This window comes from Pseudorca crassidens, chromosome 16 (assembly GCF_039906515.1).
Source record: "Pseudorca crassidens isolate mPseCra1 chromosome 16, mPseCra1.hap1, whole genome shotgun sequence".
Classification (NCBI taxonomy): domain Eukaryota; kingdom Metazoa; phylum Chordata; class Mammalia; order Artiodactyla; family Delphinidae; genus Pseudorca; species Pseudorca crassidens.
Genome location: NC_090311.1, coordinates 19436827 through 19508915, shown reverse-complemented (window position 1 = coordinate 19508915; position 72089 = coordinate 19436827). Strand labels below are relative to the sequence as shown.

The 72089-nt window shown below is 40.0% G+C and overlaps 2 protein-coding genes and 1 pseudogene across 2 annotated transcripts in view; all 3 read left to right on the top strand.

Annotated features, from left to right (window-relative positions):
* Positions 1–528, top strand: part of DUSP5 (dual specificity phosphatase 5) — a 13255-nt gene extending 12727 nt beyond the window's left edge. The window contains exon 4 of the mRNA XM_067709439.1: positions 1–528. This exon is cut by the window's left edge and continues 986 nt beyond it. The gene's annotated coding sequence lies outside the window, so the exon portion shown is untranslated.
* Positions 529–14181: 13653 nt separating this feature from the next.
* On the top strand, positions 14182–34887 carry LOC137209497 (large ribosomal subunit protein eL28-like; annotated as a pseudogene).
* Positions 34888–39522: 4635 nt separating this feature from the next.
* Positions 39523–71854, top strand: SMC3 (structural maintenance of chromosomes 3). The gene is made up of 29 exons (XM_067709438.1): positions 39523–39686; positions 40672–40747; positions 46001–46039; positions 47541–47608; positions 49483–49554; positions 49931–50010; positions 50286–50364; positions 51771–51888; positions 52853–53028; positions 53602–53682; positions 53911–54075; positions 54401–54522; positions 56004–56217; positions 58534–58637; positions 58813–58912; positions 59539–59699; positions 60026–60167; positions 62144–62294; positions 63762–63914; positions 65267–65418; positions 66181–66339; positions 66990–67097; positions 67595–67703; positions 68356–68603; positions 68690–68902; positions 69225–69416; positions 69542–69719; positions 70788–70894; positions 71448–71854. The coding sequence occupies exons 1-29, from the start codon at positions 39672–39674 to the stop codon at positions 71517–71519; spliced, it is 3654 nt and encodes a 1217-aa protein (XP_067565539.1). The 5' UTR covers positions 39523–39671; the 3' UTR covers positions 71520–71854.
* Positions 71855–72089: the final 235 nt, after the last annotated feature.

Below are 72089 nucleotides of genomic sequence, written 5' to 3'. Positions count from 1 at the left end.
TGGGTGAAGTAGTGAGACAGTAACACTTCTGGTTTCCTCTTCACTGTGGGTTTTACCCTGACTTTGGACTTTGGCATGATTCTTACTCATACTTGAACCTTTCTCGTTGCACCTCTCCTCAAAGCAACTCTGGCGTCATTTGAAAAGAGTTCTTTAGACCATAGACCAACAATCACCCCTTTGAGGTGGTGGCACTGGGTGCCAGGAGAGAAAGGGTACCCACTGTCTGAGTCAGTGGCATTGAAACGGTTGTCACCCCAGCTTGCTGTCCTTACATGTGCTTGTCTGGTCTCTGGTGACACTTGTTTTCTTCCCTGCCCCTTGGGGTTGTCTTCAAGCTGTTGACTTCTGGGATTTGCAGATTTCTCCATGTGGTACTACTTCTTTTTTGTCTGTAGGTTATTTCTCCAGGGGAAAAGGCAATAATTTCCTAAAATCCATATGAATGTGAAGAAAAGCAGTATGTTACTGGTTGTTGATGTTGTTGCTTTTTATAGTGCAAAATAAAAATAGTGAGAAGAACAAAAACGCTTCTTCATGTTGGTGAGTTGGGGTAAGGCAGGGATACACTGAGGCGGGGCCCAGCCTGCCTCACTGGGTTTTATTTCCGAATGAACGCTAAGGTGATGGTGGTGGGTGTGCAGTTGGAGGCATGAGGCTGTGCGTCTGCTCACGAGCTGGTGATCTTAGCAATACAGAATAATGCTTTCCTGTTGGGAGGTTTCCCTTGGCTCACTTGCAAGAGAACTCCTTAGGCTCAGGCCACATGGAGATGTGGTCAGAGCATCCGCCCACGCTGGGCTCTTTGTGAGCCCCAGGCAGAGTTCAACTTGAACCTCCACTTCTTCATCCATGAAATGAGTGAACTAAGCTAGTTGATCCCAAAAGCCCCTTAGAGCTCAAGACCCTTGATTCCAGCAAACCTGAGTGGCAAGTTTGTGGTCAGCCCCCTCCCTCCAGTGCCTGGCATGTGGCAGACTCTCAGAAAAGTTTGGAAAAACGACCAAGGGACAGATAAGTGAACTAGGTAAAGGTTTACCTTAAATGCCTGTTCTCCCTCTTTTACCCTTGGAATTAATTCTTCCAGATAATTCCCTCAGGAGTTCCTAGGTAAATCCCTCAATGAGTTGATTTAAATCCAAGGCTGAATCAACTTGCCTTCTGAGTAATTTCCTCTGTGTGGTGGAGGAAGGAAGGGGAAATATTTGCGTATTCCCGTGGCTTATGCCTCTGCTCCAGCCTAACTCTTGGGGCCTGTTTCCTAACCAAGGGGAACGGGAAATTGGCTGGGAATGATACCATACTTGCCTGACACAGGGATTCCAATCCATACCACCTGATTATGGCGGGGGGGGGGGCGTCCACAGAGGCCTCCATCTCCCCCACAGCAAGCACCATGTCAACAAATAGCAAGATGGCGGCCGAGCCCAGGGTAGCCCAGCTCTTTCTACACGTCTCACCTCAAAGACTTTGCTTGAGACTTTGCTCCCCACACACCTTTCCTTCCCCACTGGTCCTTGGAGAGTCCTCAGATAAGAATGTCACCCAGACTGGGGTAGCTGCATTTGCTTCAGCCTGCACCCCTCATCTGCATAATCTAAGCACGGTTTCCAGGGGAAGAAAGTGGAGTGAAGGGCACTGTATAGGAGGAAGAAATCCTGGGTTCTAGCCCTCACCCTGCCCCTGACTCTAGTGCTTTAGAGCTAATCTCTAATCTTGCTGGACCAAACTTCAGGGCTTGGTCTGCCTGAGGTCCCTCCCTGGTTTCATATCTCTGAGTCTCCGCTCTGCCTTGGAATGTGTCCCATTGTGTGGGCCTGTCCAGGTGCTGAGTGGCTGGAGGGGCCGCAAGCAGGGAGAGCCAGGGAGGGGGAAGCTGGATGCAGGCTGGGGTGATGTGCTAAGCCGCAGCCCACTTGCTGACATTTGCTTTATTGCATTAAATTCTTTCTCTGAAGGGTGAGTAAGTCCTCTAAATCAGGCATATGAGGATTGCTCATAAGCCAGTGAGTCACTGGAGGGTAAGCCAAGTGAAGCCCCACAGCTGGGGATGGCTCCGTAACTCTCACTCCCTTAATAGTCTTCTTATTAATTACACCTCCATTTTTGCCAAGACCAACTTTACATTGGCTTCCAGTGCCAGGTGGAGAATTAAAGCTGGTGTTATCCAGTTCCTTCATCCCCAGGTTTTGAAGGAACACCTCTCTTGGTCTCCAGCAATGCTTCAGGCAGAGATGTGTCTGGGAGAATAGAAATGTTAATTCTCTATTCTGTTCCCCAGCAGAGTCTGTGGGTGAGCTCCTCAGGTCTACCCTAGCTCCTGAGCTAGGCCTGACCTAGGGGCAGGAAATGTGAAAGCAGCTCACACCAATGTGCTCGCAGGAGCCCTGTGTACCCATGGCTCTCCTTTGTGTGAGGACCCAGGGAGAAAGCACCCCAGATCTCAATACCCTGAAAGGCTGCATCTCACTGAGTCGCTGGTGGTTTCTCTTCTGAACACCATAAAGTTGGTGACCACCCCTGTTTCCCTCTTTGCTCAGGCAAGGAGACAGCTCAGAACCAAATTTTTAGCCTACCTCTGGCAATTTTATAGGACCTTATGGCATATATTTTGGGTATCAACTCTACCTGGTTTCCATTAAAATTTCCCAACTTTATTTTTCTTTACTTCCATTTCCACAGTGACTTTTTAAAAAGAACAACACTTGGGTAATAAATATTAAACGTACCACAGTGCATTTATAGAATGAGGTGATGTGAACGTAGAGAGAAGCCAGTACATCCTCGGTGTTGCTACTCTCCATCTCACTCTGAAGGATTTATCCATGGGACTGTATAAATCTTCACCTTCTCAGTAAATCTACCAAGTTTTGTATTCTTTCTGGAATAAACCCTGTCCAGAACCCAAACCCCATGACTAGGGCCTGGCTCCATGTCTTAGAATCTCTGGCACTGAGACCCTATATTCCGGGGCGGGTGACTTTCTATGGGGGGAGCCCTGGACCAGATGGCTCAAAGCCACAGCACAGATGATCCCAACCCTCACACACTGCATGTGATGGATGTGACTCTGTGCCTAGATAACCATCATCCGTCCATCCATTTAACACTGAGCACCTGCTAGAACCTGGGATTCAGTGGGGAAAGAGAGCTTCATAAGTACTGATGACTGTCCACTGGACTTTCTGTCCCAGAGTGGAGCTGGCCTCCCAAGGTGGACCCATGTCCCCAGCCCCACACAATCCCCTTCCCCAACTCCCCTCTTCTTGGCTCGAGCTCCATCCTCTCCCTTCTGGCCCCAGGATGCTTCATGCCTAAGCTCCCAGATATGCCAGCCCGTGGACGTGGCTGTGTTTCCCCGTGCTAACCGTCTGACCCCTGCCTTGGCTCATCCCTCAGCTTCTCTTGCATTGTTTACTACCTTGTCTTGAACACTGTATTAGTCTTGCCCCACCTCCAGCCCCCCACCAGTGTGCAAAAAGAAGTGAGTTCTGGCTTTCCTGGTGGCGCAGTGGTTGAGAGTCCGCCTGCCGGTGTAGGGGACACGGGTTCGTGCCCCGGTCCAGGGGGATCCCACATGCCACGGAGCAGCTGGGCCCGTGGGCCATGGCTGCTGGGCCTGCACGTCCGGAGCCTGTGCTCCGCAACGGGAGAGGCCGCGACAGTGAGAGGCCCGCATACTGTAAAAAATAAAAATAAAAAATATATATAAATTAAAAAAAAAAAAGAAGTGAGTTCTTATTGAGCCATGGTCCTTTCTCAGTCATTTGGCTAATATCAAAAGTGTGCATTAAGCACCTACTATGTGCCACAAGTCAAACTAGGCATGCACACAGGCATCATCTCTTTAATCCTCAACACAACACAGTACAAATGATTTTATTTTCTCCATTTCCAGATGCATAAACTGAGCCTCAGAGATATTAGGTAACTTGCCCAAGATCACACAGCTAGTAAATGGTGGAGGCTGGGATGAAACTATTTCATTGATCCCGTACGCCTCTGAGCACCTGGGGTATACAGTAGGTACTTTTGTCCATTGGGCTTTTGTCTTCAAGGGAGAGAGTCTCCTCAGGCCACATTAGAAAAAAACACAACCTTGGGCTTCCCTGGTGGCACAGTGGTTGAGAGTCCGCCTGCCGATGCAGGGGACACGGGTTCATGCCCCGGTCCAGGAAGATCCCACATGCCATGGAGCGGCTGGGCCCGTGAGCCATGGCCGCTGAGCCTGCGCGTCCGGAGCCTGTGCTCCGCAGTGGGACAGGCCACAACGGTGAGAGGCCCATGTACAGCAAAAAAAAAAAAAAAAAAAAACCACAACCTTTTGTGTATAGACATGAACGGCATTTAATGCCCAGTTACACTCCACTCCAGCTACAGTGGATTTATGACAAGCTCCTTTCAACAAGCCATGCTCCCTCCTGCCTCTTTTCACATTCTGGCTCCTCTGCCTGGAACACATTTCTCCCCTAAATTCACCCTTCAACTAAATAACTCCTATTTGTCCTTCACTTCTCAGCTCAAACTTCACCTCTCCGGGGAAGCCTTCTCAGGCTCCCAGACTAGGTCAGACGTCCCTGTTCAATCTTTCATAGCTCCCTATCTATATCTTTTCTTCATATTTCACCAAAGTTTAAGAATTATTCATTTACCTGTGATTATTTTATTAATGTTTGTCATCAGACTAAAAGCAGTAGGAGAGCAAAGATTATATTGAATTTCAAGAGGAATCTAGCACAGGGCCTGATTTATAGTAGGTGTTCAATAAGTATTGGTTGAGTGAAGACGTGAATGAATGACAAGATAGGAATGAAAAGCTGTCAGAACCAGAAGCTGCTCTTTCCATCTCTCTCAAAGCCCATGCTGTCCTCTGCACATAAGCTCATAAGCCTGTTAACCCCAGGTCCCACTTTTGAATCCCTCCCCAGTCCTAAAGGAAACAGGTTTCCTAGATTTAATTACTGCTACCATATTGGTCAGAGTCCATGTCAGCACATCACCTCATTGGTCACTGGTCAGCCTATGGACACTGGTCAGCCTATGGACACCTTGGGTCAGGTGTCCACCCTGGCACCAATCAGTCTCCTCTAAGTTCAGAGAGCTGCCTAGCTCAGAATCCCTGAGCAAGGACTGTAGATGAAGCAGTTTCAGCTAGAAGGGGTGGAGATCCTGCCACACACTGGACTAACTTGCCACTAAAGAATTTAATTAATGCCCAAAGACTGAGTATTCAATAAGAAGGCCCTGGAGATGACCAGATAGCCTGGGCACAGGAAAACTCAACCCTAACCTTCTTGTCCCACCTCCGGTGAGTGTCCTCATATTATCAATTAGGGTACCTAAATTTAAAATCATGGTAGTATTTATTTATAGTAGCAGGTCAGATCCCTTCCTGCCACACACATCCACCCCCATTCACTTATAAAGTTTATAGAAACCTAGAAGCCACTAGGTGGTAGTTTAAAATAGACCCTTGAAGCATCCCTACGCTTTTCATCCTGGGCTTCTCCAGCAGCCAGGAGAAAATGTGCTGCTCGAGAGGAATAAACCTCCCAGAGAGTGAAGCCTCAAATATATCTCTAAGGTAGGAAGGCAAAAACAGTTTATCTCCAGCCCACGAGGAAAAGAATAGTAGACTTAGAATCAGGAAGCAGAGCTGCCAGACCCTTGGTAATCTAACTGCTTAGGACCTTTATTTATTTTTTTATAGATTTATTTATTTATTTATCTTTGGCTGCGTTGGGTCTTCCTTGCTGCGCGTGGACTTTCTCTAGTTGCGGCGAGTGCTTCTCATTGCACTCATTAACGTGCGTGGGCTTCTCATTGCAGTGGCTTCTCTTGTTGCAGAGCATGGGCTCTAGGCACGCAGGCTTCAGTAGTTGTGGCGCACGGGCTTAGTTGCTCTGCGGCATGTGGGATCTTCCTGGACCAGGGATCGAACCCGTTTCCCCTGCATTGACAGGGGGATTCTTAACCATTGTGCCACCAGGGAAGCCTGCTTAGGGCCTTTGAAAAGACCTTTAAAAAAGCACTTAATATGGGCAGGTTGTATGCCGGCTGTATTTTTTTTTTTTTTTTTTTTTTTTTGGCTGTACACGGGCCTCTCACTGTTGTGGCCTCTCCCGTTGTGGAGCACAGGCTCCAGACGCGCAGGCTTAGCGGCCATGACTCACAGGCCCAGCCGCTTCATGGCATGTGGGATCCTCCCAGACCGGGGGACGAACCCGTGTCCCCTGCATCGGCAGGCGGACTCTCAACCACTGCGCCAGCAGGGAAGCCCCGCTTATTTCTTCTTGAGTGAACTTTGGTTGTTTATGTCTTTCAAATAATTTGTTTATTTCATCAAAGCTGCTGACCTGCCTGGGGACACTTTGCTGCCGTCTTAACACACACACACACCTCCATTGGTGTCATACAGCTGGAGAACTACTGGGTTTGGGGCCTCATCTCCCCTGTCCCATTCTGCACATCAGTGCCTGAGCATGCACACTGTTGACCTGTGTGGTTTAATGGCCAGAGCACTGGACTGGGAGTCAGGGCACTCCGTTCTCACTCCTGCTCTGTGGCTCACCAGTCATGTCTCTTTAGGCACATTAGTTAATGTCCCAGGGCTTGGAGTTTCTCAATACCTAAGGGAAGGGGGTTGAATTAGATCAACTCAAAGGCTCCTTCAAGTACCAACATCCTATGAGTCTACGACTTAGTGGCCTTGCTGATAGAGAGCTAATAATTTACTTAACCTGGCAGGACATCTAAGTTTTATTTACTTTAATAATATTTATCAAAACCCAGAGCTTAACTACTCACTTCATGCTCTTATATCTTCTCTGGTTTCCTGTTTATCCCAAAGGTTATCAAACTGCCCTTTGGGTTTATAAAATCTCTTTTGTGTTCACTACATATTATTAAATGAACAAAAAGCAGGTTTACACAACTGTATGTATCCCATTTTATTTTTTTTTAAAGTGTGTGTATATTTGTATGTGTAAAATATATATACAATATATATAATAAAATTATAAGTATATATAATAGATTTATATAAATGTAATATATATATTTATATTGATATTTACATTTATATAGTCTGAACAGATGTGTATCAAAATTTAGGATGACTTTTTCTGGATGGTGAAATAACTGGTGATTTTCAGTTTATTTTTTCTTTATATATTTTTGTCCTTTGCAATTTTTGTCCAATGGAATTGCTTATATTTTTAATACTTATTACTTACAAACACAGTAGCTCACAAACCAATAAGTTATATCTCCTTTGGACTCAGAATCCCCTGCTCCTTTAACTTCTTCTCTGGTGTCTTCTCCCAGGTTGGCTACATGTCTTTCCATTTTAAAAAACAAGACAATGGAGGAGGGGGTTCTTGACACATGGGACCAAGTCATCTAACCTCTGGAGAGTCAGCCCTTTCTAGCCCCAGCTTTTGGCTATCCCCCTTATCCCCAACCTCCAGTCTCTCTCCTTTTGTATCAGTATGTTGGGGACCAACATTTTCCTCAACAGGTCTTCCCAATTTTAGTTTCTCCCTCTACAACTGATCTTGAGCACTTCCAGCTTTCATTCACTCATTTGTTCATTCATTCATTCACTCATCATAAATTATGCGTAAATCAGAATAACTGAATAAGTGTGTGGTTTAGAGTTGAGGGCTGAGGTTTGAGTCTGAACCTGCCCGAGGTATACCAGGATCATGTGAAAAACCCTTGGAAAACTGTAAAGACTGGACCAGTGGGAACTGTCATTGCCCAGGCCCTGTGCTTACCCCCATGGAGGAAATGAAGGGGAGGAGCCTCTGTCCTGAAGAAGCTTAGAGTTGTCTGGGAGGGTCCAGGCGTAAATGCAGAGGGGTAGGGGGAGGGCAGGGAGGGATGCAGAGATAATATTCATAGACATGGGAATGAATGACTGGATTCTGCAGAGGATGAAGAAGGCTGAGTCAAGAATCACCATGGGGTGTGGGGACGGGGTGACTGAGAAAATAGTGTGCCATTAATGTATTTGTCAATCCATCTACTCATTCATTCCACAAATACGCATTGAGCATCTGACACCAGCCTGGTACTGTCATAGTTGATAGAAAGGAAGCAGCAAACAAAACAGATAACAATCGCCCATCTACCCCATTTTGTACATTCCATGAACAACAGAGAGAAAGAAAGTAAACAAGTATATAAACAAGATCATTTCCAAGGGTGATAAGTGCTATGAAGAAAATAACACTGGGTAGTGTGTCAGAGAGCAACCAGGGGAGGTGACATTTGTGCTTGTGTGTCATTAGCTGAAATAGAATTCAGGAGCTGGACTGAGGAGAGAGATGGTGAATTTCATGGTAGGGCTGCTGACTCAGAGATGTTAAGATTCCCCTCCTGGTGAAAATGTTTAACCTTTTATTAAACTCTGCCTTGTATCATTCTCTGGCTCAGAAACATTCAGTGGGTTCCCACTGCCCTCTGGACAAAATCCTAATTCTTTAGCTTGACATTCAAGGGCCTTCACAATCTCCTCCAGCCTGCCCATCTGCCTGCCCACATCCTCACATGAACCTTCCATTCTGGCCTCAGTGGGCTCTTCATTGTCTCCACTTAGGCTGTGTCCCTTTGCACCTCCATACTTGGGTCCTGGGAAAGTCTCCTGAGTTCTCTTGTCCACAACTATCCTGCTTTTCTCAGGGCTCAGGCCTTTTCTCTGCCTGCCTGCTCTCTTAGATTGTTTAAATGTCTCATAAGCAAAGGACTGACTCTCCTATAAGAATGTGTCTCCTTGAGGGAGGGGCTGGCCCCTTCATGATCCTCTCTCCACTGGATTTGCTCTGTACACCTGCCCAGAAACACATTAAGTAGCTTTGCAGATCAATCATCTTGTATAAAATAAAGAAGGAAAGACAGAATGAGAAGAGTCCAGAAAACCAAAGAGTTTCCCCCTCCAAAATTCACGGAGCCAGAAGATGACAGAATTCAGCTGTGGTCAAGTGTTCAGAAGCAATCAAAAAGAAGTGAATCAGTTTACTAGAGGAATTAGAAGTTGGAATAAACTCCATCTACTTTGTGCATCTAGGGATGAAGCTGCTTGGCATTGCATGCTCTGAGCCAGAGAGTTCTGGGATTCCTCCCATTCCTCAATCCACAAGAGGGGCAGAATCCTGGACTCTGGTCCAGAGGAATCCATAGCGCCTCTCTCCAAGGCTTCCTTCCTCAGTTTCATAGGCTTCATCATAATTTCTTCCCTTTAACCTGTGGGGGAATGGAGAACCTCAGTTTACCCATCTGAAATGCAGGATTGTGGGGGATCAGCTGCCCCTGCCCTTCCTTCCTCCCCTTCAGCATCATTTGATACTGATGCTCAACTTCTGTGCTTTGAGGCTATGATGTCAGGGCAAGTGGGAGGTTAGGAGAGAGACACATGACTGTCATGATGGATGTTTGGGATGAAAGTCGATACCGTAAATACATATTCATCGTGACACTCCTTCTGCTGCGTCTTTCATCTGGGGAATCTAAAAGCCCTGGACAAATGGTAATTAATATTCACAGTAGCTTCCACAGGAGGATGCAGTCTGCCTGCCAAAGGCCAGAGGGCCATAGTCCGAGTACCCCTCCCTCAACCCTCCCTGCTCGCTCCCAGCTGCTGCCTACCCCAAGGTGGCAATTGTAAGGTGGATAGGATGCCTATGTCTTAGACATCTTTGGGGGATTTCTCTGCCTAGAAGGCTCCCAGAGCAGGTGGAGGTTCCCAACTAACCTCCTGCTCCCACCCCTACCCTGCTTTCCCAGAGGATGACTAAGTGTAAACCAGGGCCGGAGTGGGAGGATTTCCTGCCTCCACCAGCAAGCTGGGGCCAAACAACTAGTTAGCTGACTCAGCAGGAACCACATGGCTCCAAAAATGCAACTACCTCTGCCCAGATACACCTCACGCTCCCTTGGCCCTTTGGACACAGTCACCTGCTCATCCTCCCTCTTCCCCCTACCCCAGGGGAGCTGCTCCAATTAATGTTTGCCTTAACTCTGATTATAGAGGAACTGTATGCTCATCAAAGAACACTTGGAAAATATAGAAAAATATAAAAGGGAGAATTATTTTAGTAATCCCATAATTCCACAACTCCCCAAATAACCACTGCTGAAATCTTGTTACACTTCTTTTCTATTCTTTCTAGGTTTTTTGGCTTTTATCTAAAAATTAATATATAATCATGGCAAATATATATACATAAAATTATATATTGCATATATATTATTTTATATATTAAAAATAAGACAGAAGGCTATAAAGTGAAAAGTTGAAGTCTATCCTAACTTTCTATTCCTACCCAAGAGGAAACTACTGTTAAGAGTTTCTTGAGTATCCTTCCAGAAATTGCCTATTGCGCGTCCCAGCCTGTATATGCACACTCATTTTACATGGCTGAGGTCATACAGTATTGAATAATTTAGCCTTATCTTCACTTCACATGAATACATGAGCATTTTCTATTCCGTTAAAAATTATTGGTTAAACAACGTTTTTATCGACTGCCTAACATTTTATATTTTTGGTATGCCATAGTTTATTTAACCTTTTGCCTATCGTTGGGCATTTACTCAGGTGAGGGGCAGGGAGAAGGAAGCAAGTCAGAATGAAGCGTTGGGAGGAGGAAGCAAGCTAGCTGAGACTGAGGACCTAATGTGTGCCAACCACTTTTCCTATCTGCCCAATCATTCAATGTGAGAATTTAGGCCCTGTTCCCATCCTGCAGATGAGGCAACTGAGGCCCAGAAAGGTTAAGGAAGAATCTGCTTATAGGTAAGAGAGTCAGGTTTTTTGTTTGTTTGTTTGTTTGTTTGCGGTACGCGGGCCTCTCACTGCTGTGGCCTCTCCCGTTGCGGAGCACAGGCTCCGGACGCGCAGGCTCAGCGGCCATGGCTCACGGGCCCAGCCACTCCGCGGCATGTGGGATCTTCCCATACCGGGGCACGAACCCGTGTCCCCTAAATTGGCAGGCAGACTCTCAACCACTGCGCCACAAGGGAAACCCGAGAGTCAGGTTTTAAAACAAGGTTTGTCAACTCCAAAGCCCATGGCTGTTCTCTTTCACCAAGATGACTTGGAAAAGTCCCAGGGTTTAAGATTTCCCATTGCTTAGCATAGGGGTGGGGAGAGCCCTTCATTCACTTATTCTCTCATTCATTCCAATAACATTGATGTGCCAGGCAAGAGGAATTCAGGGTGGGAAAGACCCTGTCCTTGCTCTCTAGAAGGTCACAGTTGCATGGGGGTAGACGTGTAAATAAGTCATCAACCTGGTGTGGGAGAGGAAGATGCAAGGTGCCATAAGGGTCAAACTAGGGGTTCCTCTCCCATTCTCCAAAGGTCAAGGAAGGCCTCCAGGATGAGGACACTGTACGCTGAGTCAGTCCTCTGGCACCAGCCAGGAAGTGCCAGTGAGGCCTGAGACGCCTCTGCTTCCTCTCCTCCCCAACCCCATGCGCCCCAGTCACTGGAGGCAGGAGTTGGCTCCACCCTGACCTGGCTTTTGTCTCTGGCTTCCTGCCCTTCACCGATTGGGTTGCCAGGCTCCCACGGCAGTCAAGTGGGTGGTGGGCCGCCAATTTCTGAGAAAAGTTTCAAGCTGATGTTTCCGGTTTGTTTTCTAGGAGTTCAGGAAATGTTTATCATACTCTGGGGAAGAGTGGACAACACAAAAGGATTAGTTAAATGCTTGGGCTCTGGGTGGACAGATCTGGGTTACAGTCCTGTTTCCACCATTTGCTCTGAGACTGCTGGAAAATCACCAGTATCAGTCAGAACTCTTAGTAACAAGCCACAGAGATGGACCTGGACAATCTTAAAAAAAAAAAAAAAAAGGGAATCCAATGCAGTAGAACTGGCAGGGATTCAACAGGGGTAGTCTTGGGAAAGGAGCAGAAATTAAGGCAGTGCTCAAGGCCCAGAGCAGCAGAAGGCACAAAACCACCCTTTGGCCGGGAAGCATCTACTGAGGATGCCGATGTCACTGTAGCCAGATACCACAGCGAACAGAGTTCTAACTCTCCAGCACTCCAGGGCTCAGGGCCCAAGCCTCAGGTCATGTGCCCACACGCATTGCCAGGAAGCTGGAAGGGGGAGGATTTGCCCTTGGACCTCAGTGGTAGGAGGTAGGGTGCTTCCTTCCTCCAAGCCGACACACAAGGGTAAGTCCTGCATACGTCAGGGGGCTTTGGAGCCTGGATACCGAAAAACTCAATGTCCCGGAAATGCCTAACATCTCAGAGCTTTTGTAAAATAGAGACATTAAGGGAATTCCCTAGTGGTCCAGTGGTTGGGACTCAGCGCTTCCATTGTGGGTGGGGCACGGATTCAATCCCTGGTTGGGGAGCTAGGATCCCGCAAGCCGCGTGGCCAAAAAAATAAAAATAAAAAATAAGATAGAGACCTTTATAATGTCCACCTCACAGGATTGCCATGAGGATTTTTTTCTTTTAAAGAAGTAAAGTGCCTAGCACAGTGCCAGATACCCAATAAATGCTCAGTAGACGTTAGTTTACTATTATTGTTGTTGTAATTATTAGTATTATTATTATTACTCTTATAATCCACTTTCTCTCTTTTAAAGTAAAAAACATGGCTAGTTTTCACTATAAAGTAATATATGCCATAGATAGAAAAGTTAAAAAATACTGAAAAGTTGAAAGAAGAAAATGAAATCTCCTACCACCCACAGAAAACCACTGTCAACATTTTGCTGTTTCCTGCCAACCTGTTTTCTATGTATTGGTTTGGGTTCTTTCGTTCTTTCTTTTTTTCTTTCAAACAGCTGTGATCATCCTGTGTGTACAGTTGTGTATCCTACCTTATAGCCTCTGCACTTCCTCATGTTGTTAAAGACTCTTTGTAATCATCATTCTTAGGAGCTGCAAAATATCTGGTGGAGTGGATAGACTCATTCCCCAAGTATTGTTTCCACTGTTTGGAGGGGTGGCGGCAAAGAGGGGTGGTATGCATTTACAAATTATGAGTGTTTTTTCAAAAACTGTTTCTGATTCTGGAATGCTTCTTTGGAATACCAACTGATGCTTAATTGACATCAATTAAGTAATTTGTTCAAGAAACTTTCAAGAGACTGTTTCCTAAAATTCCCACAGATCTGATGCAGGTCATGGGACAGGACCCTACTGGATGCGTACCACATCATTGAATTTTTTTTTTTTTTTTCTTTTTGGCTGTGTTGGGTCTTCATTGCTCTGCGCGGGCTTTCTCTAGTTGCAGTGAGTGGGGGCTACCCTTCCTTGCAGTGCGTGGGCTTCTCATTGCAGTGGCTCCTCTTGTTGCGGAGCACGGGGTCTAGGTGCACAGGCTTCACTAGTTGTGTCACACGGGCTCAGTAGTTGTGGCTCAAGAGCTTAACTGTTCCATGGCATGTGGGAACTTCCCGGACCAGGGCTCGAACCCTTGTCCCCTGCATTGGTAGGTGGACTCCCAACCACTGCGCCAGCAGGGAAGTCCCCTTCATTGAATTTTGACAGGGCATTTTCACTGCCACCAAGAGTATGAGTCCCACAGCCCCATAGTCACCTGGACAGGGCAGGCCTGCCCACTGCTTTCTCACGTTCCCAATATGCTCAACCACTGTTTAGACTGGGGTGGTTTATCCTGCCTGTGAAATTACCTGCCTTTAGTGTAGTAGGAAGTGCCCTGGCTCTTCCTTTTGGCAGCTTGGGACTTGGGGCAATTTTCTTACATCTCTCAACCTCTTCTGGAAAATGAAGAGAATCGTGTATAAATTCACTTAGACAGTGTTTCTTCCTTCTTCCTGGAGAGTTTCATATTCTTCCCTTCTTCACCTTACATCCCCCACGAACACACACCCCGACTCGGCCCCAGCCCCTTCCAGCCTCCTGGCACCTGCCGGTCCCAGGCTGAGCTCCAGGAAGTGGCTCCCGCCTACGGAGCACCCAGGGATCACGTGACCCGGCTCCCCACCAGGGGTGAGTAAAATGCCATAGGTGCTGATTATTTGGACTTCCTGGGCAGGGCCCGGCAACGGCCAGCGGTGGAGCTTTGGAAACAACAATAATTAGTATTTTGCAGAGTGTGATTCTGATTGCCTGGCCGAGGAGAGGGTCCCACCCTGAGCTGGGAGCTCCGTGGGAACTGCCCCGGCCACATTCCCCGGAAGCGCTTGCGCAATGGGCACCCGCGCCCAGCCGGCAGGGAATCCAAGGGTGCCGCGGGCAGGCAGAGGATGCGCCCCAGCCTACCTGGGCGCAAATACGCCCTGGCAATGCCCTGGTCACCGGTGTGGGAATGAAGTGACCGGAAAGGGTAACTGAGGAGGGCAAAGGGAAATGAAATCGTCCTTTCCCCTCCCAACCACACCTCCCGGCCTTCTGAAACACCATTAAAACCTAAAAGAAGCAGGGGGCTCAGAGCTGTCCTTGCCCAACTCTCTCCTTTCATGCAGTTGGAAACTGAGGCCCAAGCAGAAGTGAGTTGGTCTACTTGAAGTTTCGATAAGAAATGACCAAATGAGAGTGTCAGGAGCTTTCGGAAGCGCTGTCCACGACATTGTTAATTGCGTGCGATTTCAGTGGCTCAGAAAGGCTTTCCGACCCCCCAACTCCCCAACACCTGAAATTCCACTTCACTTCTGTAAGGCTTTGATGCCCAGTAAAAGTTAAGCTTCCCCTGGCGGGGATCACTTTCCATGTCAGTAAGCAGTAGTTTCTGTTCCTTTTCTGAGAGCAGGTGTGATGGGGAGGGACGGACATAAAACTTCACTGTGCCAGGAGGAGTCCTCTGATGACTTCCCAAATATGGTGTTTTCAGTTTTCAATACACTTGCAATGGCAATTTCCAGTCACCTTGGCAACAATGCTGTGAGGTGGGAGAACACTTAACCGTCATTCCCATTCATTAGATGAGCAAATGGAGGCCCTGAGGAGTTCAGTAACTTGCCCAAGGACACACAGTAAGTACCCAGACAGAGTTGAAATCCTGGCACTCAGCTGCTCCCCATAGCCAGTACAAGGGTGTGATGTTAGTATTTTTGTTGACTGGTTTATAGAAAAGCATTAAACAAGTCCTGGGGCTCAAGATTTGAGAGGACTTGGAGTAATATAGTGCAGAATGCCTGCCTTCTCTCGTTTGAGCCTCACCGACAGCCCTAGGCAAACATCATCCCATTTTCCAGAAGAAAAACCTAAGGCTCAGAGATTTACTAAATTCATTCAACTGTGAGGACCTCCAGGGCAACAAACTCGGTCATGTCTCTCTTTTTATGTCTGAGCCATAGCTGTATCTATGAATGTTTGTTGAGTGTTTGCAGAAAGAATCCTAAAACAGTCTGTGCATTTTACAGATGAGAAAACTGAGGTCTGCAGCATTAACAAATATGCCTGGGTCCCATAATTAGTGGCAGAGCCTGGACCTCAGAGTTCTCGATCCCCACTCTGGTGTCCTTTCCACTTCATTCATCCATTCATCCATTCATTCATCCAACTGTGAGAACTGAGCTGACACACCTCCAGGTACTGTGCTGGGCTGAGGATACAAACAGGACGGGGAATAGTGTGAGAAGAGTTGAGTACTTGCTTTGAGTACAAAAACCTAAGGGAGGGGTGGAGTGTCAAAAAATAATATTTTAATGCAATATTTTAAAAAAATCACGTGGCAATCTAAGGCCCCTAGGCCTTCAGCCTATTTTTGTAAATAAAATTTTGTTAAGATTAAATCCCAGTCCCTGTTTTGAGGAGCCCACCAGTTTCATCAGGGCAGAGAAGCCCAAACGGAGTATTTATTTACTTCTACATGAATGTCCTCAGGAAGCAAGCAAGAGGTGAGGGGGAGTGCCGGGGCAGGGAAGGAAATGTGCAGAAGTCTAGCTGTACTCCAGCTGGGGTTATTAGGGGGAATGACAGCAAAGTTCTTTGGTGTAGTAGAGACAAGGTGACGAGGCAGGGGAAGGAGTGGTAGGTAAGCAGGTCTCAGAGATTAAGGAGAGGACAGAGTAACGCAGGGCCCACCAGGCTGAGAACGTCCTCTAAGGATTTTGGACCTTACATCACAGGCTGACACTGAAACAGGAGAATAAGACACAAACCAGAGGGGGCAAATCTTCCCTCAGAAATACGTTCACACCACAATGAATATGTTTGGCTGGCTGTCCCTAGATGTACCTGGGGTATTTGCCCCCCTCTAGTCCTTGTCTGCCATCCTGGGGCTCTGTGGCCTCATCTGTGCCTGGACCTCTCCTAAGGGCAGAAGATGCCCGCAAGCTGCTACTGCCTCAAGTGAGCTGCTAGAAGCCAGGGAACACCTTGGAAGAATGGGAGCCGCCATGGAATTCTCCTCACTTGCTGAGAATATTAGAAATGCATATTTAAAGATATTCCATGTGAATCAGAAGAGAGCCTGGCATAAAATAAATACTCAAAAAATGATGCCTGTTACTTTATGTTTATTATAAAAGTATTTTAAACAATTTTTAAAGTTATGATGTGAAAGACCCATGTTTGAAGGATGTTGTCCTTCATATGTTTGTCCTTCCTCATGTTTATGTTGATTATTGATGGTTGCAAGATGTATCTGCTAGATCAGGCTGTCGGCTAATAGCTGAGAGGGCAGGGTGTTTGGGAGGGACTAGAATCCTGGGGAAGGTTTAATGCCAGAGGACTTCCTGGAGGGGGTGGCTGGGCAGAGAGTTTTAAAGGAATTGATGAGAAGATGGCTGAAAGCATGCTGAATGACATGGCATCTGAAAGATGGAACAATTTTGCCTACCTTCTCTGAGAATTAACTGATATCATATACATTAAATGGTTGGCATGTAACAAGAACCCAGTTAGTGGTGGATGATGAACGGGGGTGGGGAGAGAACGAGGGAAAGGGGCTGCGAAGCAGGAGACCTCGGTTCTAGGCACACCTGTGCCTCTGGTTAGCAATGTGAGACTTTGGGTACATCACTGGCCCTCTTGACACCTCAGATTTCTTTTCTTTAAAATGGATTATTCAGGTTAAGATTTCCACCTCTGAGAGTCCCTGATTATAATAAATACTAAATAATAACAGCTATTGTTTATTACCACCTACCATATACCAAGCACTTTTCTAAGTGATAAACATCTCATTTGATTTTCACAACAAAGCTGTTAGTGGACTCCATTATTATTCCCATTATATTGATAAGGCAATAGAGGCTCAGAGAAGTAAAGTAACCTGTACAAATGGTAGCTTTAGTAAATAGGGTCTCTGACTCCAGGAAAGCAGAGAGATGCTGCCTCCTGGGAGCTGTCCCCTCTACGGAGAAGCATTTTCCCACATAGCTGGGACTGGTGCTGGCTGTGACTCCCTGGAGACACCGATGCTACAGGAAGGAGTCTGCCCTCCTTCCCGGCCTCACTGCCCAGTTTCTGCGGCAGCACTGGCCCATAACTTGAACATCCAGCCACCCACCCTCCCACCCACACTCCCACCTCAGCACTGACTTTCCCCAAAAACTGTGTCACTCCCACCAGATGACAGGAAAAAGTTCTGTGGTTGAATCACAGTGACCACTTCCTGTTTCGTTCAGGGTCCCCTGTGCTCCAGAGCCCTGTTTAGTAATAAGAGCCATGATACGTATGACCCCCAGCTGCCAGGGAGGCTTAGTCACCCCTTCCTGTGCCCTTATCCTACCAGGTTGAGAGGCACCAGCTCTCGACTTCAGCCCTATTCCACAACCCTGCTATGGAAAGCCTGGCGGGAGACCCTGGTTGTCCTGGGGCTGGGTAAGGAGGGTAAAGAACGAGGACCCCATCCCTCCAGACCTGTGATGTAAGGCTGACGGGGACAGGTAGGCGGATGTTCAAGCCTTAGCCATGAAGCAAGGAGTAGTCACTGACCCTATGGGTGCCTCCTGGGCACCCACTCAGGGGATATTGTTGTCTCCAAGCACAGGGGTCAGGACTCTGAGTGGAAAGACAAACACAAACGAGGTTGTGTGTGCTGGGGGAAACCCCAATCCTCTCCCAGTCGCACAGAAAGGGCTTCCTGGAGGTTGACAAACTGCAAGGAACGTTGAGTGTGAGAGCGGAAGAAGTCACCAGATATTTGAAAGGCTGTCTGGTGGGGGACGCTTCCTCCGGGTAAATGCCGAGAGCAGAATCCAGGAATATTGTTTAAGATCTTTCGAAGTCTTAAGCCTCTAATGATCATATTTCTTGCCCACCCTCCTCCCAGAGGTAATATAAAATCAAGCAATCTAATTCCTAAAGAACAAGTATAAGGATGTCCAATAAGGTTCTGATTTTTCTCACAATGACCACTTTAGTATTTTCGTTTCTTTTGTTTTCTTTTTTTAAATAGTATCAAATATCAATGTCCCTTGAAAATTTGTTTATGCTTTCAGATGCCTCCACTTTCTGATCCTGTCAGCCCGGTTTGGTCTGCCTGTTGGATGGGTGTCACTGGGCCACATGTGTTGTCTAATATAGGGAAGATCTTTCTCACCACTTGTGTTGTGTGACCACTGAGTGGGCTGCCCAGGGAAGGAGTGCCTAGTCCTTGGTGTGTTCCCACCCCCACGAGGTCAGAAGTCCCCAGGATGGGGATGTGTTGTGTGGGAACGGGAGTCAGGAAAGGGGGTGGCTCATCCTCTCAAGTCCCTTCCAGTCTAGTGATGCAGGGGTGGGAATTCCAAGCACTTCGGAAAGTAAGCGTTCCTCAGGCCCGCTCCAGGCTAGGGGTCACCAGCTGTGGGGATGGCCTCTGGGGTCCTGTTGGGGATTTTGAGGAGAAGAATTTCCCTTCCCCCAGGGAAGGCAAGCTTAGCCCCACCTTGGAGGCTTTGGGACCAGCCCTGCAGGTACATCTGGAAAACCAGCCACTGCCACAAGATGGTGCCAGTGGTGGATGGGCCAGGACCAAATGGGCGGGATTAAGGGGCATCTGGGCCACTAACCCAAGTAGTCTGTGTTTAGTCCTGTTTACACAAATGCTGCCCCCAGCTCCTCTGCTTGACAAGAGCTCCTTGAAAGTCACAGCTGCCTTATTGGTCCTTGTATACCTGGTACCAGCCCCCAGTTAAATTAATTGAACGAATAGAGTCAGGAGAAGTGGGGTGGCATATTTCTTTTAGGCAGTACATAAATGCACATTCTATAGACAATAAATAGAATGCTTTCTGATTGTTTAGTGACTTTCCAAAAGGATACACAGTAAACTGACCATGGCATTTGCCCCTGGAAGGGGAGACCAAGGGACGAGGTCTGGGGGTAGGAGGGAGACTCTCAGTCACTTAGTGTTATTTTTATCATGTGCATTTATTACTTACATAAACTAACATAAAAATGCTGGCTTAAAAATTTTCCAAAGTGCTTTCAGCAACGACAGCAGGTGATTTAAGAAGTAGAACGGAAGTACTGGATTTTGCAAGTGCGTGACACTCCCTAGAAGGGGCTCTCAACTTTTACTCAACTTTATTGACTTTCAGTTTACAGTTTTCACCACACTGCAGTGTTTATTGTCCAGGATAGAGCTCATTAAACACATCGGGTTAAAGGCGGGCTTGTGGTGAGGGCAGCAAGCACACTTTCCCCAAGAGAGGAGTCAGAATAAGGTACCTCAAATGACAGTCACCAAGATGACCAAGAGTTACTGGCAAAAGATTACCTTGCAGTCATGTTGTTTTTAAAGAAAGTGAGTCAAAATACTTCTTTGTTAAATCAGTTATTCCAGACAAGCTACAGAGTAGATTTCATTGACACCAAGAAGTTTGCAACCATCCATGAAAAAGAGGGGATTTCCACTTCAAGGACCAATGCTGGGCCACAGAGCCCTTCCTTGACCTCCTGCTGACTCCAAGGTGAAACCCGCATTTCCTCCTGTCATCTGTGTAAACACTGGACACCTTGACCTTGGAGAATTGCTCAAACTCTCTGGGACTGAATTCCACAACAGCCAACTGGAAATTAAAATTCCTATACTCTGTTTTGTGCTCTGATTGTGATGCTAACAGGGTGAATCTATACATGTTTAAAATGCATAGAACTGGACTTCCCTGGTGGCACAGTGGTTAAGAATCCACCTGCCAATGAAGAGGACACGGGTTCGAGCCCTGGTTCGGGAAGATCCCACATGCCGCGGAGCAACTAAGCCTGTGAGCCACAACTACTGAGCCTGTGCTCTAGAGCCATCAAGCCACAACTTCTGAGCCCGCGTGCCACAACTACTGAAGCCTGTGCGCCTAGAGCCTGTGTTCCGCAACAAGAGAAGCCACCGCGATGAGAAGCCTGCGCACCGCAACAAAGAGGAGCCCCAGCTCACTGCAACTAGGGAAAGCCCGCGTGCAGCAACAAAGACCCAACACAGCCATAAATCAATCAATCAATAAATTTATAAAAAATAAAAGAAATAAAATGCATAGAACTGTATATCAGCAGAATCAATTTTACTGAACAATAATTTTAAAACAAAAAAAAATTTTTAATCCTATGCTTTAAGTAAGACGCTCCTTACATGGCATCCTTTTTACCTGTTTATTCTCTCTGGCATCCAGTGCAAGGTCTAGTTCACGGTACACATTCAACAAGTTGTATATTTGTCGAATGAATGAATATTGGAAAGAGGAGAATGCTGATGGCAGGCAGGTGCTCAATTGTTGTTTGTTCCTGCAACCTTCCCTTTAGTCATTTCAGATAATAGGACACAGTGCAGGTTTCCAGAAAATACTAACCGCTTGATCAGTTCTCGGCCATTTGGGCAATGTTTGACCCAAGGGGAGAGGAAAGGCAGCTGCTGGCACGGAGAGTGACCTCGGTGGTTTCCTGTGGCCATGGATACATTCTATATCGACCAAGTGACTTCTTCCTGCCAAGCACGTGGTGTGGATACGGAATCAATTTAGGCACATCTCTCTCCTTGGTCAACTCACATGACGGAAACCGAGCATTTATCTCAATGCCCTTGGGTTAACATACGCTGGGGAATCACCCAGCTTCTAGTCTCTACAGAAGTCACAGCTTATTTCAAATGACCCCCTGGGAATTAGATTAAAGGAGATTGGGCAGGAAACCAGCCAGGGTAGCCAGAGCCTGCCAGCGTGGACCCTGGGACTTGACCCACCTGTTCCCCCAGCCCTAATAAGCTCTGGAGGGACCAATTTATTCTAAGTAATGACAAGAGTGGGAATAATGAAATAGGAAACTAATGTATTAGTTTATCAGGCTATTCCTGAGTCCAGCAGCAGCAGTATTGTTCTTTGCTACAGGATAAGGCAAGCCGAGGCTACTATATAAGCAGAAGGTTGCTCAGAACATAGAAAGAGCACAGAGGGACCTGGCAACTCTTTACAAGGAAGGAAGTGATGTCGTAGAAAGAAGGTGGCCTTAGAGTCTGAAGCAATTGGTTTGAAATCATAGGTCCAGCACTTATGAATTGTATGATCTTGAGCAAGTTACTTAAAGTCTCTGTGTCAGTTTCTCTGTAAGTAAAATGGGCACAATAACACCTAACTCATACTGCTTTAAAGTGTAAATGAGATAACATACAGGAAGATCCAGGTACAAACTAGATATCACCCAGTGGTCACTTTCTTTTAATTATTTTTTATAGATAACTTTCATTTGCAAAGGTAACACATGCTAATTATTGAATATGGAAAATATGCAACAAGCCAGAAGGAAAAAATCAAAACCTCTCCATCATCAAGAGGGAACTGTTGGTAGTATTTTAGTATTTGTCCTTCCAGGCTTTTTGTGTATTATAATTTTTTTAAAACAAAGATGAGATCCTATGCCCACTCCATCTTCCAACCTGCTCTTTTCACCTATGAGTGTGTATTAACATCATCTCATGTCTTTAACTGGTCTTCTACAGCATCATTTTTAAAAAAATGTCTGGCATAGTGTCCTACCAGATAGTCATATCATCATTTATTCAACCAATCCCATATTGTTGAGTATTTTCACCATTATAAACAATGCCGAAATGAACATGTTAGCAGTTGAACATCTTTATTACTCCCCTATGATGAATTTCCTAAAGGAGAATTTTTGGTCCATACTTACAAACAGGCTTCCAAAAACTTCATGTCAGTTTGTGTTCCCACCTATCAAGTCCAGCAGTGTCCCCTGTCTTGATTGTCGCCAGCCCTTCTTTTCTCTCCAGCAGCGGTAGCCTGATCACTTTCTCTTCTCCGTTCTAAGGATTTTTCTGTCCAAATACATAAATTTGGTCTCCCAGCCTCACAAGGCCTCTTCTACCTTGTCTAGTTCTGGAGATACAAACTCTGACTATCGTCTCCTGCCAGTTTTCCATCACAGCCACCAAGCCTTGCTTCACAGAGGACTGCTGATGATTAGTTAGATGACTGCTTATTTGCTATTGACTACATTTCCCAAATCTCATCAGCCTTGTTCACAAATCTCATCTAGGGTGAGTTATTTCCTTAAAAGTTTTCCACAGATAGCTAATATCACTCATTTTCTGTGGACGCTTCTGAGAGTGAGGCTCTGGCTTTCTCTCTAAAGCCAGGAGTTGGGGAGGCAGGCATTTTAGCAGAGCTGAAAGTAGCAAATTTGGTTCCTGGGACAAATAACAGGAAGTGAAGGCTCAGATCAATGGAAGGGCCTCCATGGGGAAGGGGCATGGGGGAAGCAGAGGTCCCATTTCCCAAGCAGAGGTGGGTCCCTTGGCTTGTTGGCCCACATCAATCCAACCGCTGCTTCTGATGCCACGTCTGCCCCTCTGATTGCCTCCTTCTTTCCCTTAGGGACTCTCTTGAGATTACCCTGGACCCACCCACCGGGATAATCTCCCAACTCAAAATCCTTAATTTAATCACATCAGCAAAGTTCCTTTTGCCACGTAAGGCTATATAATCATAGGTTCTGGGATCAGGACTTGGATGTATTTGGGGGTCATTATTCTGTCTACCTCACCTGGGCAAGCCATTTTCTCTCTCTGGCCTGAGTTTTCTCATCTGCAAACTGTGAGTCTTTGATGAAAAGCTCTCCAGATTCCTTCCAGGTTTGGCTGCTGGGAATATTTTGAAATGTGAAATGTAGGGTGGCTGAGGTATAGAAACTGCACTGAATTTCTCCTGGGTTTCCCTATTTCTTCCTCTAGGACTCCACCCTCTCCCCTAAGTTCTACTGATGTCATTTTTGCTTATGCTCCTATTGATTGAAAAAGCCCACAGAGTGTGTTTACTATGTTCCAGGCTCTGTTCTAAGCACTTTGCAGCTATGAAACCATTTAACCTTCATAGCAACACCATGAACGAAGTGCAGTGGTAATCCCTATTTTATAGAGGCACAGAGAGGTTAAGTAACTTGCACAAGATCCCAGAGTGGCAGGCTGAGGTCAAACCTCGGCTGTCTGACTGTAGATTCTGTACTCTTTTTTTTTTTTTCGGTACGTGGGCCTCTCACTGTTGTGGCCTCTCCCGTTGCGGAGCACAGGCTCCGGACGTGCAGGCTCCGGACGCGCAGGCTCAGCGGCCATGGCTCACGGACCCAGCCGCTCTGTGGCATGTGGGATCCTCCCAGACCGGGGCACGAACCCGTGTCCCCTGCATCGGCAGGCGGACTCTCAACCACTGTGCCACCAGGGAAGCCCCAGATTCTGTACTCTTAACTGCTGATGACCGAGCCTCTCAAAGCCCTTGACCCACAGTTATGTAGCCATTGTTTAAGTCCTCTACACTGTGAGCAACTCAAGAGGAGGAGCCTTGTCTAATTCTGTGACTCCCAGCTCTGATAACACCCTGGCACACAAAAGAACAACAGCAACAAAAAAAATGACTGATTGAATGAATGAACATGGGCGTGACTACTTATCTACCTGAGAGTCTCCTACAGATCAGAGCCATGTTTGAAGGACATGAAAATAAACATTTATGGGACACTTCAAAAGAGAGCATGATCCTCACACCAGCTTTGGGTGGTAGGTAGTGTTATTAACGTCATTTTACAGACAAGTTAAATGCAACAGAAAGAGGATAAGTCACTTGCCCAAGGTCAGCAACTGGATTTGACTTGAGACCAGTTTGACTTCCACATTTGCATCATGAAGGTCAGCATGAACTCCCTGAGGCCTACATTTTTAAAGTTAGGACCTAGTATGACTCTGGACAACGGAAGAGCAGGAAGGAAGCAAAGGAACATTTTATTGGGCAACTATTATGTGCCAGGCCCTTGTGCCAGGTGCTTTACATAATATATACCATTTAGTCCTCAGAGTTACCTTATTGTCCCATTTCACAGATGAGGAAACTGAAGCTTACAGAAATTAAGTGACCTTCCTCAAGTCCATTGGTAGAGCCAGGATTCAAAACCAGGTCTGTCTAACTCCAAAATTCATGATCTTTCCGCTGTCACGAGGCTGCTGGGCCTCAGTTCTCTCATCTGTAGAATGGAGTTGGATGAGACGATCTCTGAGCTCCAGCTCAGCTTATTTTTTAAAGCCAGCACTCACTGTGTGCTTATCCTATGCCAGGCAGTGTGCTAAGAACTTCACTTATGTGATTCCATCCTCACGACACCCTCTGAGGTGCTACTCTTATTATTATTTCCATTTTCAAGTGGGGAAACCAGGGCTCAGACATAATGTCTGAAGTTACACAGCTACCACGAGGTCCAACCTGAGTTCTAACTGCAGCTTGTCTGATTCTTAAGTCAAACTCTTACCCATCCACTATACTGCCTCCAGCAGCCCCAGACAGTCTTTAAAGTGAGAACATCGTGTGTTCCTACACGAATCCGAACAAGGCTGGAGTAGGTGTGGCGTGAGTTCCTCAATGCGTGGGCCCCTCTTCCTTTGGATTTCAAAGACTCACTTCAGTGAAGTTCTGTTAAAGTCAAAAGGTGACATGCTTCCATGGACAGTTGGCCAAGGCTGAGTCCAGCCCTGGCACCTCAAAGGCTTGGCTGTTTTCTCTAATCTTGTTATCAAGGCAACTCTGGATCACACTATGGTCCTATAGTTATTCTCTTTTTCTTTCTTGTGTTCCCACCTTTGCAAGAGAACACTTGAGAGACAGCAGCTCCAAGTGGCCCACTTGTCACCGATTGAAGGAGATGCTGACTTGAAATAAAAACAGTTGCCAGGACCTTCAAGGCCCCAAACATAAAAAGCTATATTCTCTAAACACCTTGAGAGTAGAAGCTCATTCACAGCTGTACCCGGAGCCTTACAAGGTGCTGGAAACAAGGTGATACTCAGCAAATGTTGAATGAACTAATTAGTGAAAGCAATTCCCTAAAGAAGTCAGCTAGGAAACTGGAATAGAGAGATGGGCGAAGATTTGTAGTGACAGTTAGAATAAAAGTAAGTGTATGTATGTGTGTGTCCCCCAGAGCAACAGCTCAGTAACACCTGTGATGTGCAGCCTGTGTCCCTCTACTTCTCCACGTCTTATGAACTGGAACTGTCAATATAGATGGTTTCAGCCCACCCAGTCTTCAGGCCTGAGGAATGAATCAACCTCTCTCTCTCTCTCTCTCTCTCTCTCTCTCTCTCTCTCCTGCACGTGCATGCACTCTAAAATACACATAATATAAAACAACATCTTGCAAAACTCTTTCTTTACCCTTGCGTTGTCTCATTTTTACCTACTATCTTGGATTTTAGCTATAAATACATAGACACTGGGTTTCGAGCTCTTCATCGAGTCTTAGTGTGTTACAGTACAGTATTGGTACCAATAAACGTTCGCTGGGTAATTGATCTTGCTCTGTTTTATTTTTTCTCCGTACTTCAATCTCTTAGTTAAAGAGCAATTTTGGCTTTATGATACGCCCAACACTTATAAGTACTTCTTGACTGCCCTCTAGTGGGAAAGATGAAAAAGTGAAACTCAGAACAATGTTCATCTTTCCTACTGGAATAAAATTGGCCCTTTTTTCCTAACTTACTGGACTTCACATCACTCAAAATTGTAATCAACGGCTTCCCTGGTGGCGCAGTGGTTGAGAGTCTGCCTACCGATGGAGCGGACACGGGCTCGTGACCCGGTCCGGGAAGATCCCACATGCCGCGGAGCAGCTGGGCCCGTGAGCCATGGCCGCTGAGCCTGCGCGTCCAGAGCCTGTGCTCCGCAACGGGAGAGGCCACAGCAGTGAGAGGCCCGCGTACCGCAAAAAAAAAAAAAAAAAAGTCAATAAAAAATAAAAAACTAGATAAATTACGTTTAAAAACAAACATATAAAATAAAAACCTAATTGTTACTATCAGATTCAATAGACAATATTACGTTTCAATAAACATAATCAGAGCAAACATAACAAAGGAAAAAGTAAAACAATTGCAAAGTCTGTATGTGTTGTTCATTAAATGTGCATGTAATAACCGATTAATATAGACAATTGCTATTATGCGAATAACTTTTTTGTCATTCTTCAGTCATAACTAAAGAAAAATTATAAGTACGATATGTTTCCCCACTTGGAATGAACACTATTTATATCAATATTGTGTTTTTAATGGACAAATACACATGCTTATGGCTTGTTAGTCTATCTAATGCAGGCAGAATGGAATATAATGCTATTCACAAGGTACAATGTCTGTTGAAACTGTTTCTAAATTTTGTTTTAATAAGAGCTCTAGTGGAGAAACCAGTATTACAGAGGTTTGTTAATGGGAATGGAAGAAGAAATTTTAAAGCCATTCCAGGAAGCTCAAGATTTTCATCTTTCACTTTTACCCAAAGTGAAGCAAATGATTCTGATTTTCAAAATCCATCTTCAATTCTCAATCCATTGCCATTTCCACCAATTTATCCTGTAAGGTTATAAAGTTGAATCAAATTATCTTTCGATTAAAGCAAAGGTTTCTGGATCTGTAAATTTCCTATCATGGATCTTCTTTTGATGGAAATACAATTTAAACAATTCTGTGAAATCTGTAAGACATTTGGCCATAACACCTCCCCGATGTGCAATATCAAGATCATCCCCTACTTTACTGATAATCGCTGTTAAATTATGGAGCATGTTATAACAGTCTATGGAAACTCTGTTCTTCCAAGCTTCTCAATTTTATTTTTGCTCTTCGATCCCATCTGCCATTGAAAATCATATTGCAGTCTTTCGTTGCTTAGAAGTAGTAAGATCATCAAAAATGCCAAAAATATTACACAAATAAACTAGTCTGTCATCCAAACCACATATTTAAAAGGTGGGGACCTTATGTAGGTGCGTTTTTCACTTGCTAGGAACACTGAAAGTTTGTTTCATATTCAGACATTGTTAATAGAACTTTCCCCTTCAGTAAGCATGGAATCTCATGCCTCATATCATACGCAATAATAGGTGTTTCCATGTTATCAGCTTCCATGTTATCACATAATAAAGAGAAAAAAATCTCAAACTTAATACATCAGCTTTTGCATAATTCACATTTTTTTACTACGTAACTAGACACTGTAAATTTTTTTCATTGCAAAGCTTTCTTGATGAGGGAAGCCATGTGCTGATTTACATACTCATGCAAGCTCTTTAACTTGGGTAATAACTACAGAATGTTTTTCTGTCAACGCAGCTGCACCATTAGAGCATATTCCTACACAAATTTAAACTCAAACCACATTCCTTAACAGTGTAATCCTTCACAGTTTTATGTAGTTCAGAGCTAGTTGTGTTGTCATCAATAAGGCTGAAAAAAAATTCTTCCTCATATCTCTACAATGTTCAAATTGCATATACATATTTCAAATTAATTGTCATGTTAGCAGTATGTGTGCATTCAACAATTTGCAATGAAAAGAAATAAAAATACTTTGCTACCTGTATTTGTTTTGTGAGTTAATCTGCCATGTCATTAGCTAGCTGCTGAATTTGTCCAGCTATGAAGAATGATATTTGACCTACCTTCTTTGCCACAAATTCACCCATAATTTCCAAGATTTTTGATACAGTTTTGCACTATTTTTTTTTAATTTTAGCATCCCAAAGTCCTACTTTATTAGACACAATTAACAATGTTTATATGGGAAATTTTGAACCTCTGCTTCTATCAATTTTTAAAAATTCAATAGTCTTGCAAAGTATTCTTTAAGTTTTAAACTTATTCTTTTGTTTTCTTTGTAAATGCTACCTAAATTTGATGACTTTTTATTTATTTATTTATTTATACAATTTTTAAAGGTTACACTCTATTTATATTATTACAAAATATTGGCTATAGTCCCCATATTGTACGATACACCCTTGTAGCCTATCTTACACCCAATACCCCCCACCACCCCACCCCTATATTGCCCCTTCCCCATTTCCCCAATGGTAACCACTAGTTTGTTCTCTATATCTATGTCTTCTTTTTGTTATAATCACTAGTTTGTTGTATTTTTTAGATTCCACACATATCATGCATAATTTGTCTTTGTCTGTCTGACATTTCACTTAGCATAATGCCCTCCAAGTCCAGGCACATGGCTGCAAATGGTAAAATTTCATTCTTTTTTATGGCTGAGTAGTACTCCATTTTATATATATTTATTTATATATATATATATAATACATCTTTAGCCATTCATCTGTTGATGGACACTTAGGTTGCTTCTATGTCTTGGCTATTGTAAATAATGCTGCTATGAACGTTGGGGTGCATGAATCTTTTTGAATTAGTGTTTTTAGTGATTTTTGGGGGGGGGCTATATAGCCAGGAATGGAATTGCTGGGTCATATAGTAGTTCTATTTTTAGTTTTTTGAGAAACCTCCATACTGTTTTCCACAGTGGCTGCACCAATTTACATTCCCACCAACAGTGTTGGAGGGTTCCCTTTTCTCTGCATCCTTGCCAACATTTGTTATTTGTTTTCTTTTTGATGATAGCCATTCTGACAGGTGTGATGTGATATCTCATTGTGGTTTTGATTTGCATTTCCCTGATTAGTGATGTTGAGCATCTTTTCATGTGCCTGTTGGCCATTTGCATTTCCTCTTTGGAAAAATGTCTATTCAGTTCTTCTGCCCAGTTTTTAATCAGGTTATTTGTATTTTGATATTGTGTTGTATGAGCTGTTTATATATGTTGGATATTAATCCCTTATTGGTCATACAATTTGCAAATATTTTCTCCCATTCAGTAGGTTGTCTTTTCATTTTGTCAATGTTTTCCTTTGCTGTGCAAAGCTTTTAAGTTAAATTAGGTCCTACTTATTTCTGCTTTTATTTCCCTTACTTTAGGAGATGGATCAAAAAAAGAATATTGTTGTGATTTATGTCAAAGAGTGTCCTGCTTATGTTTTCCTCTAGGAGTTTTATAGTACCTGGTCTTACATTTAGGTCTTTAATCCATTTTGAGTTTATTATTGTATACAGTGTTGGAGAATTTCTAATTTCATTCTTTTACATGTAGCTGTCCAGTTTTCCCGGCACTACTTATTGAAGAGACTGTCTTTTCTCCATTGAAAATTCTTGCCTCCTTTGTTGTAGATTAATTGACCATAAGTGCGTGAGTTTATTTCTGGGCTCTCTATCCTGTTCCACTGATCTATATGGATGACTTTCTTTATTAGCTTCATTTGCTAGTACATCTCTGCAGATAACATACCACAGTTTTAGTGGTTTAGTATCAGTTATGCCCACAAAAGTGAGCTTAACACATGAAGACTTATACTTTCAAGTAAAACTAATACAAATTCTTTTGGTTTTAATTTCTTCAGAATCACTTTCAGAGTCATCAGTTGTTTTATTACTGCTGCTGTTGCGTGTTAGGAAAAGTATGTCTTTTCTTGATTAAAAGAAGTCAAGTGAAGAGTGTTTTGACAATTTTAAGTTATAGTTAAATATTATTATGAAAATTTGCCTTCCTAATTTAGCTAATATCTACAAATTTTAAACATACTTTTACAAAAAAGTTATATTTAATAAGTAAAAAATAACAAATTATACAAAGACCTAAATGCTTTTATTTTCTCAGATTTTTGTATGCATTTGGTTTACAGTTGACCAACTAACCCTTAAAATATCACACATGGTAATATTTTCCTACTATACATACAGCTCTCAATACACCTAACTCATGGACAGCATGAAACAAGTTCCCTGATCATGCACTGGACGTCAAATTGCATGAGAGTTTCTAAACACCTGCTCTTCATCCTGTACTGCTCTCCTCATGTGCTGCAACAAGCAGTTCGTGGGCTGCAGGGAACTGAGTATTGACCAGAAGACCTAAGTGAGTTGCCCAAAGTCCACTGGTGCGTAAGTAGTGAACCACCTTTCTCCTAGTCTAATGCCCTCTTCATTTCCCTCTCTAAGGAAATGAACAATTTCTTCACCCATTAAATGGTTTTTGAGAGGATTGGATGAGATTTATCCATGAAGTGTCTGCACAGAGTCTGCAGGAGAGTAGATGCTATGACTATGACTATCAACTCACTGTGTGAGGGAGACTGGTATCTCACCAACCAGATTCCTAACCCTCACTCTCTTCCTCAGGACAAAGTCATGCGGGGAGGGGTCATTTCATTGGCACCGTTCAATCAGCACAGGTACCCATCAATGCTCTCTTTCCCAGTCCTTTCCTGTTTGAGAAGGAGCTTCCATTTGAGATCTTTATCTTCAGTTCTCCATATGACACAAGCCTAGGAATGGTGTCCTCAGGAGCTGTGCAGTGCAGTCTACATGGTCGTACTTGGCGGCATTGTCTAGAACAGCCAGGACCAAGCCCTGGCACTGGGACACAGTCTCCTTCCAGGTAATAGATTCACTGGCTTTCCTCCCAGGGAAGTCATTGTGGTGACTATAAAACCAGCTTAGATAACATAATCAAGATCCCAATGACTGTCCTCTACTCCTTTCACAAATCAACAGAAGGTAACTGTGACTTCAGACATGATCTGCAAAGAGCAGAGATTTTATTTTGTGACCTCCGATTCTTTAGCCCAATAGGTACCTGTAATTGATGTTTACTTGGATGTCTGGTCCAGGACTGGTGGCACTTGATTAGTTTCCTTCTCTGGGATGTATAAAAATACGGGATGAAGGCAAACCTAGTGCCCTGGGCAACAAGAGGCAAGGTCAGCTAGGTATAAACTTCAAAGTGCTTAAGCATATTTCCTTCCTTTTTTGCAGAACCATGATTGTCACATTTTGTAGTGAATGAATGAATAAGTGAAAAACAATCAACACCTGAATGTATAAGTCACAATGTAATTCCAAGGGACTGCATGATACACCTTGAAGCAGCCAATAGTCTGACCTTTAAGGAGTGTGAAATGCAGGTGGGCCAAAAGCATGGGGAAACATTCAAAGGCAACAGAAGAGTGGTGATCATTTTGAAATGCATAGACATATCGGATCACTATGTTGTACAGCTGGAACTAAATAGTGTTGTAGGTCAATTATACTTCAACTGAAAAAAAAAAAAAAGGCCGGTTGCAGAGAAACGCACACACACACAATGGAGAAGAAAATTCTGCAACATGCTCCAACATGGATGAACCTTGAAGTCTTTATTCTAAGTGAAATAAGCCAGTCACAAAAAGACAAACACTGTATGATTCCACTTGTATGAGTTGTCTAGAGTGGTGAAATTCATAGAGAAAGAAGGTAGAGTGGTTGCCAGGGGCTGGGGGAGAGGGAAATGGAGAGTTATTGTTTAATGGGTAAAGTTTCAGTTTTGCAAGAGGAAAGAGTTCTGGAGATGGATGGTGGTGATGGTTGCACAACAATGTGAATGTGCTTAATATCATTGAACTGTACACTTAAAAATGGTCAAGATATGTAAAATCTATGTTATGTGTATTTTGCCACAGCTAAATGTGTCTTCTCCATATTTTAGACTACACAATACCCTTCAATTATGAGGACTCCTTTTAAACTTCAAAAAGTTTCATGGGCCCTGTCTTCACCTTCTAGCTGTTCATTCTTCATGCATTCAACAAAAGGCATTATTTCAAACCCTGATAGAGAATAGAACGACCAAAAACTACTATAACATTTATAATCCTTTTGAAGGGATGTGTATATTTCATTTATTACAATAGCATCTATTGAAAACAATGATGCTAACAGAGAAAGAAATATTTTTTTTTAATGTATGAGAAGGTGCTAAACCTTACTCAAAGAAATGAAAATGCAAACAAAAAGACATTAAAATATAATTTTACATATTTCAGATTGGCAAAGATGAAAAAGTTTGATAACACTTGGATTGGGGGAATCATTAACTTATCAAATTATTATTGATCACCTATTATGAGTCTATGCTGGACACTGAGTAATTGGCAGTTAACAAAGTAAACAAAAATTCCTTCTTTCCAGGAGCATACATTCCAATATGGGCACCGGGGTATACAGTAAATGAAAATGGAAAAGAGAAGAAAAGAGAGACAGAGAGGGACAGAGAGAGAGTGTGTCATATAAGGAGTCCTCTAAAGAAATATAAAGCAGTGTAAAGTATGGTAAGTGACCAAAGGGTACTGTTACTTTAGATAACGTGATCAAAGAAGACTTTGCTGATAAGGTGACAATTGTGTAAAGGCCTAAATGACGTGGGGGGTAAGTCTTGGGATGTCTGGTAGAAGTGTTTTCCAGGTAGTGTGGAGTGGTCAGGTGACTCCTTTCACAGATATCAATTATAAAAATTGGACTAGGGAATTCCCTGGCCATCCAGCAGTTAGGACTCCGTGCATTCACTGCTGAGGGCTTAGGTTTGATCCCTGGTTGGGGAATTAAGATTCCACAAGCCACGCAGCATGGCCAAAACCAAAAACAAACAAACAAAAAAAACTGGACTAAAAGTTAGGCAATAGTTTCTTAGATATGGCAACAAAACCACAAGCAACCAAAGAAAAAATAGATCTATCAGGTGACATTAACGTTTAAAACTTCCGTACTTCAAAGGACATTATCAAGAAAGTAAAAAGACAATGCACAGAAAAGGGAGAAAGTATTTGTTAATCATGTATTTGATAAGGGTCTAGTATCCAGGATATATAAAGAACTCTTACAATGCAACTGGGTCCTCTCTTTGGGTCTCAACATGCTGAAATCAAGGTGTCAGCCAGGTTGCAATTTCATCTCAACCTCAGGGGCCTCTTCCAAGCTCACTGGTTTGGGGCATAATTCAGTTACTTGCAGTTGTAAGACTGAGGCCCTCAGTTCCCAGAGGTTACCTGTTATTCTCTGCCATATGGCCTTCTCCACAGCTTAAAAGACCAGCAGGGGAGCATCTCTGGCTTGGAATCTCTCTGACTTGACTTCCTTTCTGATGCCCTCTTTTGAAGGGCTCACCTGATTAGGTCAGGCCCATCCAAGATCATCTTTTTCAAAAAATTAACTCAAAATTGCCTGATTAGGGATCTGAATTACATCTGCAAAATCCCCTCAAGTCCCGTTGCCATATATGGTAACCTAATCCCTGGAGTGATGTCCCATCGTATCCACAAGTCCCATCTACACCCAAGGGGAGGAGATTATACAGGGCATGTACACCAGGGGACAGAAATCTTATAAATCTGCCTGAAGGTGAGGGAGAAAGTCAGATAGATATATGTGAGGGAAGAGAAATGCAGGCATCAGGAAGGGCAAGTGCAAAAGTCCTGAGGTAGGGGATACCTGGTACACTTAAATGCGGCTAGAACAGAGAGGGGCGGTAGCAGGAGATGAGATCAGAGAGGCAAAAATGGGCTAGTTTTTTTTTGGAAACTTCTAGGACTTTTATCCCCCCAGAATGTTTTTATGAAAATTTTCAAATACAAAAAAGTTTAAAAATTTTTACAATGAAATCCATATACCTTCCACTCAACTTTCCCATTAATGTTTTAACTACACTTATTTCATCACATCTGTCCATCTGTCTACACAGCTAATTTTGGGGGGGTAAATTTCCAAGTAAGTTGCAGACAACAATACACCTCCCCCTAAATACTTCAGCATTCATTATCATTACCTAGAATTCTATATTTAGTATGTTCTTTCTTCTGATGTAAAATGAAGATACAATTAAATGCAAAATTCTTAAGTGAATAGTCATGGAATTTTGATACACGCAGAAACCTTGGAACCAAAATTCCTATAAAGATATAATTACCATAACCTTTCCCCAAATTCCCTTACGTTCCTTCTCATTTCCCCTGGAACCTCCCCTAAGTAATCATTACTTTTTTGATTTTTTTTCCCACCATGGATTTGCTTCACCTGTTCTAGAACCTCCTATACATAGAGGTATGAAGTATGTATTCATGTAGATAGGACTTCTTTCACTCAGTTTAATATTGTTGGGATTCATCAATGGTCATTGCATGTATCAGTAATTCATTTCTTTTTGTTGTCAATATATATACCTCAGTTTATTGATTGAGTCATCTGTTGATATACAAATCATGTTGGACTTACGTTTTCATCTTAGGCAAAATACCTATGGATGGACTTGCTAGGTCCTAGGGTAGATGTATATCTAGTTTTATAAGAAAGAAACTCCGTATCCGGCCGCTGCCACGAGAGAAGCTGCCGTCAAGTCCGCGCATCTGCAACGGATGGTCGTGCGGAACTGCTCCAGCTTCTTGATAGAGAGGAGCAGCAGACGTACAGCACTGAACCCAATAACCTGAAGGCCCGCAACTCCTTTCGCTACAACGGGCTCATTCACCGCAAGACTGTGGGCGTGGAGCCGGGGCGGACGGCAAAGGGGTCGTGGTGGTCATGAAGCGAGGATCCGGCCAGCGAAAGGCAGCCACTTCCTTCGTGCGGACCACCATCAACAAGAACGCCCGGGCCACCCTCAGCAGCATCCCGCACGTGATCCGAAAGAACATACGGATTTGCGTATGGCCGTCACCCGCAGAGCCAGCGCTATCCTGCGCAGCCCGAAGCCTGTGATGGTGAAGAGAAAGCGGACCCGCCCCACGAAGAGCTCCTGACAGATCTATCCCCTTCCCCGATGCAATAAAGCTGTCAGCTGACTGGCCTCAAAAAGAAAAAAAAAAAGAGAAACTTTTTGCAAACTGGTTCTACCACTTATTTACATTTCTATCATGAATGTATGAGTTTCAGTTCCTCTAAGACCTCGCTCTAATACCTTTAGTGTTATCAGTATTTTTAATTTTAGTCATTCTGATGCGTGTATAATGGTATAAAAACAAATCTTAAGTGTGCTGAGTTTTAAAATGATCAGAGATTTCAGGGTCTTGAGAATTGTCTCTTTGGGAAGGTGCCAAACAAACAGCTGAAGTCTGTATGTTGAAAAGTATAAAATATGAAGTTGCTTTTGAGAAAGTTGATTGCATGAGGTTTTGTTTGTTCTTTAGCCAGAAAAACAGATGATACAATGTCTGCATTAAATGATTTTTAAATCAATAATTCTTTTTTTCCATCTGACTTTCAACCTGGAAAAAGAAATTTAACTTTGGGCTACAGGCCAAAAATTTGGGAAAAAAATCTTGGTCCTGAGGTTAGGGTCTTTAAATCTTGCCTATAGCAAAAACTCTGGTTCTAGAAAAGGTGCGGGGAGGAGGTAAACCTCCCTCTTCTTAGTAAATAACTCATTTTTGCATTGTGTTGCTTCTTCCCCCCACCAAAAACCCTTATACTGTTTGGCGATTTTGCATTAAATAACTTTTAAATTGTAGAACATTTTAAAATACCAATTACATTGGAAATTTTATCATCTTATTTGTTAAAGAATGTAATTTTGTGCTTAACTCTGTAGTGATAGTTATTACAGAATGCAAAATCGAGAATTTGGAAGATGGCATATTTGATTCCAAGCCAGAATTTGAATTTCTGCGCTAACCTAAATAGCTAAAGTTTTGAGTAAAGATGATATAAACATGAGATTTCAATAGCATATTTGAAATTATAATGTATTTTAATTATATATACATATATAATTTTATATATACATATCACTGGTGACTTTTATGGAATGGTTCTAGAATGACCCAGATAATTTGTACATTATATAAATCTGCACATGACCTAAATCTGGGTATGGTTGTGTGTGGGTTTTTAAAATTAATTTATTTATTTTTGGCTGCGTTGGGTCTTCGTTGCGCATGGGCTTTCTCTAGTTGCAGAGAGCGGGGGCTACTCTTCATTGAGGTGCGCAGGCTTCTCATTGCGGTGGCTTCTCTTGTTGCTGAGCACGGGCTCTAGGTGTGCAGGCTTCAGTAGCTGTGGCACGTGGGTTCAGTAGTTGTGGCTCGCGGGCTCTAGAGCGCAGGCCTAATAGTTGTGGCACACAGGCTTAGTTGCTCCGTGGCATGTGGGATCTTCCCAGACCAGGGCTCGAACCCATCTCCCCTGCACTGGCAGGCGGATTCTTAACCACTGTGCCACGAGGGAAGACCTGGGTATCGTTTAAAGATCCATAATGAAAATTTTTCTAGTTTTTCTTTTTTCAGCTTTATTGGGATATATTTCACATATAATAAAATTTACCCGTTTAAAGTGTACAGTTTTTAAATTTTTTTAATTGAAGTATAGTTGAATTGCAATGTTGTCAGTGGTTTTTACTATGTTTAAAAAGTTGTACAATTACAACATTACAATCTAATTTTAGAATATTCTGAAAACCCTTCCCAAAATCCTTCCCCAAAACCCATTTCCCAACCTTCGCACCCAACCTGTAGCCCCAGGCAACTACTAATCTATTTTATGTGTCCATGAATTTGTCTATTTTGGACTTTTCATATAAATGGAATCATACAATATGTGCTCTTTTGTGACTGGATTCTTCCACTTAGCTTAACATTTGCAAGATTCATCCATGTTTATTTGTGGGGTTTTTTTGGCTGTGCCACGTGAGTTCCTGGACCAGGGATTGAACCCGGGCCATAGCAGTGAGTGTATGTGGCAGTACAGTCTTCAGCATGTATTGGTATTATTTTTTATTGCTGACTCATATTTCATTGTATGGATAGAGCACATTTTACTCATCCATCAGTCGATGGACATCTAGGTTATTTCTACTTTTTAGCTACTATGAATAATGCTGCTATGGACATTCATACACAAATTTTTGTGTGGAAGTTTTCATTTCTCTTGGGCATATACCTAGGAATGACATTGCTGGGTCATATAGTAATCCTATGTCTAACTTTTTGAGGAATAGCTAAAGTGGCTGCACCATTTTACATTCCCAGCAGCAATAATATAAGACGGTTCCAATTTCTCCATATCCAAGCTGACACCTGTTATTGTCTGTCTTTTTTATTTTAGCTATCCTAGTGGGTGTGAAGTGGTATCTGACTGGCTAATGATGGTGAGCATCTTTTCATAAGTTTACTGACCATTTGGGAAAATGTGCATTCAAATCCTTTGCCCATTTTTTTTTTTTTTTTGCGGTACGCGGGCCTCTCACTGTTGTGGCCTCTCCTGTTGCGGAGCACAGGCTCCGGACACGCAGGCCCAGCGGCCATGGCTCACGGGCCCAGACGCTCCGCGGCATGTGGGATCTTCCCGAACCCGTGTCCCCTGCATCGGCAGGCGGACTCTCAACCACTGTGCCACCAGGGAAGCCCCCTTTGCCCATTTTTAAACAGAGTTATTTGTCTTTTTATTGTTAACTTATTAAGTTGCTAACTTATTGTAAGAGTTCTTTATATATTTCAGATCCAAGTCCCTTGTCAAATATATAACTCACATTTTCTTGTCGTTTTAATTCTTTTGAGGCACAAAAGTTTTGATAAAGTATATATTTTTTTCTTTCATCACTGTACTTTTAGTATCATATTTAAGAAACCATTGCCTAATCCATAGTCACAAAGATTTACTCCCATGTTTTCATCTAAAAGTCAGACTCCCTAAAACTGCCTTAAGGCCAGCCAAGATAATAAATTAGAAGCAGTACCACATCTTGGACAGAATGGTGGAAATGAGTGCCACTCTCAAAGGTTTAAAGGATGAGGGGGGGTGGTCCCCATTAAATCTCCATTTAATTCACCCGTTAGGTCCTTGCAAAAACCAGATTGATCCTGACAGACAGTGGACTAACAGAACTTAAGCGAGAAGTAACTCAGCTGCAGGGCTGGAGGTAGAATCCTTACTAGAAGAGATCAACACAGACTGGCAGTTATTATCCGGCAAAATGTATTCTTTTTCATCTTCATCTGGAAGGAGTGGAGCACTCCCACGGTGCCTGTAGCAATTCACATTCAAGGGCACATTACTTCTTTGCTCTCCGTCATAATATAGCCTAGAGTGCTTAATTCTCTCATCATTGAGCAGATTATCATGCTGGTCCACTATACTGACACCATGTTCCTCAGACCTGGGAGGGAGGAAGTGGCAAGTATACTCTGAATACCCTCTTGAAGGGCTCCAGAATCCACTACTGTGGCATAAAAATTATTTTGAGCTTAAAGTACTTGAGTTCCTGAAATCTCTTATCTGCCTCCCAAAAGAGCTCAAAGTAACTCAACTGTCATAAATCCTCTCTCCGGGAACTCACAGAGAAGTCTGACTCTTATCACTGAGTAACACCCAAACAAAATCACAAAAACTAGCAGGTCTCCCATTTGATCTCCTAAGGGCCCATTTGACTTTCCTAAAAGTCATTTGTTTTCCCTTATGTGCTCTTTCTCTCCCCCTTTTCACCTTCAAATAAGTCATTTGTTTTCCCTGAAGTGTCCTTCTCCCTTCATCTATTAAAACGGTATATAAAGAATTCTGCCAGCACTAAGAGGCGCTGACAGGGATGAAGTTAAGAGGCTATTAGAAACAGTTCAATCTAGAAAGAATAAGGTCTAGAACTGCCAGCCGCAGCGGGAGGGATGGCGAGGACCAACCAACTTGAGTGGCTGCTGAGTGGCAGGTAATTTTACAGGGACCCGGAGATCCAATTTCTAACAGTATGTTTTTCCCCTACGATTGATAACATATCAGATACACCCAGGGTTGCCACTAGCACTTCGTATGTTTTAGGCTGTTATAAAAAGGGAGGGGAGGGGAGCTTTTCATCTTACCTAAATCTCTTTTTGTTGCAGTTGTCCAACTGCCTAGATTTATAGCAGTTGGCAGAGCAGTAAAAATCGCCCGGGGTATTAATAATTATGACATTATTAAAACTAATTTTCGAGCGTCAAGTCCATTTGGGGTGTCCTGCGACTGGGCGGTCCAGACCCAGTGGGAGCAATTCTAAATTTATAAAAGTTCCCAAAGCGAGAGAGAATAGTGGAGGAGCAGGGATTCTGCACACCGAATCCCACCCGCGTCCAGTACGTTCCGTGTTCGGGGACGCGCGCCAGCACCGTATTTCCAAACAGCCCGAGACCACGTGAGCACCTACCCGCACCGCTACTGGCCCTCAGACTCCCAGTCTTAGCTTTGGCGCCGAAGCTTTCCCCCCTTGTGGTCGAAACCATTGGCTCCACGCTCGGAGGGAATACGGGCCAACCTCACGATCAAGGCTCTTGTCCGAGTGAAGCTTCCGACTAATTCTCAGGAAAAACTCATCTAAAAATTGAGGAATCAAGTGAAATTCACCTAAAGACATTGAAGAAGGGCTCCTTGTTCCAAAAAGAAAGAGCAGATCTGACTTTGATTCCCCCTACGCTCCTTGGGGGCTGCGAGGGTGGTTCCGTCCGAGGCGGGGACTCCGCCTCCTTGGGCGCCGCCATTTTGTTTGGCTAGAGGGGAGAGAGCGGCGCTTTGGGGGGAGGGGTCTCCTAGGCGCCTCACCTGATCCAGCTGCCGAGTTGTTGGTTCTCTCGCGGGAGGCCTTCTCCCCGGCTCGGGGCGAGGAACCATGTACATAAAGCAGGTGAGGCCTGTGTGTCCCTCCCACCCTTCACGGGCCCGTGAGGACCGCTCCTTGAGGCGGGGGTGTCGCTTCTCCCCGCAGGGTGGGCGCGGGGCTGGACTGGGACTGGGTGGGAGGGGTGCGGCCCCGGCCTGCAAGCGCGGGGGCCGCGGAGAATTGGGGCGCCGCTTTGCAGCCCAGGCCTCCCCGCAGGGCGCTCGCCTGAGGGAGGCGGGTTCTCAGGGAGAGGGGTGGAGGGGTCGGCGGGGCGGGGCCCTTTGGAGGGAGCCGGGCCTTCCCGGGAGGGTGAGAAGCGGCCCTGTGCTGAGGGACCGGCTAGCCCCCCGTGGGCCTTTTGCGTGGGATGTGTGGAGAGAGGGTCTCCCCGGCTCCGGGGACGCCCCTGAGGCCCAAGCTGGGGTGTCTCCCGACTTAACCGGAGAAGTGAAGGGGCTCCTCCTTCCTGCTGAATGTGTAGCGCCGCCTCATTCCGTTGTTACTTCTGTCAGAATGGCCTTCCCGCGCTGGAGTCCACCCCACGGATGAGCCCCTTCACACTCTTTACAAGAAGTGTCTCTGCTGGAAGTGTTGGACTCCAGGCAGCCCTGTCCTGGAACGGCGGCTCTTTTTGGCCCGAGTGTGTGACTGACAGGGGCTCCCAGGAAAGCTGGGCCGGTTTGCATACTCGATAGACTTTTAGACGGCCCTCTAAGGGTTAGCGTTCCAACGAACCGTATACAGGGTGCTTGGTTTTGAGAGTTCCCGAACAGGTTACTAATTATAACTCTTAAAAAAGCAACAGTGGCAATGGTTACTGATAAACGGGCTGTTTAGAAGTTTTTTTAAATCACTTTCCAAAATGAGTTTTTCTTCTAGGACATGGAAGCTTATCTGTCTTGCGTTAAATGAGAAACCAGAACGGGAAGGAGTGCAGAAGGAAAATGTTAGCTTAGAAGTTATTTCTTTTGGGGTGTGTTCTGAAAAAAATCTCTCTTTTATTTATTAGGTTATTATCCAGGGTTTTCGAAGTTATAGAGATCAAACAATTGTAGATCCCTTCAGTTCAAAACATAATGTTATTGGTAAGTGTTCATGGTTTACTAGATCAGATTTATGTCTCTACAGCCGTTTAAATCCTGCCTGTGTTTAGGCTTAAGGACACAGGAATTGTCTCTGAATATTACATAAATATATGTGTATTTTTTTCTATATGAAATTACTTTTCTGTTTTTTATCTGCACTGATGAAATTGCTTCCTTTATACGGTTAAAATACTTGAATAAGACAGTCATAAATTACTCATTTTTATTTGGTAGCCTCGTATGTGTATGTTTTGACAGATTTAAGTTTATAGTGAATGACACTAAATTTAGCGTTTCAGCTCTTCTTGGTATGTCATTTTCTAGTTAAAGTGGACACTATTGCCTTATTTCAAAGGTGACCGTTCTTTTTTCACAAATTAGATTGTTCTCAGATTTTTTTTTATTTCCTATTATAATGTCTAAGGACAGACTACACAGGTTGGTGGGAAGAGCATAAACTTTGAATTGTAACAGAATGGGGTTCAAATCCCAATTCTGCCATGTATTCTTCAAACTTGACTTCCTGAGCTGCTTAGTTTTCTCATTTGCAAAGTGGAAATAATGATATACATCTCATGGGGCTGTTGGAAAGATTAAAGGAGAAGGCAGTTGTGTGAGGACAAGGGGCTAATGGTGATTGCCTTTCAATATAATAGTTAATCTATAGGTTCTTCAGATGATAAGGTTCCATTTTGCTCGTACAGACAGAAAAAGTGTTTTCTGACACTGCTGAGTTTTTAAAGGATAGGTGAAATGAGTGCTTCTAGACACCAGAAAAGCAAAGATTGCTATTGACATAGATTTCTGCTACAGTGTCCTCACAGAGTTTATTGGCATGCTAGTCGGCTTGGTCTACCATAACAAAATATCGTAGACTAGGTGGCTCAAACGACAGGGATTTATTTTTTCACTGCTCTGTAGGCCTCCCTCTCCATCATGCTCACAGGACCTTCTTTGTTAGAGCCTCTCCCTCACCCTCTTACAAGAGCACTGATCCCACCATAAAGGCCCCACACTCCTAACCTCACATTAATTACCTTCCAAAGACCCCCTTCTCCAAAAAGTTTCACATAGGGGGGTTAGGGCTTCAGCATATGAATTGGGTGGGGCGGGGACACAATTCAGTCCATAGCATGGGTGAGGTGAGATTCATAGAGAAATCAGCAAAGAGTGAACAATGAATACTGATGTTCCCAGAGAAACTTGGAGAATCATATTTTATTTTGAAATAAATGAATATATAATACAATTTAAAAATTGAGGGCAAGGAAAACACCTGCCCTTGGTACATCAATTGCAGCTTTGTAGTTGGGAATAAAGAAAACATACTTTTCCCTCTGCCTTGCCTACTGGAGAATCATTAATTGAATTGGTGTGCCATAAGGGTAACTTGATTGTACTAGAGTTTTACTTACATTTTGATTATAAGTGCCTTCTGATTTTCGTCAATAAAAAAATCTTTAGAAACGGAGAGAAATGAATAATCACTAGATTTATATTATTTCCTTAACTTACAAATGAAAAGTGGATAAATATCTTAATATGTCAGTTGTATACAGTTGTCCCTTGGTATCCTGAATGCTTGTATAAAACTTGTTATAAAATCTTAGTGTTTTTGCATATAACCTAAGCATATCTCTAGATTACTTATAATACAATGTAAATGCTATGTAAATAGTTGTAAATACAATATACCTGCTGTGTAAATAGTTGCCAGCTTGTGGCAAATTCCGGTTTTGCTTTTTGGAACTTTCTGGAAAGTTCCCCTACCGCCCCCACCCGGAATATTTTCAATCCGCAGTTGGTTAAATCCCCAGGTGTGAAGCACAGGGATTTGGGATTTGGAGGACTGACTGTAATTGTATAAATGAACTGTAAAATGATGGCCATTATTACTTAGAATGATTAAATTATATCTTTAGGGCCTATCAAGTATTTTTGTTTTAGCTATTATCAGACAGCTGTTTTACTACTTTGGTTGCAACATTAAGATTGTTAATAGTCACAGTTAGAAAGGACATTATCTAAATGTTCTTTCCTTTTAACTGAAAAAACATAATATGACCTTGTTTAACATATTTTAAAAATAGGTCCCTTAATCATATAAGAAAGACCAAAAATAGTATACAGTTAGATTGTTCCTAAAAATGTCTTTTGAAAGCTTACCACTTTGATTGTTTAATGATTTTGACCCTTAAAAAAACACAAGATTTGAAGGCAGATACCTCATGTGCTGATACTTGAATGTTTGATGTTTAAGTGCAAGAACCATAAACCTTTTTAAGTTTACCTTTTTCCTGGCCTTCTAACAAAAGAAATATACATGAAGTTATAGAACATAAAGAGCATAAAAGCTAAAAGGAAAAAATTTAAACTGTAATCCTCCCCAGAGCTAGCTTGTGGTTTCCTGGAAAACGGAGCCCGAGGCCTGCTTAGCTGCTAAGGCTTTAATTAGGAGGGAGCAGTCTGAGGGCAAGGGGTTGTGGGGGGTAGTGGTCATAGCTTTATAAAGAAGATACACCTGGTTTGCCGTCACATTGGATGACTTACAGACTTTGTAAACCCACCACACCTTGGAAAGCTCAGGTGGGAGAGGTATGGAGAAGGTTTTATGTGCTGGCTTCTGTCTCTCTTTGGTCAAAGTTTACCACATAGGGCATTGATTCCTCCCCTCCCCCCCTCCCCCTCCCCCCCACACACTGTGCTTTTGGATTGTGTTACTCTGGGGACTAACCCCCCTGGAGTGGTTGGGGAACTGCAACCTCCTTTGGGTTTTCACAGATCTGAATGTACCCCCAGGGTAGGCAGAAACAACCTGAGGTGTTGGGAGACTAGCCTTTCTATTGACAGGCAGCCAAGGCCTGGGTTAGGGCAGGTGAATCTGGGGACACACATAAACTGGGTCTATCTCAATACCCCTTCAGTTTTTGTGTACATATATATAAGTACGCCTTTTTAAATAAAAATTGGTTTGTAGTAATCTTTTGGTAATCTATTTTTTTCTCCTTCAGAATAAACTGAAATATCTTTCCCTATCATTAAGTATTCAACATCCTTAAAATTGCTATGTAGCATTCCACTGTGTGGGTAGGAGTAATTCTTAGGGAAATTATAAATTTTTCAGTTATTTATGAATGGATTATGGTTTGAACTGTTTCTGTAATTTTTTAATGATAAATTACCTTTTAAAACATTTATTTAGTGATAATTTCAAATTTACAGAAAAGTTGCATAAATAAAAACAGTACAGAGACACTACTTGTGTATCCTTTACCCAAATCTACTGTTTTGGGTTTTTTTTTTAATTAATGTATTTATTTTTGGCTGCATTGGGTCTTCGTTGCTGCGCATGGGCTTTTTCTCTAGTTGCTGTGAGCGGGGGCTACTCTTCGTTGTGGTGCGCTGGCTTCTCACTGCAGTGGCTTCTCTTGTTGTGGGGCACGGGCTCTAGGCGCGCGGGCTTCAGTACTTGGGGCGCACAAGCTTAGTTGCTCCGCGGCATGTGGGATCTTCCCAGACCAGGGCTCGAACCCATGTCTCCTGCATTGGAAGGCAAATTCTTAACCACTGCACCACCAGGGAAGTCCCCCAAATCTACTGTCAACATTTCCCCACTTGCTTTATCATTTGCACTTGCTCTCACACTTATTTTTCCTTAGAGTAAGTTATGTACATCATGGTTCTTTACCTGTGACTTCAATGTGTACTTTCTAAGAATAGGGATATTACTTATATAATCACAGTGTAACTATCAATGTCAGTAAATTTAACATCAATACAATAATGTTATTTTATTTTCTAGCTATGTTGGCTGACCCAGAAATTTTCTTTGTAGCATTTTTCCCCCTCTAGTACAGGATTTAATTTAGGATCAGGCGTTGCATTTAGTTGTCATGCCTCTTTAGTCTCATTTAATCTGGATAATTTCCACAGCCTTCCTTTGTCTTTTACAATGTTATTTTTGAAAAATATTACATAAATGATGTGTCCTTTTCAGGGTATTCCACCTGGAGGCACATGATATCCATCTACTTCTTATTGATGATGATAATTTTGATCACTGAGTAGAGATTCTGTCCAGTTTTTCCACTGTATAGTTAGTGTTTTCTCCCTTGCAACTAATATGGAGATGGGGAGAGACTTTTGGACTATGCACGTATTGTGCTCCTTATCAAAATTCCCCCTTAGATTTAGCATTCATTGATAATTCTTGCCTTTATTCTGATGGTTGCAGAATGATGATGTTCCATTTCCAGTACTCCTTTCAGATTTACCACTTGGTATTCTACTGTAATCAAACATCTTCACTCCTTAGCTATATATTTATCTTTTTATTATCAGTATGGACTCATGGATTATTCCCGCCCACCACTGCCCCAGCACTAATTTATAATTCATCTAATTATTTTGGTGCTCAAATTGTCCTAGATTTAGCTAATAGAAGCCCCCTTCAGGCTGGCCTCTGTGTCTGTTATATGCCTTTTTTTTTTTTTTTAAAGCACTTCATTACTTTCTGATTTCTTTAGAATTTATCTTGGATTAAAGGTGATGACTTTGGGGCTAATTTGTTCAGGATATTGGTCAAGATTGTGAGAGAGAGTGGCATAGTTATTCATGACTCTTAACAATGAAAATTTTGTTAAACAAAAGAAGTTCAAATGAATTCATTAAATCTAAAATATTTGATATCCTTTTATGTATAGAATTGCTTATTTCTGAACTCAGGTAGTAAAAAAAAGTGCCTCATAGTTGTCTATATTTTTGTGATTCTAAGAACTATACATGATGTATAGGGCTGATCAGAAACTGTTTAACATGGAAATGGTTTGAAAATTTTAAATGATTGTTTAAGTATTTAAAATTTTTGTAGCATTATGTGAATCTTTAAATTGTTAAAAATATTTTATTATATACAATTAAATAGAATTACATGTCCATTGTAATGATTATAAATCATGAAAACCAGGTATATTTAGTTATTCCTGTTAATTTTAAAGTACTGGGAAAGAGCAAAAAAATAAACAATGAAATAAATTCCTTTAAGAAAAAAATTATCTGAAGACTATGCAAAAATTGCACTCATCTGGTAATTAAAGCTGTTTTGTTTATTGATTTGTTGTTCACTGTTCTGTTGTACTTAATTTCAGTTTTTAAGATGTTATGTTAGAAAATTGGATTTTATATTTTTTGAATACTTTCTATAAAGTTTTATTGTTTTTTATACAAAATAACATGGACTTTTTGATTTTGTAGTGGGCAGAAATGGATCTGGAAAAAGTAACTTTTTTTATGGTAGGTATTGTTTTTTGAATTCTAAACATAGTAAGACCTAGGTATCTTACGGTAGTTTATCTGAGGTTATGTCTGCATGAAACACAAGAAATACTTCTTCAAATGAGGTTGCAATTTAATGTAGAGGGTTTAGAGTATAAGAATCTGAGCTCTACTCTAGTGATTAGCCATGTGAGACTGGGCAAAACAGTTAACTTCTCAAAGTACTCTTTCAGTTTAAAAACAGAGATATTTGCCCTGCCTACCTTAGATGGGTTGTGAGAATCAAATGAGATAATATGTATGGAAGTGCTTTCTAAACTTCAGTGCTGTATATAAATGTTGTAAATGCAGAGAGAGAGAGAGATTCAAAGAATGTAAGTGCAGTAGAATAGTTAACATTGTTATGGAAAATGGCTTATCTGTTTCATCTAAATCAATTATTTTAATAAAAGATGGAGGGGTGTAAAAAACTAGACTCAACAAAGACAGTTGTTGTCAGAAGATAGTAAGTAGAACTTTAAAAACTATCTCTAAATATAAAATGCGTTTAAGCATAGTAATGCCTCTGTTAAATTCTTTGGAGAGAAAAAATATTTTAACAGATTTGGACTGTACAAGGAGTAGATTGAAAAGATTTTGAACCTCTTAGTAGTGCTTGAGGAAAAGGAGGGTGTAGTAATAGCAAAGGTTCTATCCCTTGTTTACTTATAAAGCTAAAGGGTACTCTTTACCCCATCAGTGGTTGTAATTTGGGGATGGTGAGAAGAGTAGGATTGGAGTGGAAGTATTAATATTTCCTGATCTCCAGGGGGGATGAGGGCAGTTTGAACCTGTCCCCTCCAAGGTGATTATAAAAGAAAACCAATCCCCACCTCCACCCCCAGCATACACATTCACATATACATACTCCCTCTTTTAGAGTGTCAAAGCTCTCTTGGGTGGACTGGGAATAGAACAGTTGAGTAAAGAGTTCCATTTCTAGGAGAGGGTGGTCCAGTTAGGCATCCTATGGAAGCAGGAATGGCTCCTTACAGAAGACAAAGGGTAAGTAAGTACTGCAGTAGAAAGTGGAAATCTGAAACATTTCCTACTTAGTGCTATTTATTTTGAAAAAGTATGCAATTAAGGATATTATAGGAATATATCCTATTTTGTTAAATAATTTATATTATTTATATCTACTGGATAAAAGCAACTATAGCTTGAAACCTAACCATGTATACTTTGATCAAGAGGTACACCTTAGTTCTAGTCTGTTCGTGTATTTCAGTGTTTTTATTTTCTTACCTTAAATATTTCAGTGAAAACTTAATGTTTTCCTAGTATCATCATTTCCTAGCTGATTAGTCTGAAGTACAGGCAAATTTTCTGCATTCCTTTTGTCTATATAAAACAGGTAATCTACTTTATCTGCATTATTCATTACCTGATATACTGTATTCTGTGAAGGTATGGGAAATTATAACTAAGGCATAAATCCTTTTTTAGATCCTACTAATAGTTGTTTTTGTATTTCTAGCAATTCAGTTTGTTCTCAGTGATGAGTTTAGCCATCTTCGTCCAGAACAGAGATTGGCTTTGTTACATGTGAGTGAGACTGCTTTATGAATATTAAATACTTCTAAAAATACATTGTCAATTCTGGTAAACAAAATTATTTTTTCAAGTTTCAGATCCTTTGTGAACATGACACAGTGTGTCTCTTATGTATGTTGTTCTGCTGTGAAATTTAGCTTACTATATTAATGCAGGATAAAGGCTTAAATTTTATATAATGGTAAGAAAATTGTGCGAGTTCCCTATGGATGGATATGCCTTCCATATAAATATAAATTCTTTATTAGGAGTATGGCCTGGTAACGGTCTGGAAGCAGGTTTGCTGAGAAAGAAGAAAGTTAGGTTGGGGATTAGAAACTTTGAGACTCAGAATCAGAAGTTAATTGTGGGGACTTCCCTGGTGGTCCAGTGGTTAAGACTCCGTACTCCCAGTGAAGGGGGCCCAGGTTTGATCCCTGCTCAGGGAACTGAGATCCCACATACTGCAGCTAAGCCTGCGTGCTGCAACAACTGAGCCCGCGCACTCTAGAGCCCATGTGCCACAACCAAGACCCAGTGTAGCCTACATAAATAGTAAATAAATAAATAAGTTAATTGGGAGCATAGAAAAGCAACCATTACAAACTAAACATAAAGTTACTTTTAGCCATATTTATACTTAAATGGTAACATCATTTGGTAACAATGGTAACATCCAATATGAAAGACAGTATATAGTAATGAAAATTGTTAGAATTTTTCTTTAGATAATTATGAATAATAAACTAATTTTAGGATAAGAAAGTATAAAAGGCTATGATAAAATGATGTAACTTTATTTATTTACTTATGTACTTACTTACACTGGGTCTTTGTTGCGGCATGCAGGATCTTCATTGCAGCACGCGGGATCTAGTTCCCTGACCATGTATCGAACCTGGGCCCCCTGCACTGGGAGCGCAGAGCCTTAGCTACTGGACCACAGGGAAGTCCCTGTCTTGTTTAAATATGGCTTATAATTAATTTTAAGACCAGAAAGCGAGAGTCTTCAATATATCTCCACAGTATCTCTCAGACTTAAAGTTCTTTTTCTGACCATTATATTTTTCTCCGCCTCACTCTTTTTTTGGCTGCGCCTTGTGGCTTGCAGGATCTTAGTTCCCCAACCAAGGATTGAACCAGGGCCATGTAGTGAAAGCACCAAGTGCTAACCACTGGACTGCCAGGAAATTCCCTCCCCCACCTCTTACATTTGAATTTTTAGTCCAGTAATCAGGATTGATTCCCTATAGAAAAATCTCTCTTTAGGTTTCTCAGATTAGCATTAAAAGAATAATTTCTTTAGGTATCATTCTTCATTGTATTGAACTACTACATAATAGCAGTTTTCACAGTCTAGAAATTATCTGGGCTTGTTATGTAAGTAGTTGGGTCACAAATCGGTCTGAATGTGACCCATATGTTAAATGCATATGTTTTCATAGCAGATTTAAAACTATATAGAATATCTCAAATGTTTAAAAAGACAGTTTTTATCATGTGACTTGTTAGGGCTCCTTTCTAGCATTAAGGTGAATCTATAAGAGAGAAGCCTCAAAGTGTTTTATATTTTAGCAAATAGGTAAAATTGGGTGGCTATGGGGTCTTATGCTCTAATGAGGTGATATGCAGAACAAGACCTATGTAAATCTAACTTTGACGTCTCTTGCATAGTTCTCATTTTTAAAATTCAGAATCAGAAGCTGTTTGGTTGAGTTTTATTATCCTAATCCAGTGTTTGCTGCTTTGGCAAGAGGGCTGTATATTAGTCTGATAGAAATTTTTCTCCATTGAATCAGGCTTGTTACCATGCACTAAACTTTAAATGTATTTAAAGAATATGAAAATCCCACTTATGCAACATATTAATTTTTCTCATGTTTTAGGAGGGTACAGGACCTCGTGTTATTTCTGCTTTTGTGGAGATTATTTTTGACAATTCAGACAACCGGTTGCCAGTGAGTAACTGCTTTTTCTTTTCAGTAGTAACATTGAGAATTTTATTGATGCAACTGACTTTTTTCATGCTTTGAAACACTTATTTATAGTTGTACTTAGGCTTTTATAATTTAGTTCATACTAAAATAACTACAGCTTACATACTAATTTTGTCTTAAAGTTGTAATGAATATTCTGGTAAACAAATGGGAATGTGCAAGCCATTGTGAAAAAATGTCTTTGTCATAGTATTGAGTATTCGTGGCATATCTTTAGTGAGATGATTGAAGTTTCAAAATAATTGCTATGGTGAGGGACTCTGAAATGACCTTATTAACTATAAAGTTTCCACTTTTACTATTAGATTTAACTTTGGGCTTTTCTTTTTTTTCTTAGATCGACAAAGAGGAAGTTTCACTTCGAAGAGTTATTGGTGCCAAAAAGGATCAGTATTTCTTAGACAAGAAAATGGTCACGTAAGCATTTTTCTTTACATTTGTAATTTCTATACAAAAGACTAAAAGTATTCTTTTACTTGCCTCATATATGGTACTTTTGCCTCATGTTCAACAAATCACAATTTAGAGCATAAACATAAGAATCAGAAGATTCTCTGAGGCTGATAGAACAGAAGGGTTAAATGACTGTTCTGTACTCCTTCGTGCACCTTAACTCAGGAGTTAGTGTACTCTTTTTGCTTATAGTTGGATTGTTACGTATTTGAAATTTTTTTTTAATTGTTTATCAACAGGAAAAATGATGTGATGAATCTCCTTGAAAGTGCTGGTTTTTCTCGAAGCAATCCTTATTATATTGTTAAACAAGGAAAGGTAAGAAATAGTATCTTTTTAAGTGGAATTTGTTTTTTGAGTATATTCATTGAATGATGAGTTTGATTTCATTCTAGTGGTTAAGTTGGAGTGAAAATAGACCTTATTGTCTTCTGTTTTCATTGATTTATTTTGCACTGAAGTTTGTATTACCTTTTCTGTGGCCATAAATTTATGTACAAAATAGATCCATTGCATAGTGGGATAAAAGTATTTCCGTAGAATTATTTAAGTGGATCTTATTTTCTTGGTGATCTGTATCATTTACCAAGGTGCACTGTACTGGAAGACATTTTTGGTTTGTAGAAGTTACAATCATATTTAAGAATGTTGTAGAAACTTTATAAAAATCACATTTGAAAAAAGTTACTCTCTGAAATTAATACTCTCTCTGTTAGTATATCACAGAGTTAAAATGCTAGAATGCTTAAATTACCAGAAAGCTACCGTAGTGCTACATATTATTTTCCCTTAATACAATTTATATTCTTTATAGTTTTTAGGAGTTATATACTTTATCTGATTGTTCTACTGTTTCCTCGTATGTTTTAACTATATATATCTAAAATAATTTCTTTTTCTTAGAACATACCTGCAGTGTCCTAATAGCTTTCTGTTGTGCTATATTGAACTAGGGGAAAATCCTTTTAAAATGTCCACTTCTTATTTCATGTTGGAGGCTTTTTTAGGTATGTGTTGGAAAGTTAGCATTCAGAAGAAGTGATTAGAAAGAATATGGAGTTTCACTTTAAGAGCAAGAGTTTGAAAAGACTGTCTTTATAAGAGAAATTTCTTTAAAAGGAGGCTGGGGACTTCCCTGGCGGTCCAATGGTTAAGACTTCGCCTTCCAACTCAGGAGGTGCAGGTTCAGTCCCTGGTTGGGGAGCTAAGATCCCACATGCCTTGGGGCCAAAAAGCAAAACAGAAAACAGAAGCAATATTGTAACAAATTCAATAAAGACTTTAAAAATTGTCCACATCAAAAAAAACTTTAAAAAATAAAATAAAAGGAGGCTGATTTGAAAGCCGTTATCTGAGTCTTCCCTGCACACATACAACGTAGTAGGTCCCTTTACATCATTTCAGTTTTTGCTCATATGTCATTTCATATAAGCGATCTATGTCTGCCTCTTTTACAAGAGCATTACTGTCACTCCAGCTCTTTATGCTGTATTTTCTTATTTTGTTTTGTTTTTCCGCATAGCAATTATAATGTAATGGTATGCATACTTCCTGGTTTTTTTCCACTAGAAAGTAGGTTCCTCGAGGGCAAGACCTTTTCTGTTCATTGCTATTTTCCCAGTGTGAACTCATACTTAAAGCTTAGCATGTGAATAACTTTCAAGGTAGAGCTCTTAAAGAGCATTCTGTAGCTCTGTAAATAATTATTTTTCTAAAACTTTTAGATCAACCAGATGGCAACAGCACCAGATTCTCAGAGACTAAAACTATTAAGAGAAGTAGCTGGTACTAGAGTGTATGATGAACGAAAAGAAGAAAGCATCTCTTTAATGAAGGAAACAGGTAAAATAAATATGATTCTACATTATTCTTTTTGTTGTGAATTACTTTTTCATTGTGTTATGATACTTGAGAGGAGTTATCGTCAGAAGTGTATTGTATGATAATTTGCCTATATACTGAATGGAGAAAAAATTAGTTTCAGGATGTTTAAGGTTTGAGAGTTCCAATAATTTGTCTCTTTGAATAAAGAGTTGTTACTGTGAGATAATAGTGCTTTTCTAGGTCACCTACTTTGTGCTTCTAATGTCCTTTTTATTATTAGTGAGGATAATTATGTATTCCTCAAAAAATAATTGCTGGAATATCAGTTGGCATTAGGCTTTAAGTTGTTCAGGAGCAAGTAAATATGAAATTTTGAACTTCAGTCTTCCTTAGTACGTTTATTATGGAAACCCTACTTTGCTTTTCAAGTGCTGTGCCCTCTCATGGCTTAGAGTCAGAGAGTTTTGGGTTCAAAATCTTACTAATAATTACCTGATATTGTGACTTTAGGCTTGACCTCCCTGGTCCATAACTTTCCCATCTTGTGAAATCCTTTTTTATAGTTTGTAGTGGTGAGTAGAGGAGCAAAGTATCACCATGATTGGAATATAGTTGGTATTCAATATATGGTAGCTATAGATAATGCTGTTGTAAGAATTGAGAATCAGTGACACCAGTGATGTTAAGTACGTTTTTTTTTTTAATGTCATGGGAAGGCACACTGGCTTTTAAAGGAAGTTTAAACAGAGGCCTTTACCACATGTAATATAAGAATCAGTGTCACCATGTGTTTATTCTCCGATGCTTTTCATAATAAAGCATTTTAATGGCAATTTTAGCATCTTGGATTTGGTTACCACATAATATCAAAGAAATAATGCTAACGTTCTTAAGATTAAGTTTAACTCATGGTATATTTGAGAATTGATGTTACATAAAAATTTTATTGAACTCCTTCACCCCTCTCCCATTTATTTTTAAGAGGGCAAACGGGAAAAAATCAATGAGTTGTTAAAATACATTGAAGAGAGATTACATACCTTGGAGGAAGAAAAGGAAGAACTAGCTCAGTATCAGAAGTGGGATAAGATGAGACGAGCCCTGGAATACACCATTTACAATCAGGAACTTAACGAGACTCGTGCTAAACTTGATGAGGTAAAATACTTTGCCACTTCAGTATAATTTTATTTTTACGAATATATTAAACTCATTTTATATTTATACTTTTCAATGATTTTTAAACACAAACTTCAAAATTTTAAAACCTCTTAGTGAATTCATTACTCAGCAAATTTACACTATCAGTTTACTCCAAGGAAAATGCCTAGACCCACATAGTCCTTGCTGTAGTTGTATCTGAAATATAATTAGGTGGCGATGTCAGGCATACCAGGATGAGAGGAAGCCACCTTTAAAGTTTCATGAATTTTTTCCCTGGCTTTTTAAGGTGTAATTTGTAATTAGTATTGCTGACATTTTGTACAAAAATTTGTTTTAGGTAATGCTGAAAACTACAGGCATTTTCTATTTAAAACCACTACAATTATTTTTGGAAAAAAATTTTTAAGTGAATGTTTATTTTAACAGATATTTTAAAATTTTGCTAAAAATACTTAGCAGATATTAAAAAATTCAGCAGATATTTTAAAATTTAGCAGATATTTTAAAATTTTAAATACTGAACAAATTCGAAATGAGTTAGAAATCATAGCTTGGTTTTTTTCCCAGCTTTCTGCTAAGCGAGAGACTAGTGGAGAAAAATCCAGACAATTAAGAGATGCCCAGCAGGATGCAAGAGATAAAATGGAGGTAAGGTTATAAACCAGGTTTAGTCACATTTTTGACCACAGTAAACTTTTTGTACCAGAATTATAGAATGGTAACTTCAAGTGGGGTGTCACCGAGATTGAGTATTGGAAAGACAGTAGTACTGAAAGTTTAAATGAAAGAAAAAGAAGAGACAAATCAGTGGTGTCCTGATTTTGCTGTTGTATTTCTAGTTGTCTAACTCGTTTCTATTTGATACTTTTTGAGTAGGATATTGAGCGCCAAGTTAGAGAACTGAAAACAAAAATTTCAGCTATGAAAGAAGAAAAGGAGCAGCTCAGTGCTGAAAGACAAGAACAAATTAAGCAGAGGACTAAGTTGGAGCTTAAAGCCAAGGATTTACAAGATGAATTGGCAGGAAATAGTGAACAGAGGGTGAGTTAAAGTGCTAAAAATGAAAGATATAAATGTTCAGGTGAGTGGCAACTGCAGAGGACAGTCCTTTCTGTGGCACGGGTGCTTGAATTTTTGTAAAAGATTTGGCACATTAAAATAATTTGCATCCAAGTTGCAACTGAGTACTATCTTTGTTACTTACATTTAAAAGTTAGTTTTGTGTTGCAGGATCAGTTTAAAAATTAGTTTTGTGTTGCGTGATCAGTTTCATGCATTTTTTTCATGAGAAAATATTTTATGCTAGACTTATAAATTAAACAACAGTTTTTAAATAGATTGCATTTTTACTTATCTTCATTTACAGAAACGCTTATTAAAAGAAAGGCAGAAGCTGCTTGAAAAAATAGAAGAAAAGCAGAAAGAACTGGCAGAAACAGAACCTAAATTCAACAGTGTAAAAGAAAAAGAAGAGCGAGGAATTGCTAGGTCTGGGATTTTTTTCACCAACAATTCTAATTTTCTACATTGTTCCTCTATAGAACCTTATTAAGTAGTTATGGGTTAAGAAGGTACAGTAAATAAGGGCAAAAGTTAAATGTCCATTTCAAAGTAATAGGCAGTGTCGGCCAAGCATTATTGTATGCTTATTGCCTATTCAAAAGCCCTAGGAGATCGCAGTATCACCACTGTAAATTTGACAAACTTGAGGCTCTGGGGGTGTTCAGTAACTTGCCCAAGATAACGTAGCTAAATGTTGGGCATTTAAAAACATGCATGATGATTGTTCTTTTTTTACCCAAATTGTATCCTGCTGTGTGTTCATTCTCCCACTTTATGTCGTTTTAACATCTAGACATTTTAATATCTATCCGTAGATTGGACTTGCCAACGTTTGCTGATTTCACAATTTAGTACATTATCATGTTTTTATGCCACTTATGTTCATTTTAATGAATTGCCTGTTGATATCTTGTGTCCATTTTTTTCTGATTTTTTTTGTCGGCTTTTTAAAATAATTTATTTTATCCTACTTATTTTTGGCTATGTTGCGTCTTTGTTGCTCTACGCGGGCTTTCTCTAGTTGTGGCGAACGGGGGCTACTCTTCGTTGCAGTGCGCGGGCTTCTCATTGCGGTGGCTTCTCTCATTGTGGAGCACGGGCTCTAGGCGCGCGGGCTCAGTAGTTGTGGCTCATGGGCTCTAGAGCACAGGCTCACTAGTTCTGGTGCATGGGCTTAGTTGCTCTGTGGCATGTGGGATCTTCCCAGACCAGAGCTTGAACCCGTGTCCCCTGCATTGGCAGGCGGATTCTTAACCACTGTGCCACCAGGGAAGCCTCTTTTTTCTGATTTTTTTTCTGACGTTTTATAGGGTTGTTTTATGTTATCTGGGCATTAATATTTGTTCTGTATGTTGTAAGTGTTTTCTCTTGCCTTTTAATCTTTATAGTGTCTTTTATTGTAAGGAGTTGAAAATGTTCAAATAGTTAAATATAGTTGGAGCTATTTTGAAAATTCCTGAGATATGGGGTACTAGATTTGTGTAGGTTTACTGATTAACCCAGACCTGGAATGACCTTAAATCCCTAGAGGATGGGCTGTTTTACCTGACTGTAACTGATTTTGCAGTTAAATTAATGTTATATAGAACTAGTCCCAGGAGCTCCATTAGATAACAGTTACTTTTTATACTTAATTCCTTCTTTTTTTTTTTTTTTTTTTTCTTTTTTTTTACCACACCATGCGGCTTGTGGGATCTTAATTCCCAGACCAGGTATCAAACCCAGGCCCTCAGCAGTGAGAGAGCAAAGTCCCAACCACTGGATTGCCAGGGAATTCCCTTTAATTCCTTCTTTTATGGAATTATAGAAATGGTTATTGTCTCTGTGTACTCTTGAGGTATCTATTGCAATTAAACTTGGTTATTTCCTGTTGTCCTTTTCAAACCATTCTCTTCTATCTTGTGTAGATTGGCCCAAGCTACGCAGGAAAGAACGGATCTTTATGCAAAGCAGGGTCGAGGAAGCCAGTTTACATCAAAAGAAGAAAGGGATAAGTGGATTAAAAAGGAACTCAAGTCTTTAGATCAGGCTATTAATGACAAGAAAAGACAGATTGCTGCTATACATAAGGATTTGGAGGACACTGAGGCAAATAAAGAGAAAAATCTGGAGCAGTATAATGTAAGAACTTTCATAGCTGCTTTGTGAAATCTTTCAGAAGAGTGTGAACATGTGCAGTTTCATCTATTTCTTTAAGTTTTATTTGTAAATGGTTTATCTTAAAATATACAAGACCAGATACTTAATTAGGCAAGACCAGCACAATGTAATATGATACATATGGTAGTTCTCTTTTTCGAAGAAGAGTTCTTATATGTCAGTGAGTGTCCATATAGATTGAATGTATTTTAAAATATATTTTTATGACTTGGTAATATGTACCTGAACTCTACCCTTAACTAAAACATGACTTTATAGTAACTTAAAATTTTTCCATTTTTATATTCTAATGTAATTTTCTGTCAATGTAATAACTTACTGCAGAATGTATATATATTTTGTTAAAGCATTGGTGATTTTATAACATTTCTAAATGAATTAAACATTTACTATGCATGTTTAGTTAGCATTTTCTTAAAAAGTGAAGTAGAAGATAAAATCATTACTTTCAGAACAAGAAAGATCTTACATTATTTAAAATTAGAAAGGGAGAAAAATTCTTTAAGTGATATGTGTGGATATATATAGATGATTGGAAGTGATGAGAAGGGAGTGTGTAGGACAGGTGTAGGGTGAGAATATATATATACATGCCCAGAAGGAACCTTCTTACCCCATGAGATCTGTACCAGTTGGTATGGTTGGTTTATCCAAAAAAAGCCACTAAAAGCATAAAATCTCAAATGTGTATACTTATGTATATTTTATGTATAATATTTATATGTATTTTTTACACATATATAAATGTACATATTTATAAGTATTTAATTTTAAATAGATAAATATATGCGTATGTACCAATCTTTATTTTTTAGACTTCTTTTTTAAGAGTAGCTTTGGGTTCACAGCAAAATTGAGAGGAAGGTATAGAGATTTCTCATATGCCCCCTGCCCCCACACATGTATAGCCTCCTTATCAACCTCCTCCAGCAGAGTGTGTACCAGTCTTTTGATGTAGAGCCCAAGGTATTTCTTATGAATATGAGTAGTGATTGGAGTTCCTAGGGGACTTTCATGTTATGGACCACACATGTAAATACAGTTCTCCTTGAAGTTGGATGAGAACAGAATTCGGGTTTCAGTATAAGATCATATATCGCATTTAGTTGTCATGTTTCTGTTATCTCCTTTAATCTGGATCAGTTCCTCAGTCTTTTTGACTTTGCGACTTGACATTTTGAATTACTGATATAAAGTGCACAGTATCTATTAACTTATGTATTATATATTAAATAATTATTTTCCCTAGTCTTTTAGAGTTGATTTGCCCATTTAATCCAATTTTTAGTGACTCACCTTTGAGTTTGTCCAAAACTAAATCAATTTTTTTAAAGAAACAACTCTTCCTTGTACTCATATCATCAGTTTATCTAATATTTAATGTAATCAGTTACCCCAAAACAAAAACATAGTAGGAAGCAAACAGAACTGACTCTGTAACCATAAACAGCTCAACTGGTAGGAAAAGTGACCAGGAGTAATAGACAGCCTACTGGCCTTGAGAGTCCAGTGTACTTTGGGCTTTGTTCAGGATATTTTACGGAGGGGATGGAAAACACAGGTTGGTTGAGGTAGTCAGTTATTTGCGAATTTGTTAGTATAGTTTCAGCTGCAATAGCTACAGTTCTGTCTTGAAATAAAGAAAAGGCATTTTGTCTTGAGTTCATGGAAATATCGACCTCAACAGATGCCCTTTTGAAAAAGTTTAGTGATAAACCAAGATTTTGCAGTGAGAGGTTTTATTCATTCTTTCTCAAGCTTGAAGTTATTTTTCAGTATTTTAGCCACACTTACGTGTATCAAAATGACCACTTGTGAGGGTGAACTCTGTGCTTTATAATGGGTAGAGATGATTTTACAGTGCTAATTAATTGTACAAAACAGCCTTTTTGCTTCTTAGTCTGTTCCTACATCTCTTATGTTCTAGTGTGTGTTTAGAGGGGGAAGTATGAAAAGTATGCACTGCAGTGTTTTGAGAATTTATTAATGTATTTTTTCTTTTAAAATTCTAGGGTGTGTATTATAGAAGTAGTAAGGACATTAATGAACAAATTAATTGTTCTGATATATGTGTATGCCTGTTAAACCATCACCACAATTAATATAACAAGCCTGTTCATCACCCCAAAATGTTTCCCATACCCCTTGGTAATTCCTCCCTCCCTCCTTCCCTGTCCTCCCCTTCCATCCCCTGGTAACAACTGATCTGCTTTCTGTCACTATGGATTTGTTTGTATGGAATTGGATTTTAAATTTGAATTATTTTTATTTCCATAGAAACTGGATCAGGATCTTAATGAAGTCAAAGCTCGAGTTGAAGAACTGGACAGAAAATACTATGAAGTAAAAAATAAGAAAGATGAATTACAAAGTGAAAGAAAGTTAGTATAGCCTAAAATATGTCTTAATATTTTTGAGTAATGTAATTACTGGCTGTTAAAGTCTTTAAGTTATAAATTAACTATTGAAGTTTAATTTCAGTATTTATTCAAATTTGTATACTATTAGAATATTAATATTTTTAGAATTAAAGACAGTCTAATTTTTATTGATTAGTTACTTGTGGAGAGAGGAGAATGCAGAACAGCAAGCACTTGCTGCTAAAAGAGAAGATCTTGAAAAGAAACAGCAACTTCTTAGAGCTGCAACAGGAAAGGTGGGCAGGTTCTTTCATTACCTCAGTTTGCATTGTCAGTTATTATTGCGCAAGAATTTATTAGCTTTCAAGAGTAGAGGGCAAATTACTTGTCTTATAAATACGAAAGAATGGGTATCATTTAAGCACCCATGCTATTAAAGATAGCACTTTTGATTTTTAGATGGCGGGTCCATTTTTAATGTTGATGTCATAGAACAGAATCCATGATATAAAGTATTGCACGTAGTTGGCATATTTCAAGGGAGTGACCTGTTTTTGGAGAGAGTGTTTAATCTCTGGTATTTTTTTTATTTTTTTATTTTTTTAAATTTTTATTGGAGTATAGTTGATTTACAATGTTGTGTTAGTTTCAGGCGTACAGCACAGTGAGTCAGTTATATATATACATATATCCAGTCTTTTTTTAGATTCTTTTCACCTATAGGCCATTACAGAGTATTGAGTAGAGTTCCCTGTGCTATACAGTATGTCCTTATTAGTTACCTATTTTATATATAATAGTGTGTATATGTCAATCCCATTCTCCCAATTTGGTATATTTTTTAATGCTTAGAGTAATGGGTTCATTTCTTACCAGCAGGAGTGCCATTGGCACTATTTTAATATTTTTCACTTCTAAACAGGCCATTTTAAATGGAATAGATAGTATAAACAAAGTGCTAGACCACTTTCGTCGAAAGGGAATAAACCAGCATGTTCAAAATGGCTATCATGGTATTGTGATGAATAACTTTGAATGTGAGCCTGCTTTTTACACATGCGTGGAAGTCACTGCTGGAAATAGGTGAGATGTTTTTGCTTGATATTTTGAGTTTTTAAAGGAAAGAGGGAATAAGAGTAACCTAAGAAACAACTTTTTGTAGTTTTAATACAATATGTCTCCCATTGTCGTCTATTCTCAGTTACTTAATTTTCTAATTAAAGATGTAGATGCTAAGTGTTTGTTCCTAATTGTAGAAGCTAGAAATTTCCCTTTTTTGTACTTCCTCTCCCTCCGTTGAAATTTTCTAAGTAGCCCTCCCCATACAAATTGGATTGCATAGAAAAAAAGTGAATTGTTTGCTTAAATGTTTATAGCACTTCAGATGTATCTGTTCTCTTTACATGTAGGTTGTTTTATCACATTGTTGATTCAGATGAAGTCAGCACGAAGATTTTGATGGAGTTTAATAAAATGAACCTACCTGGAGAGGTTACTTTTCTGCCTCTTAACAAATTAGATGTAAGGGATACTGCCTATCCTGAAACCAATGTGAGTTGATGTGTGTTAAGGTCTATCTTCCTTTCAATACGTTTTTTCTTGTGTTTAGCACATCCTAGTGCACAGGCACTGTACATTGGGATTCACGTGGTCTGTGAGATAAACATTCCTGTCTTACCGAAGAGCATAGTGCTGGATGAGGAAAGGAAGGGAGACAGAGGTCACAGCCAAGACATAAAACAAACCATTGCAAAATGTGCAAAGTGTTAAAATATTGGGTTGGCCAAAAAGTTCATTTGGGTTTTTCCTGAAGATGTTACGGAAGAACCCCAACGAACTTTTTGGCCAAACCATACATAAGCACAGGATACTTTGAGAGTGTATCTCAGGGAGACAAAATTAAGATGAAGTAGCTGGAGAAGAATTCCCTGAGGAACTATCATTTAAAGTAAATATTTTAAAGTTTTCTGAATGTACTTTTTTTAAATGGCTTATAAATTAGAGTAAAAATACCTAGCAAGATGACAGGCTCTGAAAGCATACTGTTGCTTTTGTTATTAGCTGGTATATTTTTAAACAGATTAAAAATGTTCCCTGGACATCATTCTTGAAAAAAATGTAATTGCTTTGAGGTGTTTGGCTTCAGAATATTGATGGTAGTAGCAACTATTTCACTATTTTTTAAGGTTAAAGCTAAAACCCTATGAGAATGATCTACAATTTAAGAGGAACAGTGAGAATCTTATAAGCCATTTTAGTGGTTAGCTTTTTCTTCTTTTAAATTTACGAATTATCTGTGAAGTTTTGGGGAGGAGAAATTGAGTCATAAATGTGATGTGTGAATGAAGCAAGACACACAAGAATGCATGTAAGCATGGTTCCCTTTACACTACCTGAACAAAATAAGCTTAGATGATATAACTAGAAGTGCAAGGAAGTAGTGACCACAAAGTTATATTGGGTTGGCCAAGAAGTTCGTTCGGGTTTTTCCTAACAGGTTATGGAAAAACCCGAATGAACTTTTAATAGTGTCATCCCCAGCAGGTAACCATTGAAGGTAACCACTATGATTAGGAAAGGGTTACACTCATGGCTTCTGGGTGTCAGTAGTGTTTTGTTTCATGTCCTGCATGGTGGTTATATTGGTGTTTGCTTCATAATTATTAATTTAAGCTTAACATATTATTGCATTTTTCTGTATGTAGGATGTATTTCTTTTTCTTTTTTTTTGCGGTATGCGGGCCTCTCACTGCTGTGGCCTCTCCCGTTGTGGAGCATAGGCTCCGGACGCACAGGCTCAGCGGCCATGGCTCACGGGCCTAGCCGCTCCGCAGCATGTGGGATTTTCCCAGACCAGGGCATGAACCCGTGTCCCCTGCATCAGCAGGCGGACTCTCAACCACTGCGCCACCAGGGAAGCCCGTATTTCTTAATTTAAAAATTCTGTTGCCAGTCGAGAGAAAAAAGGGAAAATAAATTTTATCTGAAAAATTTTTTTTCTGAATATCTAACTTAGGTTATATATCTGTAGATAGAGATAAAATAAAATGAAAATATTTTGAGGAAATACTACTAGTTTACATTTGGCGCTTCTATGTGACAGAGGCTATCCTAAGTGTTTCACATATATAACTTGCCTAGACTTAACAACTTTGTCAGGAAGGTACTGTTGTTATTGCAGTTTTATAGATGAAGTGACTGATACATAGAGAAGTTAAGCAACTTGTCCAGAGCACACATCTGAACAGCAGAACTGGGATTTGAGCTTGAGCAGTCTGGCTCCAGAGCCACTAAGCTCTTTATCACTGTGCTCTAATACTGAAAACCTGGATGATTTACATGAGCACAATTTCCAGTATATTTCAGTAGAATGATTTTTCTAACTTTTTCAGTATAAAAACCAACAGTTTTGAAATATAAAGGTATTTTGTTTGTATTTCAGGAAGATGTAATTCATGATTCTGCTAACACATTTTAATTAACTGTGTTTTGATCTCTTTGCTTGCTTGTAAAATATTCATTTTTAGGATGCTATTCCTATGATAAGTAAATTGAGGTACAATCCCAGATTTGACAAAGCTTTCAAACATGTGTTTGGAAAAACACTTATTTGTCGTAGTATGGAAGTTTCAACCCAGTTGGCCCGTGCTTTCACTATGGACTGCATTACCCTGGAAGGTTTGTAATAATAATTCTTAGCTTTGAACAAATAAATTCCATTTTAGTTTTAAGAGTGTTTGAAAATTCATGTCCAGTTATTTCTCATTTTTAAAATAGTTGGTTTCTTCAAGTCAGAATGTAAAAAGGGTCAACCTCTTTATATTTAGTTGATGTCTCTTAAGTATAATCATTTGATGTATAGTAGAGTTTCTTAACCTTTTTTGCACCATGGACTTCCTTTGGTTCTTTGGTGAAGCCTCCGGACCTGTTCTCAAAATGTTATATTTTATTCATTTATTTTTGGCCTCATTTGGGTCTTCGTTGCTGCGCACGGACTTTCTGTAGTTGCTGTGAGCGGGGGCTACTCTGCGTTGCAGTGCACGTGCTTCTCATTGCGGTGGCTTCTCGTGTTGTGGAGCACGGGCTCTAGGCCCACAGGCTTCAGTAGTTGTGGCTCGCGGGCTTAGTTGCTCCGTGGCATGTGGGATCTTCCTGGACCAGGGCTCAAAGCCGTGTCCCCTGCATTGGCAGGCAGATTCTTAACAACTGCACCTCAAGGGAGTCCTCAAATTTTCTTAGTGGTCCAAAAATATTTTTCTATCCAGGATCCAATCAAGGATGCATTCAATGCCTTTTCTTTAGATTCTTTCAGTTTCAGTATAGGACAGGTCTCCCGTTTTCCTCCCACCCCAAGAAATTCACTTTCTCAAAGTCTTGTGTTCTGGATTATCTTACTGCTTTCTCTTCATTAGGTTTAGGTTAAGCATTCTTGGCATGAGTGATGTGTACTTCTTATTGCACTACACAATGTGTCCCACTGTTACTGATGCCAGGTTTGACCACTAACAAATCTTGGTTGTAAAGATGCCTTATCCCCTTTGTAATTAATAAGTGATATGTGGGATTATCCTTTAAGAATACATGAATATCAGGTTCCCCCAAACTTCTTCACCAGTGGTTTAGCATGCTTTGGTGACCCTTGCTTGACTCAAGTTAATACATTGGGGGTTTCTAAATGGTGGTTCTAAAATTCTGTGATTGCTTCTATATTTATTAGCTGTCACTCTTCTGTAAAGAGCCCCATCCTTTTTTCTTTTTTATGTATTGCTGTGATTCATGGACTTCTTTTTTTAATTCAGTGTATTATCACATTGCCATCATCATTTTTGATTTTCAGATTTTCCCATTTGTGGCTAGTGGGAATTTCAAGCTAGGTTCTGTGTCCTGTTGACATGTTCCTATTAGTCTTTAACACTTCTTTCCTTTCTGGCGGATGTTCAGGCTCACCTAGAAGGTATATTTTTTTAAATGCAAATGTTAATGTTGTAAAGCAAAATTTTTTCCAGAGTGACTTAAACTCTTAACTTTTACATTCTTATTAAATAGGTAAAGCCTTTAGATTAGTCATTTGATTATTAATCAATTTATTATTGAATAAAGAAGTTGTTATACAGAATTACTAATTTTCTTATGTTTTGTTTATAGGTGACCAAGTTAGTCATCGGGGTGCTTTAACTGGAGGCTATTATGATACAAGGAAGTCTAGACTTGAATTACAAAAAGATGTTAGAAAAGCAGAAGAAGAACTAGGTGAGCTTGAAGCAAAGCTCAATGAAAATCTGCGCAGAAATATTGAAAATATCTTTTTGTCCTGTGTTGCTGTAGAGAAATAACTGTTTTGGTTGGGAATATAGAATCTTTTGCATGTTAGATGTATTTTCTCATATGCCGTGGGGAAAAGTATCCCATGTGTTTGACTTTTATTTAAGCACAGGAGCTTATGTAGTAAGTCTTTAAATTCTGAAGACAGGGAAAACTAAAAACTATTTTAACATCCTTTGCTTAGCTGTTAAATAGCTAGTAGCAATAAATCTACTTCTGAGAGAAAAGAACCTGAGGAATACAAAAATTTAAGGTTATGGAGGGAACTGAGGAGTATTTGTCAGACAGTTTTATAGGAGGAAAACCAGGATAGTATTTCAGTGGAAGAAGGGTGGACAGTATCAGGAATGCCACATACTAAGTAGAAGTTAAATATATAAAGGTTGAAAAATGTCCATTAGAGGTTATTATCTTGAGGCTCAGATTTAGTATTAGTGGAGGAAATGGCCATCAAAACGCAAGTCTTAGTAACCATAGTTCTCTTAGTTCTTTCAAATAAAAATGGTGTTCTGTGAAGAGTGACTAGTTCGATTCACAACTGTGAGACACTTGTGCACGTGCATCTTCTTAAAACAACCATGGTATAAGGTAGAAGTGCTTTATGTGTACTTTGCATTATGTCACACAATATTAAGTACAGGTACTCAAGCAGCAAAAATAATTATTTTTACTGCTTCATTAGGATATTCTTTATTGGAACTGGCATTTTTTAAAATGTGAGTTTATAGCTTTTCTGTCATCAGTTGCAAGCAAAAGCACAAAGAAAAAGGTAAACAGACATCTTAGTTTTAACTTTGCAGGGGTCTGCATAGCATACTTTTGAGAACTGCCCAAATTTGGCAAGATGTGAGCACGAAGCATGGGGAAATACTAATAAAAAAGAGGTTTACAGTAGGCACCAACTACTTTCCTATATTTGATAATCCAGCTAGATGGAGTTATTCTTCTACATCGGGCAAGACCTCCTCTTCATATCTGACTCCCTTATATAGTGCTGTAAGCATAATAGATTATATAGTAAATATTTGTTGAATGAAAAAATATATATGTATTTCATTTAGCTTCCTTTAGGGCTTCCCAGGACTGTATTTATTATTTATTTTTTTGTATAGCAATTAGTAAAACAGTATGTGTGTTATTTTGAGAGAGAAGTGGGGTGAAATGTTTTAAGCTGCTTTTATGACTGAACACAGTGTAGTATTTAATTCAGTGTTGTTATGGTCCATAAATTTGTGGAAATAGCTTTATTTACGGGTAAAGAAAAGGAAGGGGGATACACAATGTTTTGTTAACAGGCACCAAAGAGAATTTTCCTTAGCCTTGTATATGGATTAATAATGAAATTGATCAGCTGATGAACCAAATGCAGCAGATAGAGACTCAGCAAAGGAAATTTAAAGCATCTCGAGATAGCATATTATCAGAAATGAAGATGTTAAAAGAGAAGAGGCAGCAGTCAGAGAAAACCTTTATGCCCAAGGTTCGTTAAGTATGCTTTTTTTAATAGATTTGTTTTAATTATAAAGATTTGGGGTGGACCATATATTATATAAGTTATATAACATATACATTCAGTTCCATTTTCATTTAGGCCCATGCTTTTGGGAATCTACATGTATCTTTATCACACTTTTACCCATGAGTACCCAGAGTCTCCTTTTGTAGGCCTCATTCAGACTTTCCAACTTCATTAAACAAATAGGCATTTTGAGCTGCGGCATAATAGCACTGCCTGATAGTAGTCAGCCAGTATCCATTTTTGTCTATAAAGTACTATTTATGGATTTATTTGATTGCATTCTGTCCAGATTGTGCCAAAATGAGTAGAAAGTAAACTATTACTGCTATTACAAATGATAATACACACTGGTGTCATAAACATGAAGCAGTTTTGACAAAAAACTATTAATTTTGTACATCAATAGTACTAAAACAACGAAGTTTAGAATATATATATATGCACCCACAATTATACCACCCTAACATTCTAGCAACTTCTTTATATAGTTTGACCATGGAATATGATGTGTTACACACATCCTGCAAATACTGCATCATAAATATTTTTCTTGTTGCTACATAGTTCTAATTATCAAATATAATGGATATCTAGTATTTAATTGAGTTAATATGATTACTTAGCTCACTTTAATATCAAATTTAGATAGTTGCCAATTTTTCACTATTATAAGTGATACACTGACTAGTACGTTTATTAATAAATGGATAATCTGTCATATAGCAACGTAGCTTACAAAGTTTGGAGGCAAGTTTGCATGCTATGGAGTCCACCAGAGAATCGCTGAAAGCAGAACTTGGAACTGATTTGCTTTCTCAACTTAGTCTGGAAGATCAGAAGAGAGTAGATGCACTGAATGATGAAATTCGTCAACTTCAGCAGGCAAGTAGAGTTGACAGGAAAAAAATTTTTTGTTGACAATTGGCTGTTGTGAAAAGTGTCTTTCTGGCTAATAAAGGAATGTGAAAGAGATTATTGAGAAAATATAAGACTTATTAGACTTCTAATATCCATTAAAGTAAATGAGGTTTTAATAAGTTTTTCCAAACCATATGTTAGGATTGTGTAAGAAATCTTTGTTTTCTTTCATCTTACTTAATGCCCATTTGTCATTGGTAAGATGGAGCTTGTCACCTTTGCTGTATTTATTGACCTGACCACCTTTACATATTTAATAATATTGTCTTGATTAAACATTTTAACAACATTTGATTTTTAAATACAGAGATGTAAGCAATTAATACTAAGTTCAAAACACGAAAAGCAGGAAAAGAAAAATATTTTTGGTAGCATGCCTTATAAAAAGAACCAGGCACAGAAACAGCATTCTGAATAGATAAGAGGGAAAATGAAGAAAATACAGGGCTTTTTTTTTTTTTTTTTTTTTTTTAACATATAGGGCCTTTTGGAAAGGTGTAAAATTATTTCAGCTCATTTGAACAAAAATAATGGAGAAAACAACAGATTGATAGCATTCCTGTATGTGAAATGTGCATGGCTGTGTAGACAAAGAATTTTGTTTTTTCTTCTAGGAAAACAGACAGTTGCTAAATGAAAGAATTAAGTTAGAAGGTATTATTACTCGAGTAGAGACTTACCTCAACGAGAATTTAAGAAAGCGCTTGGACCAAGTAGAACAGGTATGTTCTTTTTCTAGGGTTCCTTGACAAGCATAACCTTTTGATAATGCTTATATGAGAGACTCTGATTTAGAGTATGGGCTCTGGGGACAGAAAGCCTAGCAGTCTGACCACCTGCCCTGGCTTGGAGTTCTAGCACTGCCACCTAGTGTACAGTACTGGGCAAGTCATCTAATATTTCTAAGCTCCAGTTTCCTCTTGTGTAAAATAAGCATAGCAGTAGTACCTGTTTTGTATGATTATCTGGCACATTCTAGGTAGTAAATATTAGTTATGAATATTTTCTCATCAGTAGTCAGATGCTAAGAAGTTTTCTGGTAATTTTTTCCCCTTTAATGGATACATTAAGTATTTACAATTATTTTAAATATGTTTTTTGGTTTTAAGTGTTTATTCAGACATATCAACAGCTATATAAACGGCAGTTATAACATTTTGAAACTAACAAAATTCATATTTTTGTGGTTTAATGCTCTTAAGTTCCTTTTGTGTTGTAGGAACTCAATGAACTGAGAGAGACAGAAGGGGGTACTGTTCTCACTGCTACAACCTCAGAACTTGAAGCCATCAATAAAAGAGTAAAAGATACCATGGCACGATCAGAAGGTGAATTTTTATTTAGTAAAAATATTTTTGGTATTTAGTTAAATTTAGCTTATTGGTTTTATAGGATTGTTTACTACAAAATGAAATATCCAAATAGGCAAAAGCATGTACCAATAGTTTTATGTGTTTTCCATCATCATAAACAGTTTATAGTGAACAGAGTTTAGGGTGTTGATTATAAATAGTAACCTTTGTTTTGTTGAAATGTTTGTGACAATTTTATGAGAGACCATAATATTACTAGTTTCATTGACAAAAGTACGAAATAGCTGAATCAAGTTTCTTATCACTAGTTGCTGAGAAGAAAACTATTTTAGGTTTTTATAAACATTAAATGTAAACTGTATACCTTGACTCATGTACACTCCCAATTTTGTTCTGAAGTTTTTCATAAGTTTTCACAGTAAAATTTAAACCTATTTATTTTGATAGATTTGACCTTGAAAATCTTTAGTCACCTAACACTCTGGCTTTAAAACAGGTGTTTTGGGGAAATCCCTGGCGGTCCAGTGGTTAGGACTCTATGCTTCCACTGCTGAGGGCCTGGGTTCAATCCCTGGTCATGGAACTAAGATTCCTCAAGCCACGCAGCTTGGTCAAAAAAATAATAAAATAGGTGTTATGGCCTAATTTGGTTTTCCCCCCATTTTAGATTTGGACAATTCCATTGATAAAACAGAAGCTGGAATTAAGGAGTTGCAGAAAAGTATGGAGCGCTGGAAAAATATGGAAAAAGAACACATGGATGCTATAAATCATGACACTAAAGAACTAGAAAAGATGACAAATCGACAAGGCATGCTACTGAAGAAGAAAGAAGAGTGTATGAAGAAAATTCGAGAACTTGGATCACTTCCCCAGGAAGCATTTGAAAAATACCAAACACTGAGCCTCAAACAGGTAAATCTAATTGGTTTTAAATTTGAAATCTCATTGCAAATTTCCCTGTATGTGGATTTATTTACACATTTTTTTCCTCTTTATAGTTGTTTCGAAAACTTGAACAGTGCAACACAGAATTGAAGAAGTACAGCCATGTTAACAAAAAAGCTTTAGATCAGTTTGTAAATTTCTCTGAGCAGAAAGAAAAGTTAATAAAGCGGCAAGAAGAGTTGGATAGGGGGTACAAATCAATCATGGAACTGATGAATGTACTTGAACTTCGAAAATATGAAGCTATTCAGTTGACTTTCAAACAGGTATGTTTCTATTTGTAGTAAACACACAAGCTAAAGTCTTCAGGTATTATTCAGTCTGTTATTCAATTTGTAAAGATTTTTAAACTTTTTTTCCACTGATAATTGGATCTGAAACATAAAAACAAATCCAGTATATAGGTTGCAAATATAGTAACTGGAATGTTTTATACAGCTCTTAAAGGGGATCCAATCTGTTATTCTTGTTCTTAAGATTAAAAAAATAAAACTATTTTTGATTGCTTTTAAATTTTATCTTTTTTTAAAAAAATACATATTCCAGTTGACACCCTATCTATCTATCTATCTATCTGTTTATTTTAAGGTATCCAAAAACTTCAGTGAAGTATTCCAAAAGTTGGTACCTGGTGGCAAAGCTACTTTGGTGATGAAGAAAGGAGATGTGGAAGGCAGTCAGTCTCAGGATGAAGGAGAAGGGAGTGGTGAAAGTGAGAGGGGCTCTGGGTCACAAAGCAGTGTTCCATCAGTTGACCAGTTCACTGGAGTTGGAATTAGGGTAAAATACCTTTACATTCAATTTTCCCCAGAGCGTTATCATAGTAGAATTTGTAGACTATTTTGTGAATCTAAATTGGTACATTTTTACCCCTTTGAGATATAACTCATTAAATATTTTCTTAGGTGTCATTTACAGGAAAACAAGGTGAAATGAGAGAAATGCAACAGCTTTCAGGTGGACAGAAATCCTTGGTAGCTCTTGCTCTGATTTTTGCCATTCAGAAATGTGACCCAGCTCCTTTTTACTTGTTTGATGAGATTGACCAGGCTCTGGATGCTCAGCACAGAAAGGCTGTGTCAGGTACAGTTTTGGTTTCATAGTTTCATAGTAACTTGCTAGAAATGATAGCTTACCTCTTTTTTTTTTTTTTTTTTTTACTTTTTTTTTTCCCCTTCATCCCCACTCCACTAAATTCCCTCACTTTCTTTTTTTTAAAAATTTATTTATTTATTTTTGGCTGCATTGGGTCTTTGTTGCTGCGCTCAGGCTTTCTTTAGTTGTGGCAAGCGGGGGCTACTCTTCGTTGCGGTATGTGGGCTTCTCATTGAGGTGGGTTTGTTGCGGAGCATGAGCTCTAGGCCCGCAGGCTTCAGTAGTTGTGGCACGTGGGCAGCAGTAGTTGCGGCTCGCAGGCAGCAGTAGTTGTGGCTTGCGGGCTTAGTTGCTCCGTGGCATGTAGGATCTTCCCAAACCAGGGCTCAAACCCATGTCCCCTGCATTGGCAGGCATATTCTTAACCACTGTGCCACCAGGGAAGCCCCAATAGCTTACCTCTTTTATAGTATATTTCTTGTTGCCTGAGATATCCAGGGAGCCTGGACAGGGTATTAGTAAATAAAATAATTTCTCTTTGAACAATTTTTCAAAAACCTAGTATTAGACTGCAAAGTTTAGTTCTGTGAGAAATAGATGTAATAATTGAAAATCCTCCTCCAGTTAAACTTTTATACAAACGTCTCTCCTTTAAACACTTTTTCTCAATGCTTGAATAGTCCCTGTCATAAACAATGTTGATGTGTTTAAATAATCTATATGTGATTTTTAGTAAGTTTATGCAAACAAATCCAGTATACAGGTTGGGGGTGTGGGTAGCAGGAAAAGGTTGCTTTTGGTTTTTTGTGTGAGAAAATTTACTTTGCTCTGACATTATTTCTAATGCTGTGTTAGAAGGTGTTGCTTCTTTATATTCTGTAACTAAGTTATTTGTGTTAAAGATTTATCCCTAGTTTAAGAAACAAGTTGATATTTTTTGTAGATGTATGCATGCAGGCAGTTTTAAGTTTTAGGTAAGAGTAAAAAGATAGTTGCTTTTTAAATTTTCATTTCAACTAAAAAAGGGTTTTATTAGATTACTATTTCTTTTTACAGATATGATTATGGAACTTGCTGTACATGCTCAATTTATTACAACTACTTTTAGGCCTGAATTGCTTGAGTCAGCTGACAAATTCTATGGTGTAAAGTTCAGAAATAAGGTAATTTTTTTTATATTAAGTTTAAGTTTATGTAGTTTTCAATCCATTATACTGTTGAATTCTTGTTTTATGTTACTTAAGTATGAAAAAATTTAGAAAGTTATTGAAAAAAACTTAAAATGCCTGTGAAGGTTATCAGTTTTTTTTGTAGCATTCATTGCATTGGTTTTATTTTTATTGGCGTTAAGAGACACTATCTTCCTATCTATCTCTTTAGTGCTTATTTAATTCACAGTCTTAAACAGTTACATAAGTTCATTTATATTTGGTTAGACCACACAACTCTTCCTGGTGCTTTCAGCCTTAAGATTCTTTAAAATAGCAAAGTAATAAAAACTGAACAAAAATATGGTTCAAATATTTTTAAACTCATGCATTGAACAAACAGCATTGTAAATAAAGGTTTTATCAGTCAGTGTTTTAGAGTCATTTGACTTGTTATGTAAAATATTCAGGTGATTGGGTGTATTTTTAAAATATTACCCTATACAGGGGAACACTGATATATTTCTTTAAGATTTAACAGATTTTGTTTTTAACATTTATTCTTCAGGTTAGTCATATTGATGTGATCACAGCAGAGATGGCCAAAGACTTTGTAGAAGATGATACCACTCATGGTTAATTGGAAAATACTTCCCATTGGTTTGGAAGATGTGTATAGTAATATGATCCTCATACCCAGGAACTGTAAATTTAAACCTAAATATCTGGTCATTATTAATAGTTTTCAGACTTAGAGCATACATAGCCCTTTTATATTTCTGTCATTGTATTTTATAACATGCTCTGTAATGTTACATTTCTACTTATAGTTTAAGAATTTTTCCCACACAACCTTTTGTAAAGTGTCCTCCTATTTTAAATCTTTTAAAATGTGCTAAATAGTCTTTCCTAATTATTTTATCTGTTATATTGCCTCTTTTTTATAGCTTCAATTAAATAATTCGTTTTATGACTTTGTGTTTTATGTGGCTTTTTATTTATGGTTCTATGATTAGAAACAAATTTTTCTTAAATATCTACCTTTTGTTTTGCTTAAGAAAAGGTCTGCCTTCACCTAAAAGAAGTTTTTTTTTTTTTTTTTTTTTTTTGCGGTACGCGGGCCTCTCAGTGTTGTGGCCTCTCCTGTTGCGGAGCACAGGCTCCGGACACGCAGGCTCAGAGGCCATGGCTCACGGGCCCAGCCGCTCCG

Excerpts from the sequence above, each read along its gene's own strand:
- SMC3 (XM_067709438.1), top strand. Across the intron at positions 47,609-49,482 it reads AGAGATTGGCTTTGTTACAT|GAGGGTACAGGACCTCGTGT; the intron begins GTGAGTGAGACT and ends CTCATGTTTTAG. Across the intron at positions 68,604-68,689 it reads AAACACTGAGCCTCAAACAG|TTGTTTCGAAAACTTGAACA; the intron begins GTAAATCTAATT and ends TCCTCTTTATAG.